This window comes from Lotus japonicus, chromosome 3, assembly GCF_012489685.1.
Source record: "Lotus japonicus ecotype B-129 chromosome 3, LjGifu_v1.2".
NCBI classification, from domain to species: domain Eukaryota; kingdom Viridiplantae; phylum Streptophyta; class Magnoliopsida; order Fabales; family Fabaceae; genus Lotus; species Lotus japonicus.
Genome location: NC_080043.1, coordinates 14,141,616 through 14,202,563, shown reverse-complemented (window position 1 = coordinate 14,202,563; position 60,948 = coordinate 14,141,616). Strand labels below are relative to the sequence as shown.

The 60,948-nt window shown below is 35.2% G+C and overlaps 8 protein-coding genes and 1 pseudogene across 9 annotated transcripts; 4 read left to right on the top strand and 5 right to left on the bottom strand.

Moving 5' to 3' along the window:
- Positions 1–2,534: 2,534 nt before the first annotated feature.
- Positions 2,535–5,470, bottom strand: LOC130743649 (uncharacterized). Its single transcript, XM_057595883.1, has 4 exons — positions 5,177–5,470; positions 3,150–3,293; positions 2,819–2,938; positions 2,535–2,714 (listed from the first exon to the last, which is right to left on the bottom strand). Exons 1-4 carry the CDS (start codon positions 5,468–5,470, stop codon positions 2,535–2,537), a joined length of 738 nt encoding a protein of 245 aa, XP_057451866.1.
- A 2,748-nt stretch (positions 5,471–8,218) lies between these two features.
- LOC130748944 (crossover junction endonuclease MUS81) lies at positions 8,219–18,471 on the top strand. The gene is made up of 15 exons (XM_057602190.1): positions 8,219–8,566; positions 9,340–9,428; positions 9,537–9,615; positions 9,739–9,825; positions 9,954–10,079; positions 10,557–10,782; positions 11,796–11,997; positions 12,088–12,206; positions 14,090–14,238; positions 14,421–14,478; positions 15,090–15,248; positions 15,738–15,817; positions 16,671–16,908; positions 17,423–17,509; positions 18,000–18,471. The coding sequence occupies exons 1-15, from the start codon at positions 8,379–8,381 to the stop codon at positions 18,105–18,107; spliced, it is 1,995 nt and encodes a 664-aa protein (XP_057458173.1). The 5' UTR covers positions 8,219–8,378; the 3' UTR covers positions 18,108–18,471.
- Positions 18,472–20,441: 1,970 nt separating this feature from the next.
- On the top strand, positions 20,442–23,104 carry LOC130748354 (GRAS family protein TF80-like). The gene is made up of 2 exons (XM_057601568.1): positions 20,442–20,910; positions 21,411–23,104. The coding sequence occupies exons 1-2, from the start codon at positions 20,901–20,903 to the stop codon at positions 22,730–22,732; spliced, it is 1,332 nt and encodes a 443-aa protein (XP_057457551.1). The 5' UTR covers positions 20,442–20,900; the 3' UTR covers positions 22,733–23,104.
- A 1,808-nt stretch (positions 23,105–24,912) lies between these two features.
- On the top strand, positions 24,913–27,210 carry LOC130748606 (GRAS family protein TF80-like). Of its 2 annotated transcripts, none has more exons than XM_057601838.1 (2): positions 24,913–25,026; positions 25,568–27,210. In XM_057601838.1, the coding sequence occupies exons 1-2, from the start codon at positions 25,017–25,019 to the stop codon at positions 26,752–26,754; spliced, it is 1,197 nt and encodes a 398-aa protein (XP_057457821.1). In that variant the 5' UTR covers positions 24,913–25,016; the 3' UTR covers positions 26,755–27,210. The 2 variants fall into 2 exon arrangements, with proteins under 2 accessions (XP_057457821.1, XP_057457820.1); XM_057601837.1 differs by having other exon boundaries at positions 25,472–27,210.
- Positions 27,211–29,533: 2,323 nt separating this feature from the next.
- LOC130745679 (GRAS family protein TF80-like) lies at positions 29,534–31,417 on the top strand. The gene is made up of 2 exons (XM_057598042.1): positions 29,534–30,534; positions 30,720–31,417. The coding sequence occupies exons 1-2, from the start codon at positions 30,077–30,079 to the stop codon at positions 30,883–30,885; spliced, it is 624 nt and encodes a 207-aa protein (XP_057454025.1). The 5' UTR covers positions 29,534–30,076; the 3' UTR covers positions 30,886–31,417.
- A 670-nt stretch (positions 31,418–32,087) lies between these two features.
- LOC130745680 (dirigent protein 21-like) lies at positions 32,088–32,835 on the bottom strand. The gene has a single exon (XM_057598043.1). It carries the CDS (start codon positions 32,785–32,787, stop codon positions 32,212–32,214), a length of 576 nt encoding a protein of 191 aa, XP_057454026.1. The 5' UTR covers positions 32,788–32,835; the 3' UTR covers positions 32,088–32,211.
- An 8,681-nt stretch (positions 32,836–41,516) lies between these two features.
- LOC130749710 (dirigent protein 21-like) lies at positions 41,517–42,273 on the bottom strand. The gene has a single exon (XM_057603089.1). It carries the CDS (start codon positions 42,241–42,243, stop codon positions 41,674–41,676), a length of 570 nt encoding a protein of 189 aa, XP_057459072.1. The 5' UTR covers positions 42,244–42,273; the 3' UTR covers positions 41,517–41,673.
- A 4,969-nt stretch (positions 42,274–47,242) lies between these two features.
- Positions 47,243–47,861, bottom strand: LOC130748913 (dirigent protein 19-like; annotated as a pseudogene).
- Positions 47,862–52,111: 4,250 nt separating this feature from the next.
- On the bottom strand, positions 52,112–52,971 carry LOC130748071 (dirigent protein 19-like). The gene has a single exon (XM_057601162.1). It carries the CDS (start codon positions 52,953–52,955, stop codon positions 52,398–52,400), a length of 558 nt encoding a protein of 185 aa, XP_057457145.1. The 5' UTR covers positions 52,956–52,971; the 3' UTR covers positions 52,112–52,397.
- Between the last annotated feature and the right edge of the window lie 7,977 nt (positions 52,972–60,948).

Sequence of the window (60,948 nt, the reverse complement as noted above, 5' to 3'; positions counted from 1 at the left end):
CACATGATTCTATGATAGTGTCCTCTCTTAAATCAAATTAAATATGAAACATAACCAAAACATACCTGAATGTAACTCGATTCAATTAAAACAAAAAGACCATATAAAAAAATTTACTTATTGCTCTTAACTTTATTTTCTTTTTCCATATTATTCATCCGTGCAACACACGGGTTCGGATACTAGTATTAAGTAGTGTTTGACCCGACTTTTATTTTACTTTTAAGTTAAAGTTGGGGCAAACACAATTTTTAAAAAGTTCTAGAATTTTAAGCGACTTATTTTTTATAACAGTAAATAGAAATAAGTAGCTTTTTAGAAAAAACTAGGAAAAAAACTTTTTACTTAAAAGTAACGTTTTTTTCTTCTTCCCTATCGTGACTTTCATCTCTGGTTTCCCTGTGCACACAAAAAAAAAGCTCCTTATCCGCGTTTGCCATCCTGCAAGCGTTATTAGCAAACTCATGATGATGAATTGCTAATGAGTAATGAGATTCAATACTATCATAATCGAAGGATCAAATTGATTAGGATAAATTAGAACATACTTGTGGTTGTGCTGTGCGATTGGGTTATGAAATGCTGACGATTTCTGCAGAAGAAAGAATCACAATGTTAATTTGAATTCTTACCCGGTGAAGGAATCCAACACTTCAATTTTGATGAATATTTTGCCAAATAAATAATCATGTTAATGAAGATGAGTGATTCATCTATGGAAAATGTTTTAGATGTTGTGTATAGACGAATGATATATGTATAAGGTTGCATACCAATCATTTGATAAAATGTTTAGATGAGTACATGTAAGAAGACATAGATTATTGATTAAACAATTTTTAGTTTAAAAGTTACATTTAAAATGTAAAAATATGAAAACCACCAAACAACTTTAGTCTTATTTTTAAAGCTCTTAGCTCTTATTTTTAACTTTAACTTATAAGTAGCTTTTAAGCTCTAAAAAAGCTGGGTCAAAAACTACTTTAATGTTAAGATATTCAGCTCGAGAGACAACAAACAAGAGAAAGAGATGCAATCCAATAATTATTAATCCGAACATGAATTCAATGTCTTATTAATGAAAATAATTCAAAAAAATTATAACAATTTGAAGACATTTATAACGAATTACAATAACAAACAATAATGACAAACTACAATAATAATCATAACATAATATAAAGTTTATATCCCATCACACGATCCAACACTTATTTTTTTTTGTACATCTTTAACTTTAAGCTTATGAAAAACTTTTCCAATCTTCACAATTCATTTTTTCAAAAGCAGATATAATGTCTTGTGCTTGTCGAATTTGATTCGTGTTGTTTCTTGTTATTCCCAAAGCTGTAGTTATTTTTTTAACATCTTCCATGATTCCGCAATATAATAACCTAAGGTTTGCGGTTAAATTAAGATAGTATTTCATGATTATGCAATTTGTCTACTAACAAAATGAAAATAAGATATTCGTCCATCAAGCGAAAATTTATGAATTTATATTTCACAGATGCATGTCTATCACATATAAAAGTTGAATCATGAACAAAGATTGATCAAACCTTAGAATCGTAAGCTTATTGTTAAGAGCAACAATGTATCAAAATATAATAGATTAGAGAAATCAAATTGATGTTTAAAAAAAATAAAACTCGAATTTAGAGGGTGGGAGAGAGTGAGTGAACTTGTAGTGGAGGGCGAAGATCTAGTGGTTGAGGGGGCGGCGAAGGGAAAGAGGACATCAAAGAGAGTAGGGGAGGTTTGTAGGAGAAGGTGAGGGTTAGGAAGTGTGAGGCAGCGACAGAGGGGAGAATAAGCGATAAAATGAGAGGGGGCGGTGAAGGTAAGATGGAGGTGATTGTTTATGAGTGTAAGATGGGCGGAGAAGGGGCACAAGATAAGAGGTGAGGTGGGCAGTGAGTTGACATCATGGGAAGTAGAGCATAAACATTTTGTCGAAAATACTTTCAAAAGTAAGATTTATACTGAAAATCAGGTTCCTCGAAAGTTTTTGGTAACAAATACAGATAAAATGCGGTGGTAAATTTGTAATTAAAATCCTATTAGAGAAGTGTGTCTTTATATTATTTTTCGTTTTAGTTCATAATAAGTAGGTTGAATGAAAGGTAGATGAGGTGAGTAACTTCTAGTATTGTTCACGTTAAACTTTGGTTAGGTGGAATCCGTTTTATCTAATATCTGCCATGGCGGTTACTCATGGCGGTATTTTAGCCTTCCACCAAAGCTAATATCCCACCATTATTTGTCTCGTGTTTGGCAGAACTTTGGCTTTCCACCATGACCCACTATTTGAATTAACAACACTGGGTGAAATTCATGTCAGTCATAAAAACATACAAGTGATTTAAATCTTTGATCTGTTATGTTTCATGTCTAAGGATACCAAACACATAACAAAACTCATTCTATAGTCTGCGACAAATGCTACCTTACTATCTTACACGTTCAACAAACAAGAAATACCACAAATCCATAAGGATGAAAAGGAAACACGAAAGAAGAATGAGATCTTTTCATGGCCACAAGTTCTCTATGTCACTTAGGCTGGGTTCTATGGTAGGTCCCGAGGAGTTATGGCGGACAGTAGATTCCTCTTGTGTAGGTTTTGGGGAGCTAGGACAGACAACACATTCCTCTTGTGTAGATTTGTTTTGTGTAGGCCTATAGCATACCCCCTTCCAATGAATTTCTTCCTGAAATCAGGTAGAGACAATATCTAAGGATTTTCCTAACAAAGTACAAAAGATGAAAACATGACATGGTTTTTGCGACAGGGAAAATATATATCAAAGATCACCTCAGAGTTGTCATGGATAAATCGAACAATGAAGATGCACTTGCAAGCTGTCGCATCATGTAGCCTCCTCTGGATTCTTACTACACGAGCATCAAAGTAGAGGGTATAATCACCCTTTTCCTGAGAAACACCAATGAAGCCCCAAAAGAGTACTAATAGTTAGGAAAATTCTAGAGGAGCTAAAAGGCCATAAAAGAAAATCAAAAGCCATTTTGGTTTATACGTTAGAAACAATTCATGTGCCTTTGCAAACATATCTATCATGTGGCCACTGGAGACACAAATTAGGTAAATAAATTGTAATAAAATAAAAGGGGCGGGGATCCCTTACCAGGAAACATAGTACAAAATCTCCATCCTTCACCTTGTGACACTTGGAAGGTTCCAATGGGATAGATCTTTCTCGCATCTCGTTTTTCACATTCACCCACTCATCCTCCACCTTGCCAAACCCAGCATATCGTACAAGAACTTCCTATAATTTGTATGTGACAAGATCAGTTAACTTTTAATCGGTTGTCCACAATATCCAAAAAATGAATCCACTAAGCCAGTAAATCTATCATAAAACGGTAGGATAACTTACAATATTCAAAGGTATAGCACTATATGTTGCATAATGCATATTTTACTTTTCTATTCTTTTCTCAATGAATAAACATATCCTGATCAATACCATGAAATTACATCTAGTGACCATTCACAGATGTATTGGTTAAATTTCTTCAGTGATGCCAAATGAGTTCTACCTAAGGCATTAAGTCAAGGTTCCAGAAAGACCATCACCTTTGAACGTTTTTTTATTTTCTTCCGCGCAAACTTTCACACATTAGCAAAGTGCACAATCATTATGTTTTCTTTGACTTAAAAATAGAACATGTTTGACTGTTTGGCTCTGATAATAACTCATTGTAAAGTGTTCAATAGTGTAGAAAAGATAAGTAAGTTTTAGTGACAAAGAGTTTTTTAATGAAACCAAATTAGAGATCCTAAATAGGTCATGGACACACAAGTAAAAGAAATCGGTGCCAATCTAACTCAAGAACAACTCAGCAAAGTTATAAATCAAAGGTTCAAATTCAATTCATAATATGGAAGAGACCAAGGTTGCTTCATGCAAGACACAAGATGTTAATAGATATAACTCCAATGAAGGATGATATGAAAGTGAAGTAATTGCCAACGGTGGAAATAAATCAGATCATTCCATAGAACTCAAGGGCTATTGTCTCTTTCCTTAACAAAAAGTCTATGACCACGTAGGGCTAATTATCTCCATTTGTCATTAAATTGTTTGGAGCTTAAACCTTGTGATATGCTAGGTATCATACTTTATTTTGATTATGTAACCATCGTATAACAATGCATGCTTGAGTAAATAAAATTATGATAAAATATGTTACATTGATTAAAATTACATTGTTATCCATATTTATTTTTCGTTTTCACAACATTATATCGTACTTTGCTCAGGAAAATTATTTTTGGTGGTTCTTGCCTTAACTTGCTAGATTCCACTATCTTTCACCTTTTACTGCTTAGCTTTCCACTGCATAAAAAGGTTTAGAGGTTTCTCTATTCTTGACCACCTTAAGGAGACCTGATAGGTTATATACACTATTGCCCATATAACATGCAAGTTTAAATGAAGAAAAATAATTAAGTTTCATAGTGTTCTAAGATCAAACCAAGAGAAGAATTTATAACATCATGTCTACTAAGTGTGTGTCAACGCCAACATCATTCACACAATTCATAAGTGAGCAGCTCTTGAAGATAAATATTTAAAATCAAGCAAGCATAGCAGGTGCGGGAACTACCAATCTTTTGTTGATTAATAATTATATATTCTAAAGAACATGTCTCAATTTCTTATAGACTGAAAAAAAATGACGATACAAAAGAATCTTACAAGTTCGCCAGTGCTCGAATATTTTAAGTTACGACACATTGCAACATCATGCCTGTAGATGGAAATAAATATGAGATGTTGGGTGCACAACCTAAAGAAAAGTAACAATAAAGGTTTTCTTTGTAATGAAGGGGAGATGTTGCTTGGGTTTTTTCCCTTAAAGGAGGGGGAGAGATATCACTTTTAATCTTGTTCACATTAGAATTCACAAACATAATTCATGCCACACTTTTAAATATAATATAACCCGAGACTCTCCGGTGGCTCTAGCCCGCTAGTCTGTTGAAGGACCTAATTTCATGCTGGCGCCAGCATCCTGTTTTTGCTAAATAGTCCGCCAATGGATTGGATTCTCTGTAGATGTGTTTTATCCCTATGCAATCCACTTCCACACACAAAGCATCAATGAGGTTGAGGTCCTAGAATTGCTTCCAAGGCCTATTCACTTGTGAGGAAATCCATCCCACCGCGAGGGTAGAGTCGCTTTCAATTAGAATGTGTTGGAGCTGGTGTTCTCGGCAAAAGATCAAGGCTTGGAGAATGGCTTTCACCTCCGCTTCATATGCCCACAACTCACCCAAAGCTTTTGAGAAAACACCCAAGGTTTGCCTTCTTGCATTCCTCAAAATACCACCCACACCGCTCCTTCCTGGAGCTCCTAAGGCAGACCCGTCCACGTTGAATTTCAGTGCACCTTTTGGGGGAGGAGACCATTCATTAAGCCTATTTCGAGCTTTCATTGATGCAAAAGTTAATCATTTTTTAAGTTTATAAATATCATTATTTAATATAGTTAATTGAATAGTTTTTGACAATTCAAATTTTTAGTTTTTATTTTTTATTTAATATATTTATTACAAAGGAGATTTGATATTGTTTATTATATTCTAATATAAATGAAGATTTTTTTTTATTTCTTAATGTATTTAATGAAAAATTTCAAATCTCTTTCAAGGATATTTTTCTTAATTATACATACATATATATAAAGTTTTATTTTATTTATAAATATTAAAAAAACCCAAATTGTAAAGTTTTAGATTAGTTATAAATAAAAAAAGTTAACTATATACTATTTTTATTAATGTAAATGTAGTAAATTTTAATTATTATTATGATTTAATTTTTTTTAAAGTTGTGATTAATAATTATAATTAAAATGGTATTTAAAGTTAATTTTAAATATGAGAAATTGAAAAGTTTAAGAGTTATAAATTAATATAATGAATAATAAAGTAGATGTATTTTTTTTTGTAAGTTTTTTTATTCAATGTATTTATTACAAAGGAATTCATTTGTCGCTTAATGCACTTAATGCAATGGTTTAAGTGTGTTTTACATATATTAGTTATAAATATTAGAAAAACCCAAATTGTAAAGTTGTACATTAGTTATATATATTTGTTAAGAAAACATTACCTTATAAATAAAAAAATAGTTAACTATATAATATTGTTATTAATGTAAATGTAGTAAATGTTAATTATTATTATGCTTTAATTTTTTTAAGTTGTGATTAATAATTATAATTAAAATTATATTTATAGTTAATTTTAAATATTAGAAATTGAAAATTTTAACTATTATAAATTAATATAATGAATAATAAAGTAGATGTATTTTTTTGTGTTTTTTTATTCCATTTATTTATCACAAAGGAATTCATTTGTTGCTTAATGCACTTAATGAAATGGTTCAAGTTTGCTTTACACACATATATATAGATAGATAGATAGATAAACAGATAGATACTAGATATAATACCCATGTGTTGCACGAGTTTATTGCAATATTTTTTTTTAAAGAAGAATATATTATTGAAACATAACAGTAGTACATGAGAACACCCCTCTCATATAAGGGAAATATCAATTCAATGAGACGTAATGCAATAACACAAGAAAAATGAGGTTTAAATTGTGTTGTTATATAACTTTGGTTTTTGAAACAATTATTAGTTTTAGAAACTTTTTCGCAAACGTTGAGTTCAACGAAGAAAGTAGCAGAATAACAAATGATAGACACACAAGCTTTTTATTCTGGTTTACCCCTAAACGATGAGGTTACGCCCAGGCCTTAGCTATGCTAAGTTTTCACTAAGCAAGTATCAAGGACTTCTCCTACAAGTATGATCAAGGACTTCTCCAACAAGTATTCTCAAGGACTTCTCCTAAACAATCTTTTTCAAGATGGTTTTCTTCTACGAGATTCTCTTCTTACAAGAGTGATTGTAGAGACTTTCATGCTTAGGAACTACAAAGTATTTGATATGAGATTTGACTCTAAGGATATACTTTAAGTTCTAATTCTAGAGGGAGTAGGATGATTAGATTTGACTCTTGTGTATGGTTCTCTCTTCTTGAAGCAGACAATGTCAAATGGTTTGACTCTTAAGCTTGTGTAGATTTCTTGCTTCTTCCCTTGTTGACTTTGATCGTTGGAATGAGTTCAATGGAGATTAGATCGCTAAGAGTAGAAATTTTCAAGTCTTACTTTTCAACTTCAGGATCTCCTGTGAGAGAGATAATAGCCGTTGGAGCTTGTACTTCACAAAGATTCCAGCCGTTGGATCAGACAATGCTTTTGTCAGGTGCATTAAATGCATGACACTATTTCATTAAGACATTTTGCCAAAAAGATGTAGTATGTCAGTTGGGTAGCATTGGTCTTTGCTTCTATTCGTTGGTGAGCAGATATGACAACTTGATTGTGACAACGTTGTACTTCAGTTTTGGTCATTGTGCTTTGTCAAATCACATAATCTTCTCTTAAGACTTCTTCACCAAGTTTGTCTGAGGTCTTTTCTTATTTGAAGATGGCGCTCATTCGACATTGCAGCTTTCTTCGTTGGATAATCTTCTATTCTTCAGACGATCTACCTTCTTCAGACAATCTTCTTTCCTTCTTTCTTTTGGTCACTTTGAGTTAGACTATAAGCTTTGATCAGACAATTGTAGCTTCTTCTCAGGAATTAAACTGTCTTCTACATATATTATTTGTCTTAGACAGAACAAAGTGGGCATAAATGATGAGTCACAGTGTTATTGAAATATGAAATTTTTAGTGTTCCACTTATGCCCTTAAAATTGTTATTATTCAAAATATGACAAAAGTCACACAACGATATAACTACATTTGAACTTAACATCCAAAATTTAATTCAAGAACCAATACCAATATTTCGCTGTAGTTCACAAACAAAAACATATTCAACTAATTCATTTATTTTCCCAAACACGCCCTAGCAAATACGACAAATGATTTATAGCCTCTTTTTTGGTCAATAATGGTCAAATTAGCTTCTGATTTTGTAAACGACTTTGATTTTAGTCATTTGACGGAAAATAACAGTTAGTAACGGTAAAAAACAGCCCATAATTACAAAAATGACTGCGACTAAATATCATTTTACCGTGAAGAGACTAAAATCAAACTCGATTGTTCCGGCCCAAGCCCAAGCCCATTCTAGGTAAGGAAACACCAGAAGCGAGTCCGCGGTTAACAGTTTCACGATTTGAAAAGCGAACCCATCAATATAAGCGCGGCACGGTGGTTCTACACCGCGACTGCAACCACTTCTTCGAGTGATCTTCTTTCTCCACCGGAACCCTAACAAACCAGCCAGCGAGAACTCGAACCTTTACCCTCATGGAGAATCGGGCCCGGGTTCGGTGCCCGGAGAATCAAGAGCTGTGTTCGTACATGTGGAACAAGTGGAAGGAAATGGCGGAGAAAGGGGTTTCCGATAACATCGAAATGGCGCTTTCGAAAGCTCATTCCAATGTCTGTAACTCCAAAAACCCAATTCTAACCATCAAGGATTTCGCTCAAGTTAAGTAAGTGCTTGTGTGATTCAAAAAAATTGTAATTTTAGTTGTAAAACTATGCACATTATCATCATCAATGTGAATAGAAAAGTTGGTTCCATGTAAAAGCTGTTTTTTTTTTTGAAGTGCTCAATCAATTTTACTCTTTTGTTGAGCTAGTAAGAAAAATTCTTGATACTAAAGGAGCATTTTTCATACATTAGGCTTGGTTTCATGGTTAACTAACCCCACATGTAGAAATTATGTCATAGACTATACATATAAGTGTATATTTCAAATGTCGTGCGAAGAGGGGTAGAGGGAGACCAAAAAGAACATGGGAAGGTATTTTTAAAGATGATCTCATAATCAATAGTATTGCTCGTAACTTAGTTTTTGGTCGAGCTAAATGGCGTAGTGTGATCCATATAGCCGACCTCACTTAGTGGGATAAGGGTTTGTTGTTGTTTTTTTTTTTTTGTATTGATATATTGTTGTTGTGTGTGTAGGGTTTGTGGTGACTTGAATTTATGATAACAACGCTACTTTTTTTTACTTATTTGGAAATTACTCAAATTTTGATGTCTTTTATGGACCTTGAAAGTTTTAACTTAGTGTAATAAAGGGTTGTTGGGTGTTTAGTGATTAGTTCTCTGTGCATGTGTGTGTGTACGCAGTATGTGTATTATTGATGTGTTTGTGAAGTGATCAGGATAAAGGATGAAGTAAGGTTTTTTAAATTGGGTTTGGTAGTGTAGTAATCTGATGGTTTGTTTTGTTTATTTTTTGTAATTGTGTTGAAGGGGTGTGGGGAAAATGATATTGAAGCTCATGCAGGGGTTTTTTGGGACTGGTTCTGGAGGTCCTGAACCAGAAGACTTGACCAAAAAGGGTATGTCTGGTGCTTTTTAGTTTTTATTTTCTGTCATCTTCAATTGGCTTTACATTTATTTTTGCCCATTGTTGCGTCTAATTCTTCCTTTCTTCTCCAATCTCATAGGAAAGAAAACTAAAGGAACCAAGCGCTATGTACCTCAGAGGAACTCTGTGGCATATGCATTACTGATAACTCTTTACAGGTAAAATAATATACATGGTCAGATGCACTACTGATGTATATGATTTTTTTTGTTAAATACTTTATGGAGTTATTTCTCAAGGTAAAAAATGTTGGATTATGAGATTTCACACATTGTTCATAGGGGAACTTCAAGTGGGAATGAATTTATGCGTAAACAGGAACTTATTGATGCTGCTGAAGCTAGCGGATTATCTCGAGTGCCGATTGCGTATGTTCAATATGGTTTCTTTCTTTCTTTCTTCTTTTCTTTTTTGCTATCTGTTTAAATAAACAAGTGTGTGTGTGGAAAGTATACAACTGTTGACCAAGTGCATTGACTGCATTCTGAATGCTCAGGCCAGAATTAGGGAAAGGAAAACCTGGGCGTTTTGGAAGCTCTCCAAAGGAGTGGTACAGTGGATGGAACTGCATGAAGACATTGATAGCTAAGGGATTAGTTGTAAAATCAAGTTGCCCAGCTAAGTATGATTTTTTCATTGTGCATGTGTTCTTGACAATATATTATAATGTTATTGTTTTGAATATGACCCTTTTCTCTTAATCTTTTATAATTTATAATACCTTTCTTAAAACCTATGTGTTGAGGGAACCTCCTTATTCTGATTTTGTTACGAATTTCTTGAATTCTTTATTCAGTTAGAATTGAAATATTCATCCTTGTAAAACGCTTCAACAATCGAGTCTTGGCTATAGTAATATAAGAAAAATTTTAGGCATTATTTTTGGGATCCATTTCTACTAAACATTGTGGCTGTGATTTGTTTAAGTGTGCTCTCTTTGGATGAATCTGCTTTCTAGATACTAAGTTGTAAACAGCAACTTTAGAGTGGTTCTCGTAAAGCTATTATAAATGATGGCATTTTTTTTTTCATTGAAGCATGGAACATTTGAATGAAAATTATCCATACTTGTAAAGATGATTTCTGTTTTGTTTTTCAGGTACATGCTAACTCAAGAAGGTAAAGAAGCAGCATCTGATTGTCTCTCAAGATCTGGAATGACAGAATCTCTAGAGAAGTCGGCTTCTGTCGAAAATCCTTTACATATGGATAAAGAAAACTCATTAGACATGGAACCCGACAGTCATGACATGGAACCAGAAGTGATGTCACCATTGACTCAGCGAAAGAAACCAATTGATGTTCCTCTTGATTCCCTTGAGAGGGTATTTTTCATCTCATCTAAAGTCCTTGTTAGTTGTTTTGTTTCTTCTTATCCATATTGTATGTTTCTTTGCTTCACTGCTTTGATCCATATCTGAGGGAAGAGCAGAAATGAAACCTGATATTGTTTTGTAATTACAATTTAATCACTGGTGATAACTATGTCCAGTTGTAAATAATTAATTTTCTTCATATATCTTTGTTTAATCTATTAGTTGTTTAAAACTTTCTGGTGTCAAATGTCAACATACTATCATTGTTAACTTGATCCATTCATTTCATTTTCTTCGCCTAAGACTGCAGCCAAAATTATCAGGTTCTATTAGTCTTATGCTCTTGCTAACCCATTTTTCTCCTATAAAACATGAACACACCATTTTGGGGTTGTGTTCATGTGTCGAACATGTATTTGACATGCAAACTTAAATGCCACATTGACAATGTATGTCCAATTAATCTTTTTGGCTCAAACTAGCCACGTAATAGTACATGGCTAGTTTTATCATCACAAGTTCATTAATGCTCCATTTGGAAATTGTCAATAGAAATTCTCGTCCAACTCTTGATTCTAGAGGCTGAAACCTTCAGGCAGAAGATTTTAGCTGGTGGAAGCACTGCAACAGCTCTTCTCTCAGGATCAGAGTACTTTCTGTACACAATCTTAAGCTTTCCATTCCCCAGTGTATTTTATCTATAAGAATCCATACCTCCGAATATTCATTTTATCTAATATTTAGGGTGCATGTTCAACAAGATAATATCACAGGTTTTCTGTGTTTGTGTGGGTGTAGTCCAATAATTTATAGAATCTAGGGTGTTGTATTGAGCTTACTATGTTACCTGCTTTTTTCTTTCAGTCCATAAAGTTGATGTACTGAGATTTCCCGATTTAGTTCACCTGTTATTGTCATGTCACTTTACTTGCGGTGCAGTTGATTGCTGTTCTTTTTGTAGCCTGACAAATTAAATGTGATTTTTCTTGCCTTACAAGTTACAAAGAATTTTTTTTTTGTAGTTTACAAACATGGGTTACTCCAAGGAGCAAATTGTTGCTGCTTTCACTGATGTTTCTGGAAGACATCCAAACAAAGATGTCTCGTCCCTGTGGCCTGCTGTTTTATGTCATCTTCGAGAGGAGCAAGTCTATGGTTCACAGCCAGAATCTCAGATTAGAGAAAATAATCCCCAAATATTGAGGACTAATACTGTTGTAAATGGTATTTCTTTTCCATGTTTCACAGCACTTCTTAATGTCACTGATGAAAATTTTATCTCAATAAATCATTTATTAATTCTTAAATGACCAGATCCCAGCGGTTTCATTGGAAAAGAGAGCAGAACTGTGAGTTCATCCTTTGGTGGGCATGTGGCAAACTTCTGTTCTCCTGATATTCCACCGCGTACCTTGAGAGCTTGTTCATCAGCTGTATGGTTTGATCCTTTTATTAAAATTGATCTGCCTTTTACATCATGCATCACTTATGTGACAGTGTATTGGGATTATAATGAGTACTCCTTTGTGGAACAAATTAAAAATATTGCTTTTTTTAAAATTAAATTTTGTTTGTTTTGAACACTTATTCAAAGAGTTTCAAAAGGGGTAGCCACTAACATGTATCATTGTTGTCCTGATTTCATTTTGCATTACAAATGTCGTAGAAGCTTAATGTTGCATGAACATTAACTGCAGTCCCGTTTAAAGGTACCTTTAGGTTTTAGTTATGCAATTACATATGCTTGGAGCAAGTAAGATGCCTTACCCCTGAGTTATCATTTTGGTTGCACCATCCTCCCTGATTTATCAGATTAAGCACATTAGTACCTAATTGAATACAATTCATTGTAATGATCTCAGACTCCTTCCTTACATTCATTTTAAATATTAGAATAAAATGCATATGCTTATCCATTGTATATTCTTTTATTCCTGAAAATAGAAATTTTCAAGGGCATCATGGTCTTCAGCTGCATATGCTGCCATTACCTTTTGACCTGTACCACATTGCACTACCAGCCTTGGAATCATGTTCAAATATCTTTTACTCTTCGATCAGAGAGTTCAATGTCTATAACTTTTAAAAAATTTCCAGTTTCATATTTTTCTTGCCATACACCAGCTTCCCTCTAATCCAAAATTCCTGGTCTTTTTGAAATCTTCCATCTAACGAAACATCTCCTGGCACCAAGATATCGTGTGATATTTTCCCTCTATTAAGAACTCCTTTATTGGCTTCCCTGCTGTTCTCTTGCCCTCATTAAAGATCTTGACAGCCTTGTGTCGACCTCATGAATTCTCCAGCCTACCCATGTAATGGAACTTTTGAAGCTGTTACTGACGAGGTTATGTTTATTTCATAACTATGAGCATTCTAGTTCTAAATTTTTGTTTATCGAGCCATAAAAAATAAAAATGATAAATCTTGCTAAAAAAAGTGTGTTGGACAATTATTTTCTGAATACCAAAAGCCCATGGGCACAACATGTGCATGTTATTATGTCAATGTAAACAGCTAAATAGGATGAACAAGAGGAGATTACGATGGCTTGTATTAAAAAATTTAGCACGACACTTACATGGGTAGTGGTACATGGCTTTGTCTTTTTTAAAGAAAGACATTAAAAGGTGAAAAAAATACTCTAGCATGGAGTTTGAGAAGGAAAACAATCACAGTCGGTGAAGTGGTGAACACATGCATTGTACAACAAGAATCCTGGATAGTTTTTATAATTATAGAGATTAGGATGTAATGTAATGTACCTAATTTGATAAATAGGGTGGAAAGTGCAAACTAAATAAATTAGATAGGGAAAATGTGTTAAGGTCCCACGTTGACTAGAGATATGATCATTATATCCCTTATAAAGGGTAGAACAATCATCATGTCTAAGCTAGTTTATGGGTTAGAGTTACTCCTAACCTGAATTATAAGATGGTATCAGAGCCTATCTTATATCCGTTTATTGGAGACCACCCATGTATGGGCCACTCACACATTCCTTCCTGCAATTTCCATGCTCCAGATATCCAACCTTGTGAGGGTGTGTGTTGAGGTCTAATATTGACTAGAGATAAGGCTGTTATAGTCATTAGAATAGGGTAGAGCAATCCTCATCTCTAAGCTAGCTTTTACAATAGAGTTAGGCCTAACCTAAATTCTAAGAAAATGCTTTACCCTAAGTTCCTAACTTTTTTTACTCTATTTTTTGTATTTATCAAAGTTTCAACATATACATATTACATACATTACTATGAACTGTAGTTTTTTAAACAACTTTTGAAATTGGTACTTGTCCTGATGAAAATCTTAGAACTATCCCATGCAAAAGCCAAGCCAGGATGGGCTTAAATCAAAGATGAACATTTTAAGTGTGCCACCGTTGAGCTTAGGGGAGAGATTTGAGGATGCTTATGAAGTAATTTTAATATTGGATGATCGGGAGCAATTTGCCACTCAGGGGTAAGTATCATAAATGGATCGTCACTTTCCCAATCAAGGTTATTAAATGATTTTTATCATATGGTTTATTTGGTATTTGATTATTATTTATGACATGATGTATAGTTTCTTCGTGTTCACAACAGTGTATTATCTGGATTGTTGCTAATGACTCCAATCATTTTTATGTTCCTTTGTTTTAGATCACGATCCAGGAAGATTGTTGAGAACATTCGCACTCAATTCAAAATCCAAATTGAGGTGAGTCTTGATTTCTTTACTATCTGCTATTACTTCCTATTGCTTCCCATACATTACGTGTATGCCTTATTTTCTCCATGCTGATGCCTGATGCTAATATTTTCCATGGAAACTGACATTCCCATGTGATCACTAGGTAAGATATCAACATGCATATGTTTGCATGTTTAAGTAAATTTGTTACTGCTTTTTGATGAAATGAACTTGACTTTGTTTCCAAGTGATCTGGCTCTTTTTACTACTATAACAACACCATCATTTCTCACTAGTTGGTTAGCTATATTGATAAAATGATGCAATAATGTCAATATTGCTCCTTATCCTTAGTATGTACCTTTTTTGGGAACTTATTATTTGCAGAATATGACATACTTCAAGAAAGAAAAGGCAGTTGTCTCAATTGTTCTTCAACTGAACCCATTTACTGTGTTTGATTTTATTAATGGAAATTAGAGACTTTTAGTTAAGTTATTTTAAACTCATGGTTGTGAAACAAATTAGATGTGATATCAATCTTACTTGGACTTGGATGAAGCATAAATTTAATAATTGAGTCTTTGCTCTTCAGTATAGAAAATAGTAAAATCATCTAGACATTGGTTCATATCTAGGTTCGGAGATTGCCTGTTGGAGATGGGATTTGGATAGCGCGCCATAAGACTCTTGACAGTGAATATGTATTGGATTTTATTGTTGAGAGGAAGAAAATTGATGATTTACGCAGTTCAATCAGGGATAACCGCTACAAGGATCAAAAGTTAAGACTTCTGGTAACTATTTCTTCTCAGTAGTTGGAATTGTTTCTTGACTTTCTAAAAATTGTTTGAACATGATGGTTAGCTTTGCATATATGGGAGCGATTAATGATTCTTCTGCTTTTTTCCTGCTTGAGTAGAGTGATGATGTTTGGTTATAGAATTTTGGTAAAGATGTCACTCAATTGATGTTATATTTACTGCGATATCCTGTTTGTTTTTTTTTCCGGCATGATATGTGGAATTTCATTACTATTACTCAAATATGACAGTGGGAACTTTAATTAAGATTGTATCTTTGACTTTCTGCATTTGAACTAGAGCATTATATTTTTAGATTCAATTACATTCACATTTTCGCCATAAAGAGCTTACTACATGTTTATCATGTGCTGGTTGAAATGTTTTAATGTTATTTCTCTAGCTCAGCAATATAATTTAAAGCGAGCCATTCTGATGTAACTTTTGCAACTCCTATTTCTCTATTTCATTTGCACATTGTAGAGGTGTGGGCTGAAGAAGCTGATATATCTTGTTGAAGGTGACCCAAATGCTTCTGAAGCTGCTGAAAGCATAAAAACTGCGTACGTATAATTTTACTTGTCATGTGTGTCACCATTACTGTCTCTTTTAACAAATTTCACAACAAATGCTAAAGCACTGCTGCATCATGGTTGATCGGGTTTCATTCTATTAAACTCAGTTGCTTTCTATCTTTAGTAATCATACTAGTATGCTGTTCTGGTCGCTTCAACTCAATTGTCTACTTCTTGATACTGTATTTTGCATTCATTTCTAGTAGGTTTTGCCATTGATAATTTAAAGTATCATATCTGACTTGCTTTTGCTTTGTTGGGAGTGAGCAATCATTTAATGAAATTTCTTGTATCAACTAGTGTGTTTATTTTTGCAAATTATTGAATAGTTTAGTTTTGATATGATGCTTTCTTGCACTTAAATCTGAGAAATGTTTTTTCTGTATTTCATCAATATGGTTTGTACAATAATTCTATACACAAAAGGAAATCATTCCTAAATCAAATTAAGTCAATCCCTAATTTTATGGGATTGAGCTAATCTAAATAGAGAAAGTGAATAACAACTTCAATCCTTAATTTTCTGGGATAGTGCTAATCTAAATAAAGAAACTATATAACAAATCAGCATATGATAAAAAATAAATATTCAACAATCCCTTTGAAGCTGGAGCATATAAAACTAGTTGGATATAAAACTTGGTTGTGTTTGAAGGGCTCATTCAACAATCCCTTTGAAGCTGGAGCATATAAAACTAGTTGGATATAAAACTTGGTTGTGTTTGAAGGGCTCAAATTATTTGCTTATATCTTTTAAAAATTCAATACATTTAGAATTTATGTTGTGTCCAATTTATTCTGATTTTCAGACATTTTTAATTCAACCTTGTGGCTTCTGCAGCTGTTTTACAACAGAGATTCTGGAGGGATTTGATATACAACGGACAAGTGGCTTAGGTGATACCCTAAGGAAGTATGGTTATCTCACCCAAGCCATTTCTCAATATTACAAGTCAGAATTTTTTGAAGACAATGTTAAATGCTCCGAGACATGTCCACCTTTTGATGAATTTATTAGAAGATGTCAAGAGCATGAAAAAATGACAGTTAGTGATGTATTTGCCGTCCAGCTTATGCAGGTACTGACTGACAATTTGATAATTAATTTTCAATAGTTTTTCTTTTGATTGTTTAGTCTGTCTAATTGAGTTGAATCTGTAAACCTTGTATTCTTCATTCTACGAACCACTTACACTGCCTTCGTGTATAAGTTCGCTTTCGAATGTTATTCACATAATCTTAGGCAATTTTCAAAAATCACAAGCACAGCATAAATCTCATACTTGTATTTGGAATTTGGACCCATTAGTATTCACTTATTTGGATAAACTTTCATTCCTTTTGGGCTTGATCCTCAAATTTATCTTAATACTATTAAGTGAAATATAATTGGAAATTCCGATGTGGATGGATGCCAGCCTTATTTAAAATATGCAAGTGAAATTTGTCATAACAGTTTGTTTTTTGTTAGTTAAGCCTATATTTTCCATAAAGAACTGCAAGTTTTTATAATATTGGATAGGTAATTGTCTATCTATTTCATTCTACAAATTGTTTGTTTCAATTTATAATTTTTGTGACATACAAATGCAGGTTCCACAGGTTACAGAGGAGATTGCCATGGCGGTGTTGGATTTGTACCCCACACTTCTGTCTCTTGCGCGTGCCTACTTACTACTTGTGAAGTCTCATTCCTTTCTCCCTATTTGCATGTCAATTACTACCTCTGTATCATATTAACTGTCCGGAAAGAGAAGAAACACACATAATAACAAAGACAATTAATTTTGTTAACTTTTAGAAAAGTATTATCTATTTTCCTATTTCATTCTTTAAAATGTATTTTTATCTCATTTATTCTTCTCATAAGGGCAATATTTGGAAAAACGCAAATTAGTGCTCTCTTGAAATTCCAAGTAGGCAGATAGATAGATTGAAACTAATTTTCTCTAAGTGGACACTTAATATAAAACAGAGGTAATATTAAACCGTGTGTATGGAATAATATGATTTTTTAGAATCGTGGGAAATGGGTATTTGAGATCCATATTGAGGCCAATTGAGCCACCTATAGGCCTAATTCATATTGTTTTTGGATTCTTGGTCATTAAACTAACTTATGCTCCCTCCCCTTCCAATTTTACCCACTCCAATTGTTTGATTTGATTAGGATGGTGATGCTCATGCCCAGGAAGAGATGCTTCAAAGACAGAGTAACAATGTGATCAATGCATCTGCAAGCAGGAACATTTTCCAGCTGGTTTGGGGAAGCTGCTGACTTGCATTTCCTTCTCAAAGATAGGATCAATGCGTCCACTAACCAAGGTGACACATACCTTTTTTTTTTTTGGCTCCGTGGCTTTTTGAGTATTGTTGTATAGGCATGTAAAATTAATATTAATTAGCATTATAACTGGGTTTTAGTTAAGCAGCAATCTGTATATTTTGTAAAGTAAAATCCAGTATAATGTTTTTTTGTGTCTGATTTCATGTACCAACTCATTCAGCATGCAAGGTTTTAATCTAAACTGAGAAGAAATTTGTGGTAAAATGTAGGCTGCAAACTTAATGCGCAATCAACTCGAATAATATAGAAGCTTTCAGTGATTTTAGTTCAGTTTTAATAATGTACGTTGTTGTTCGTTTTCTGTCTCCTACCATCTCCGTTTGTTTCATCTCATCCTTAACCTCCTATGCTTCTCCCTAATCTTTACATAATGTTTGAAGGTTGTAGGAGAGTGGAGGAGAGGGTTTTTTTTTTAAAAAAAATTGTTTGGTTTAATGTTTAGGATGAGAAGAAATGGAATGAAGTGCCTTACTCTTTCTAACTCAATTTTGACCCCTTCTTCTGAGGGATTTGAAGGAAAGCTATTTTATATGTAAGAATTAAGAAATGTCCATCCTCATTTTGTGAAACTCGATTGTTTTATAAGTAAGTACTACAATAAAAGTGAAATGGTTTTCAACTCTCATTTTTTGTGAACCAAATAAGAAACGCATTATTTTTTCTTCCTTTCCCTCCCCTCATCTCGTGATAAGATAATATTGTTCCCCTCTTTCCTCCTCTCCACTTAAAATTGCACCCTTTCCCCTTCTCTTCTCCTCTGGACTAAACACACTCTTAGTCTGAAGAGCATGTTTATATAAAAGTTCAAACGAGCATATTTGCTATCCCAAGGTTCTTAGGTATAAGGTGGCACTACCATGGCCCTTATTCAAATTGCGATTGAACTTTTAAATCGGAAGACTATTTAATAAAATGTGAAAAGTTATGACATTGATTAGAGATAGCTTTGGACATTGTAATTTTTAAATTGTGATTTAATCTTCTCATATTTTCTTGCAAAATTACTTTTATAAATTTATGATGAACTATTTGCTTAAGATTTTTATAATTGTAAATAATTATTCCTTTATCATCCTTCTATTGCTTAGTGTGCTAATCGTGCAACGAGGAATTAATCTCATGATTACCGATTAGGGGATACTCAGGTCAAGACAAAAGAAACTATAACTTTCTACACTATTTTAGATTTTTTTAACCTTAAATAAACAAGTTATATATTAGAAACCGCTACGTCTTAAGCCCGTCCTATTAAAAAGTTGTAATCTTTGCGGACCAAAGATGTGTTGTTGCTGTCAAAAAAAGATGTATTGTTGTTCCATATGAAACCACTGCTACCATTGATGCGCATATTCAAAGACAACGACTTTGCATTTTAGGGGTTGTCTACCTTTTCCATTTTCTGTAGTTGTGCGGGTTGTCTTTAATGGTCTTATTTGTTCAATAATACAGATTATGATGCAAAATTAATTATTTCCATTTTCCATAGCTTAAATTTTACAAAAGACGTGTGCTTGAACTAAAAGATTTAATTTGAGTTTGTTGAATGCGGAGAAAGTGCTTTGTCCCTCCTTGACTTTGTGAAAGATCTAATTCAGTCATAGTAAATTTTCTTTCTGGCGGTGAGTTAAATTTAAACGAAGTTTAGTAACAGAGATTTCTATCTTACCCATGGATTTATTTAACTCCACTCTAGGTTGATCAATAGAGTTTATGATGAGTGTATTAAAAATTGAACACATTTTTTTAAAATAATTATAAATAATCCTTAGATGGGGGGTATATCCCTATGGCTAAGTTAACAAGATAGGAGTATTTGTTTATTTTGTACCTTGCTTGTCGCCATTGAATAACTTAGACCAGCCAGATCATATTCTCAGGTTTAATTTTTGTTCTTTATAATAGTCTCTTATGTTATGGCAGAAACTTGTTGATTAAACGGCAAACAAAACCCTAATTTTTTTGGCAAATGTTATCCAAAATGCTAAAAAAATGACAAATGGTAATTATGCACCTTGAGTGAAGTTTATTGTAGGACATGTTGATCATGCATATAAGTCCAATTGATGTGTAGTATTCAAAGAGCTAGAAGGCATAGAAAAATATTATTTTTTGCATAGTGACCCTAAGATATTGCAACCACTTCCAATGTGAGAATTTGCGCATAAAACATACACTTGCACATCAATCTCAACCATTTCCTTGTCTTCACCTTTGTCCAACACATCAATCTCAACCATTCCCTTGTGAGACCTTTGTCCAAAGAAAGTGGAGGAGCTAGGTTTCAGCATGAATCCAATATAGTTTTGGAGGACCTTCCTAAGATTTACCTTGCAATGCTCATCATCATCAACAACTAAGAAACAAGCAATGAATAATTGAATATGCTTATATATACAAATAGACAATTATGGGTTGAAACGGCTCTGCATCTCAGAAATTCCATATTCCTCTGCTGCACCTGAAGGATGACAAATTAGAGGTGACAAAATCAATCACTTTCTCTTGTCCATTCTGTCTAAATACTTCCAAGACAAAAGCTTCAATTCAATTGACTTGGTCTGTATAAAACCCCACATGACATACACTCTAGAGCTTTGCACTTAGCCTGGGAACATTAGAACCTTTCTTTGGCTGCTCTTAGAGGCCTTTGGCCTAACCAAGATCACCGGCTGTAAATTTTTTGAAGTTGTAGGTGTTCTTGATCAGTTGTCTAAGGTTCACCTTATGGAGTCAGGTAAAATATACTCATTGGCTACTTTTTTTTTCACTCTATTATTCAATAAATTCATGGCTAAACAAAATGTTTGATAGAAAAGGGCAGTTGGGTGCATTAAAGCTCCCGCTATGCGCGGATCCCACCACATAGCCTATTGTATGCCGCCTTACCTTGTTTTTTTTACACAAGAGGTTGTTTCCAGGACTAGAACCCATGATTTCAATCACATGGAATCAACTTTTACTGTAGTGCAAAGGCTATACAAAACGCTGATTGCTGCATTAAAATTATATTAGAAGGACAAAAGCATAGAACCTATAAATGGTTCATATGCATCACTTGGTTTAATAAAGGAAAAGATTATTCAGTTGTTGTTAAAAATTTAAGCCCATCAAAGCAATAAATGAAAAAGAAAAAAGATCAAGGCCTAACATTGTGAGAAGTGAGTGAAATTTGATGCTTTTGAGTGGAACGGACATATTTTGTTTACTTATGCTAATTCAGCTGCTTTGGACCAGGTTCACCATATCAGTGGATGAGGGAGCTGAGATATGACTCCCAAGGATTAAAAAACCCAATAAGCCTTCTTATTGAGTGCGCTAAATGCGTCGCATCTGGAAGCATCAAGAATGCAGATATAGGACTTGAGCTCATTTCTCAGATTTCATCTCCTGATGGTGATGCAGTGCAAAGGATGGTCACTTATTTCAGTGAAGCACTTGGTTACAGGATAGTCAAACATTTACCTGGTGTATACAAAGCTCTCAATTCCTCGAAAACATCATCGTCTTCAGAAGACTTCCTTGTTCAGAAATACTTCTATGAACTTTGCCCCTTCCTGAAGTTTTCATACCTGATCACAAACCAAGCAATTGTAGAAGCTATGGAAAGTGAAAACTGGGTTCACATCATTGATCTTCATTGTTCTGAACCAGCTCAGTGGGTGAATCTTCTACTAACATTAAAAAACCGCCATGGAGGCCCGCCCCATCTAAAAATCACAGGTATTCATGAAAAGAAAGAGGTATTAGACCAAATGAGTCTTCACTTGACAGCTGAAGCTGGGAATTTGGATTTCCCTTTACAGTTTAATCCAATTGTTAGCAAACTGGAAGATGTTGACTTTGAAAACTTGCCTGTGAAGACAGGTGAAGCTCTTGCAATCACTTCAGTTCTTCAGCTTCATTCTCTTCTTGCCACGGACGATGACATGAGTGGGAAGTTCTCGCCAGCCGGAGCGGCATCTATGAACCTGCAGAGAGCAGTGCACATGGGCCAGAGGACTTTTGCTGAGTGGCTTGAGAGAGACATGATCAATGCATATATTTTAAGTCCTGATTCTGCTTTGTCTCCTCTTTCTTTCGGTGCCTCGCCTAAGATGGGGGTCTTTCTCAATGCGATGCGGAAGCTCCAGCCGAAACTGATGGTGATCACTGAGCAAGAATCGAATCTAAATGGTTCCAATTTGATGGAGCGGATTGATAGATCATTGTATTTTTACAGTGCACTTTTTGACTGCTTGGATTCTACTGTGATGAGAACTTCAGTGGAGAGGCAAAAACTTGAGAGCATGCTTCTGGGGGAGCAGATCAAGAACATCATTGCTTGTGAGGGAGTTGATAGAAAGGAGAGGCATGAAAAACTCGAGAAATGGATTCGGAGGCTCGAATTGGCGGGGTTTGTGAAGGTTCCTTTGAGCTACAATGGTAGGATTGAAGCTAAGAGTCTGTTGCAGAGATATGGTCATAAGTACAAGTTTAGAGAAGAGAATGATGGTTTGCTTATCTGCTGGAGTGATAGGCCACTGTTTTCTGTATCAGCATGGAGTTTCAGGAAATGAATGTTACTAACTTCAGATATATATGATGAAGGTCTGCTTGTGTATTTTCGTTAATAAGCAAAGGATTTCAAGAGAAATAAATGAATAATCAAGAGAAGGAGATAGATGGGTTTATACTTTCATAATTATTTTCTTTTCTAGCTTTAAATTGTTTATATGTATAGATTTTATGATTTTTTTTCTCTAGAGCTGCTGAAGGTTTTAAAGATGTCAAAACACATCCATCTTGTATATGTGAGTTAGTTAGACTTTCTAGAGTTAGTTATTCAGTTTCTGTAACTAACACTGAAGGAAGTAACTATATCTCAGCATGTATGGAGATTCTTGTACCATTCATTGATCAATGATGAGAATGTTAATTATTCCTCATTATGTTTATCACTCTGATCATACTTGATACAAAATACACATGAATCTATTTCACAACAAAAACCAGTATGTTTGAAGAGGTTTCCAAGGATTTACCATTAGGATATGGTATTAAGGGGGCGAATCTTGTATGTAAGCTTCAAAAATTCATTTATTGTCTTAGACAAGCCTCTAGACAGTGGTTCAAAAGTTTTCAGCTGCTTTGACATCAATTGGCTTCACACAATCTAGGTGTGATTATCATTGGTTAACCACCCTTATATGAACATTTTGATGGATGTGTTTATCAACATATGAACAATAAATGAACATAGAATACTTATGGATGTGTTTATGAACATACAATACTTATGAACATACAATACTTATGAACAATAAATGAACATACAATACTTATTGAACATACACCTTTATCAACATATGAACATTTTGAACATACAATACTTAATTTATTTCTTTGAAACCATTGGTTAACCACCCTTATATGATCCTGCAATCACTAAAGCACCTTTAGCCACTAGATAATCTTCTTTGTTTTACATTCTGAACCTTTTGGTGGACGAAAATTCTAACTGTTTGTAATCTCACCTAAACCTCTGGCAAAAGACCACGTATTATATTTAATTTCCAACCAGTTATCATTGGTTTCTCACTTGAGATTTTAAAACAGGTGTCTTTTATAATACAATGACATGAATATAGTAGACTTCCAAGAATTCAAGGTATCATATTAAAAAATCAGCATCTCATAACTATTAAAAATGTTTCTAAGATATCAATGCATTTCAAGAGTGTGGATCGGAATGATCAATTTTGTTAGTATATTCTATGCCCTTACATTATGTTGTCATTCCTTGGGTCGACCCTACTAGCTATCCTAGATTTATCCAATTCAGATATCCATAATCTCTATGAAATACTTAATACTCATCTTGTTAGCCATTGCTTTTAGAAACTGTTTTTTGTGACTCTTCATGTGCTTAGTTTTCTACGCTGCAGAATTATGTTTTAGGAAATTTTCTTGTCCAAACTGAAAAGCTACAAAATATTAACCTTGCATTCTCCTACATTATTCTTTTTATATGGAATGATAGTTGATGGCTTGAATTTTAGACAAGAAATCTTTGTTTCAAAGCACAAGCTGGCAACTTTGTTTGAATTTTATTCCCTTATGCCATAAGAAACCTATGTTTGTGTCATGACTCATGAACCAGTTGAATGATTATATTTCCAACAGTTTGTTTATCCTAAAGAATTATATTGACATGCAGTTTTAAAGATATTTTACAGCACTTCTTTATCTGATAGTAATCAGCATTTTTTGTTCCATCCACATTTGGTTTTGTCAATACTTACTTGTCTCATTCTTTCTCCATAAACCAAGGGGTATGGGAAATATTTTCATCTCCTCCTATGGAAACAAATTTCTTAGTACCTATCTCCTTTTCCAAGAGTGCAACTTTTTATATGAAACCCAATAATAGTCTTAGAAGTTTTCAATGACAAATTTAGTGCAACAATGTTAAATCAATAATATCACACACACCATGATTTTCATATGCAACCTTGTTGGCTTGTAGATCAATAGAACTATGATGCCCGGTTTAGCCGGCATAAATGTCATCTTATGAAGAGATCAGGAGAGCAAAAATAAATTTGATCAAAGTTGTACAAATCAATGGTGACAAGAACAACTCCTTTTATTGTCTCTTACTGAATGGATTACAATTACTTTAACTTATATTGATTCACTTCCCTATATAATCAGACACCACAGTCCCTTTGGAGCTTTGCATTCTCTTTTCGGAACATTTGGATCCTCTAGGAAGTTTTCATCTGTGTTTTTAATTGGATTGGGAGCGTAGTAAAGATCTTGAGAGATTGCTGGTCATTTAGGTGAACCAAAGGGTAACTTATGGACCTAGGTATATACTAATACTCACTCTACATAGTAGAATATTAGTCTTCAAGAAATATAAGAAGAAAGTATATGTTCCAACAAAGAAGAGAATAAATCTCTGTTACTTTTTCACTGCTTTATGTTGTTGAAACTTGAAACCTTCAAATTATTTCTCCCTTTCCATTTGGTCAATCTCTTATTAGGCACCATAAGTGCTTTATCATCTCATGCACAATTTGTTTTTCTTCAGAAATTACAATTTTTTCTTCTGTAATTATGTGATAACCATAAATGAAAGGTAGAGCAATTTCTCCATGGACCTTGTATTTATATCTGTTCTAAATTCAAGCTCATTTTCCTGTTAAGGGTGGAAATGATTGAAGAGGAACAATTATCCTTTATTACACTCTTTTCAAGTGTACATAGTGTTTCTTTTTCAGTTTCTCTGATGAAGTTATCTTTTGGATTAGGTTCACCATATGCATGGCTCAAAGATATGAATGAAGAAGATAGGGGAAAATACCTGGCTCGTATTATTAATGCCTGTGCTATGTTTATTGAGTCAGGAAGCATTGAATATGCAGATAATGCGCTGGAGTATCTTGCTCACATCGCTTCCCCTTATGGTGATGCAATGCAGAGGGTAGCCACCTATGTCAGTGAGGGACTAGCTTTCCAAGTGCTGAAAAATCTGAAAGGTGTACCTAAAGCTCTAAGTTTGCCAAAAACATTGTCAACCTCTGAAGAACTATTAGTAAAGAATTTATTCTTTCAGTTTTATCCATTTTTGAAGATTGCTTATGTGATCTCAAGTCATGCCATTGCTGAAGCCATGAAAGGGGAAGAAGTGATCCATGTCATTGATCTCAGTGCATCTGAAGCTGCTCAGTGGATTTACCTCATGCAGAGGTTAAAAGAACAACAAAAGAAGCCACTACTTCTGAAAATTACAGCCATTCATGAGAAGAAGGAAGTTTTAGAGCAAATGGCCCTTCACTTGGGAGTTGAAGCTCAAAAGTTTAATTTCCATCTCCAATTCAATGCTATTGTGAGCTCTCTGGAGAATCTTGACCTTGAAAGTTTGCCTGTGGAGAAAGGAGAGCCTCTTGCAATTAGCTCAGTGCTTCAGCTTCACTCTCTTCTGGCCACTGATGATTCAATGTCCAGCTGCAGGAACCCCCCATCGGAATCAATGAATCAAAGCACATTTAAGGAGGTCCTTGGGAAAAAAAAGATCAACCAGAGTTCTGGTTCATCTCTGTTATCATTTCCTATATGTGCTTCTTCACCCAAGATGGAAGGATTTCTAAATGGCCTCAGGAAGCTCCAACCTAGACTGGTGGTGATTACTGAACAAGAGTCCAATGTCAATGGTTCTTCTTTGACAGAAAGGGTTGACAAAGCATTGGACTTTTATGGGGCATTGTTCAAATGCTTGGAATCAACTTTTTTAGGAACAGCTGTGGAGAGAATCATGCTGGAGAGGACTTTATTAGGGGATGAAATAAAGAACATTGTTGCATGTGAAGGGGTTGAGAGAAAAGAGAGGCATGAGAAACTTGAGACTTGGATCCCAAGGCTTGAATTGGCTGGGTTTGGGAGGGAAACTATCAGATATGACTGGATGATGCAGGCAAAAAAGGAATTACAAGGCTATGGAAATGGATATAAGCTTCTTCAAGAAAATAAATGTTTGTTTGTGTGTTGGAATGATAAGCCACTCTTTTCTGTGTCAGCCTGGAAGGTCTATTGAAGATGAATATGTCTCAATAGGCAAGAATAATTTATTAGTGCACATTAAAAAGGGACACTAGAGTTCATTTACTATTTAGTTATTTGCTTAAGAGGGTAAATGTTCCAAACTCATTTTATTATCATGTAACCTTAGTTATTACTTATTAGAATCGTGGCATCATGTTGCCCCTATCTCCCGAGATGGCATGGCACGTCAAATCTCAATTCGCCGTCGCAGCTGATTTTTTGGATATTCGTGTGGGATCGCAACAGAATAGGGAAGACCACCCAACTTTACCAAAATGTAATTGATTTTTGTTGGGGACCGAAATCGTGAAAAGGTACAGATGAGGGACCAAATATGTAATTAAGCCTTCTTTCTTTCTTACCTAAAGTTAGGTGTCTACAAAAAAAAATTGGAACACTATCTTTATTACTTACAAAAAACAGATATAATCCATTTGTTTATTGTGTTCGTCTCCTCCCTTTTTCGCAAAGTATCCCCTCACTTAATTAGTGAAAGACTAAATTTATTGAGAACCATCGAGCAATAAAATGGGGAGTCCACCCAAGTGCATTTTTTTTATACACATGAATGAAGAAATCGAACAAACATAGAACTACATGTTTAAGAGACCCCAACCCCTTCTGCATGTAAGAAGACATTGCAATACTTGCATTGCTTCAGAGCTCGGTTTTAATTATCAAATTGACACCAGCATATTACATACATAACATTACAAACAGTTTTATTTCTTTTAGTCAAGCATAACTACGTAGTACGTACATCTCCAACTGAAGTAGTACAAGTGATCTCTGCCAACAAAAGCAAGACTGCCACTAAAACTTTATAACCACTCAATGAACCACAGAACCAGGACAAGCAAGCCATTAACCAAGGCCTAAAACTAAGTTTTCCATGTCTTCTTTGGTGATTGATTATGAAATTTAAAAACAAATTAGTTTACAAAATAAGTTAGAACACAGTCCTAAGCTTAGGATTGAGTTCAGAAAACTTATACCCTGAGGATTTACTTTAGTAGGAAATAAAAAGAGTGTAAGGGCTTGCTTGTCCCGGTTAATTATGTGGTTCATACATATATGTTTTTTTTTTTTTTTTTGATAATGTAACTAATATGCAATGTGAGCATTGAGTATTATGAACTATGAAGTTTTAGTGGCAGGGTATAAGTTATGAGTTGTATCATATATTAAGCCATGTGACATTTTTGTCACATAACATTTTTAAATGGTCACATGACTATCACATGATTTTTAAATTATTTTAATCTAGACAATTTATGATCAAATTTAACGGCCACGATTTCTTTTTATGTTCTCATATAAAAAGACCATTCTCATAAAATATATCCCTTACCTTTTTAATACATTACTTGCAAAATAATTTAATTCACGTAATTATTCTTTTTTTTACATCGGAAAGATAAATTACACCCGGCAGGAATCGATCCCTACAGCTCCCCCTATATACCCAACCCATAAGTCCTCGAGGACACGTAATTATTCATACCATCTCAAAGATATAATTTTTGTTTTCTTTTTTAATTTATCAACATCTTATTTATCAATAATATAAATATTAACAACTATCATCATCATCAACAACAACAATAATAATAATTATCATAATGATAATAATTATAATGATACCAACATCATATTAAAGATCAATATTTTTTTCAAGATAGGTACACCAACTTTCTTTTCTCATATAATTTGGTGCCTTAATTCAGTAAACTAGAATCTTATTTGATTATACATGACATGAAAGATTAAGAGACTGACAATATCAAAAGATTAAGAGACCGACAATATCAAAATGGACTGTGTTATTTGGAATGTAACTTCAACAAAAATTTATTTGGAATACTTTTTAAAGATGTATGTTGTACAATTTTCAAACAAATTAGCTACTACATATATATAATCCTCCACAATGAATTATTTTCTCTTTTAACTTCACACCAAATTTGGTATAAAAAGTTTCACAAGTCAAGTATCAATAATTATTTGTCCACACCTCTAAATTGAGGTGGAAAGAGGTGAAGGAGGAGAGAGATATGAATAAAAGAAAAAGTAAGAGAGAGAAAGTATAAGATGGTGATAGATGATAAGAGGAGAGAGATAGAAATAAAAATAGGTGAAAATGAAGTGTATAAATAATGAGGTGTGTATATATCATTACTCGTCAAGTAATGAAACTCAAATAAGTCTACTCAATTTACAATTAATAAGACCTTTTTAAAGTGGAGAATATCCTTAAGCTTCTGCCTGCCTATAAATAACTGGTTCCTAGCTAGTAGCTACCATTGGCTAACATAGAGGAAAATTGTACTATGATGGCTTCACTCCTTAGTTTCCTCTTTGCCTTTCATCTCACTATTATCATTATCATGTCAAGCCCCTTAACTTCAACTAGTGAAGTGTTTACGGAGCAGTCTCTTGCTTCTCCATCTGCAAAACCCATGGAAAAACTCACCCAATTCCACTTCTATTTCCATGACAACCTAACTAGTAAAAACCCGACCACTATGCAAATTGTTGGACCTCCAAAAGGTTCCACCGGTATACAATGCTGAGGGTGTATACAATGGCAGCACCGTCAGCATTCTTGGGAGGAATGCTGTTATGGAAAAAGTTAGGGAAATGCCTGTTGTTGGAGGTAGTGGGGTATTTAGATTTGCAAGGGGCTTTGCTTTGGCTAAGACTTATATGTTTAACGTTACTTCTGGTGTTGCGATTGTTGAGTACAATGTGTCTGTGATGCATGTTTGAGTATTATGATGAAGTTGTTCTTAGGTTGTTTTAAGTGGCTCTGAGTCTGATGGTTTACTTTAGTAGGAAAAAAAAAGAGTGTAATATTATATGATTTTCAAATTGCTTAAGATTAACATTTTGCATGTTGAAATCCATGAGTTCCTAAGCTTTTTATCCACTGAAATAAGTCTTTGTGACGTTTGGAATATTATGGACCCACAGGATGTTTAAATGAACCAAGGTGATGCTCACGATTGTTTTTTGGTAAGCCAAAGTAGTTAATATTAATATGAGGGAAAAGGGTATACCTCAACCCAGAAAAAACTGTACAAAATGAGAATTTAAAAGTTGTTACACTACACATAACCTCCCCTACAGCTAGCAAATAGGAGGAACGCTAACAGAGTAACAGAGCAACATTGGGTGGTCTAGGGACTTATCTGCACTCAGACATAACACACACCTCAAAGACACATCAATCGGTAGTGCTCTCCTAAAATTCAGGTTCTGTTTCGTATGTAGCCTTCCCCATAATAAGTGCCACCCGAGCGCCTGAACATTTGATGGTGCTATCCCCTGAAGAACTAGTAGTCAAGAATTTATTCTTTCAGTTTTATCCATTTTTGAAGATTGCTTATGTGATCTCAAGTCATGCCATTGCTAAAGCCATGAAAGTGATCCATGTCATTGATCTCAGTGCATCAGAGGCTGCTCAGTGGATTTACCTCATGCAAAGGTTAAAACTAAAAGATCATCAAAAGAAGCCACTACTTCTGAAAATTACAGGCATTCATGAGAAGAAGGAAGTCTTAGAGCAAATGGCCATTCACTTGGGGGTTGCAGCCCAAGAGTTGAATCTCCATCTCCAATTCAATGCTATTGTGAGCTCTTTGGAGAATCTTGACCTTGAAAGATTTCCTGTAGAGAAAGGAGAACCTCTTGCTATCAGCTCAGTGCTTCAGCTTCACTCTCTTCTGGCCACTGATGATTCAATGGCCAACTGCAAAGGCAAACCTACATAGTGAGGAAATGGGGGACTCTCCCCCAAAGATAATTTTTTTTCCCAATAAGAATAGTATTCAAATGTTATAATCGTCCCCCATAGAATTTCTACACTGTCTCTTCCAACTAGTAATTGTTAATTTGGCTTAATATATTAAATTTTCGCCTCTCTTACCTAACTTTTCTGGTTCTGTCTCTGTCCAGCTGCAGGAACACCCCACTGGAATCAATGAATCAGAGCACATTAAAGGAGGTCCTTGGGGAAAAAATGATGAACCAGAGTCCTGATTTATCTCTGTTGTCATTTCCTCTGTGCTTCTTCACCCAAGATGGAATGCTTTCTAAATGGCCTGAGGAAGCTCCAACCTAGACTGGTGGTGATTACTGAACAAGAGTCCAATGTTAATGGTTCTTCTTTGACAGAAAGGGTTGACAAAGCATTGGAATTTTATGGGACATTTTTCAAATGCTTGGAATCAACTGTTTTAGAAACAGTTGTGGAGAGAGTCATGCTGGAGAGGACTTTATTAGGGGATGAAATAAAGAACATTGTTTCATGTGAAGGGGTTGAGAGAAAAGAGAGCCATGAGAAACTTGAGACTTGGATCCCAAGGCTTGAATTGACTGGATGATGCAGGCAAAAAAGGAATTACATGGCTATGGAAATGGATATAAGCTTCTTCAAGAAAATAAATGTTTGTTTGTGTGCTGGAATGATAAGTCACTCTTTTCTGTATCAGCCTGGAAGGTATAGAAGATGAATATGTCTCAATTATAGGCAAGAATAATTTATTAGTGCACATTAAAAAGGGACACTAGGGTTCATTTACTATTTAGTTATTTGCTTAAGCGTGTAAATGTTCCAAACTCATTTTATTATCATGTAACCTTAGTTATCAGAATCGTGCATCATGTTGCCCCTACCTCCTGAGATGGCATGGCACACCACATCTCAATTCGCCATCACAGCTGGTTTTTTGGATATTCGTGTGGAATCGCAATCGGACAGGAAAGACCACCCAACTTTACGAAAATGCCTTTAACTTAAAGCCCAAAGTAGGTAGTTTAGGGGTGTTTCTATAGTTTCAAAAAAAAAAACCACCCGCAAGAAAACAACCCTAAATGAAAAACATAGTCACACGCCTCAGCCTCCACAACAAGGCTTCCTCTTCTTTCTTTCTCAAGCGCGAATGAGATTTTATCTTCTTTCTCTTCCCAAACCTTTGACAGCCATCGTTTCAAGACCATCCTGCTATCACATTCTTGCTATCCCAAGTTTTCGGGTGGTCACAACACTCCACACCTGCGATTGATGTGGGTGTGGGCGAAATAAATGTGCATTCGTCAATTTTCTTCTTAGATTTTGTTTCACTTATACGGCCGTTGACTGCACTGCAGTCACAAATACAGTCGTTTGATTAAGATCCGATGGTTTATTTATATCATATTAAGTGAGATTAAATATTAACCATCCTATATAAATCTAATGACTTATATTAAGTAAGTGCATGAAAAGATGATTGCAAATTTGCAATGAATCTGGATGCAGAGCACTAAGTATGAGATATAGCATTAGTATATATGCAAACTTCATTAAAATTGACAAAAACACAGGGCAAGCTTCAGCCATTTATTGACAAGTACACTACCACTAGTAAGCATCTCTTCTCTAGTAAATATCTTAACAAAGGGCATTTCAGGCATGAGAAACAGTGACATTATACTCCACAATAAAATGCTCAGGGGTAGAAACAGAATTAAGACTATTTGCAATGGCATAGCCACTAGCAAACCTAAACACTCCAGTACCACCAACAATAGCCATTTCTCTATTCTGCTCCGATATGGGATTCCTCCCAACCATGCTGAGCGTGCTCCCTGCATACTCACTACCCTCTGTGAAAGCAAAATTTGTCAACATGAACATCCCAAGATCCTGCAAAGAAGCCAAACCAAACAAACCCTGAGCTCTTCCAATCTGCTTGGAACTCAGTTCTGGCCCTTCTGTCATGGCATCATCCATCACAAAAGTGGAACCAAACCCATTTGGAACGTTCTTAGGGGTGTCAATGATTTGGACAATTGTGGGGTTGTTGCTGTTTCTGATGTCGTGGTAGTAGAAGTGGAGGTGGGTTAGTTTGTTTCTTAGAGGAGATTCTGATTCTGATGGTAATTTGATGTGGGAATTTTGTGAGAAAACTCGTCCATGGGTTGGAGAAAAGAGGGTGAGAGATAAGAGAAGGAAGAAGCTAAGAGCAACAGGAACAGCCATTGTAACTTGTAAGACACAACAATGAGCTTGTCCCTAATATAAACAGGGACCACTTGTTTTATAAAGGGGGCTTGGAATTAAATACTGCATGAGTGTTGAATATTTTATTGCCCCACGGATACCGCGAGGAACATCAAAGAGGGAAGCTCAATTTCACGTGGCAGCACTCGGTCCAAGGGCTTGGATTGTTGAAGGAAAATAAAAAGCATTTATTTCCTAGCCTCGCTTTCACTTTTATCTCATCATCATCTTCATTATATTCATTTTTTCTTGGCTTGGAGTTATGCCCGTTACGAGTTATGTCTTTTAGATTTTAATTAAAGTTCTTCGCTTAATTTGTAATGGTCATAACTCCTTCATCTTTTATCCGTTTTAGGCTTATAATCACTTTTTTAAAAGCTATAACAGCCTACTTTCATAAGAGCTACTTGCGCACTTTAAAGTGCATAGAGAATACAACATTTACCTTAAACTTGTTGTCTAATCACCGACGTGTTTAATAACTGTCCAACTATTTGTATATACGAAGGCTTAAATATTTTAGGTCCCTCAATCTACTACAACTTAAAAGAAAGACAAGAATTTACTATTCATAAGAGAACTATGAATCTGAGCCGTCTATTCCAATCTCTCTCCATTTTCACTCTAATCTTGGCCACTCACTTGTGAGACTTTTTTTTGCCTCACTTTCAATATGAACCATTGATTTCAACTTCTAATCCAACAGCTGATTCTCCTCCTCACCTAACCACACATCACCTGCAGTGTCTCTCTTACACACACTGTTCACACGCCACCACCAACTACACTGCCACTGCCAGGAACTTCTCCCTTCCATACGCTTCCAACAACTCCACTCCCATCATTCACTTTCTCAGGTCAGAGGAGAAAGTAAGTAGAGGAAGAAGCAAGCATCAACTAGAGTATAAAGCAGAAGAGAAGGTGATGAGAAAGTAGAAGGAGAAGTAGAGGCAAAATTGCATCAACAAAAGGATACAAGCAGAAGGAGAAGGAAAGGATCATCAAAGAGGTTAGCATACATCTTATAGCAATACATATAAGAACTGATATCTACATCTACTTAATGGGCAGTTTCAAAAGCACTATTCATAAGGGAAATTAAATCCTGGCCGTTGATTTCAACTGCTAATCTAAAGGCTATTTTCAAAGTCCTGATTCCAGCTAAGAGCACTATTCATTGCACTATTCATGCATCACTTTCCTCCTTCCCCGTGTTCACCTGTTCAATCAGCCCTACCACCTTCCATGACTCTACTCTACTCCCATCATTCACTTTACATAAAAAATCCAAACTTTACATAAAAAAATCAAACTTTACAGTAGAGGCAAACTTGCATCAACAAGCAGGAGAAAATGAGCATTAAAGAGGTTAGCATTTAGCATACATCTTATAGCAGTATTAATAAAAATCCAAACTTTACATAAAAAAATCAAACTTTACAGTAAAAAATCGTTCTTTTACACTGAATATTGATATTTACATGAAAAAAAAATCCATCTTCAGAGGTTGGCTTGCACGTCCAGTTTGGTTGACAGGGAGATGATCTGGAAGGGAGAGGAGAGGGATTCAGTTAGTGCAAATTTTAAACAAACAAAATCAAGTAAAAATTTGATTTTTACATACCTCAGAGCCTTAAATGTCCGATCCAGGTGCTTCTTCCCTCGGATTTTGGTGAAAAAATCGTTGCTTGGATAGCAACGAGCCTTGCATGCATTAAAAATCTCCGATCCAGGTGCTTCTTAACTCGGTTTTGGAGAAAAATGAGGGTTTTTGATCGGTAGGGGCGAAAGTTAAGGTTTTGGATCGGTTGGGGGCGAAAATGAGGAAGAAGAAGAAGAATCGGGTTTGAAGAACAGTATAAGAAGAGGAAAAAAGAAGGGGAAGAGAGGATGAGGGGGAGAACGGGAAGATGAGAAGGAGAAAGGGAGGAAGAAGAAGAAGAAGAAGAAGATGATGATGATGGGGACGTCAGATATATGAGAGAGAGAGAGAGAGAGAGAGGGCGGCTAGGGTTTTTGTGGAGAAGAGATGAGATGAGGTTGTAGTCATGGTGGGAGGAGGGATTCTGGTTGGGTGGCGGCTAGGGTTTGAAGAGAAAGTGGGAAGGGAAGAAGAGAAAGGAAGAAACGGCTGAAGGTTCTGGAGAGGAGAAGAGAAGAGAAACGGCTGAAGGTTTTTTAGGGTTTGTGTAAATGAGAGTATTTATATGAGTTAGGGGTTTTTTGTTTTTTTTTTTCTGAACGATGGCTTTGGGTTGGGCCTTATCTGAAGTTCCTTCACTACAATACACAACATAATTAGAATTAAAATTAGTATACACACAAAAATAGTAGCTTCAAAGTAATAATATATAGATAGATAGATGTAACAAAAAAAAAAGTAATACAAGATATCATAAACAATATTTATAATTCAAGATTCCAAAAAGACTAACATAACAAATATTATCAACTATCATAAGTGTTTTTAAAAATTTTAATGATATATTATTTATAAATAAAATACTACTATATCTGTAAAATAAAAAAATTTTAAAATTCAAAAGCTTGACAAGAAAACAATTATAACTCAACAAAACTAATTGTCTTTCAAAAACCAAAACACAACCAATTTTAATCGACCCAAAATAGAATATCTACTAGCTACTTTTTTTTTTAATCTTGCATTGATATATAACTATAACTATTTGTTTGTTAAAAAAATATATAACGTAACAACCTAAACTCCTAAAGTACTTAAAGTTCTAATAAACAAATAAATATACCAAGACTCCAAGAGTGGCAAAAGTTTGGTAACCTTGAAAAAAAATAGAAGAACGTAAGCAGAGTTAGAAAAATGGGACAAGGATTCTATTCGGTGAAGGTAATAATTGTAAAAGCCAATAGGGTTTTTGGGGTGAGAAAGAGTGGAATCAACATTATATAGTGGGTGACCTGCTGAGCAGGTCATCGAACTATTGTTGACCGGTTCCAGACCGGTTTTGACCGGTTAGAGCCGGTTTTTTTTAAGTTTTGACCGGTTTTCTCCCTTTTTTCAGTATTTATTATTTTAAATATTAAGTAAAATTAATTTTTTTTAAATAATCTTTAAATTAATTTTTACTTATTGTAGGTATTGGGACAGGAAATTTGATCATCTGTGAGACATTAAATTTGTGCGAGTATTTCGAAGGAAGCAAGCTTGGAAAATTTAAGTATTAATTGCTTCTTCTTTTTTCTTTAGATGTTCTTATATTTGAATTTAGTTTTTTGTAAGCATATTTGAATTTAGTACATAAGTTTGTTATTTTTTATAAATTCATTTTGCTATAATTAATTACTTTCATATTAATCTTCTTTATCATTTTTATGTTGATCATATGTAAAAATTGTATAATTTACTTTTTATGGCTATGTTTGGTATGTTATTTTAGTTAACTTATAACTTTTTTTCACTAGCTTTAAACTAATTTGACTAGCTTAAAAGTTCTAGAAAATTTTCTTATAAAGGAGCTTATTCCAATAGCTGATAGGTTTTTTAATAATGATTTAAGCTTAAAGTTTATTGTATTTTTTTATTATGATTTCTTTATAACAAATTATAATTATTTTTGTTTAAAATAATGACCATTCAAGTGTGAATAAAAATTTAAAGCGTTTATTCATTGTCGTACTTTATTTTAGTATTATATTTTTTTAGTGATTGTTTTATTTCAATTAAAAGAAAAAATTTAAATCGTTTATTAGTTTTATATGATATACTAGGATTATAGAACCTGATCCATAGAACCATATTATTTAGCTTTGAAATTCAATATGAAGTGAAAGTTAGGGTTTTTTTGAATGTTAGCCGAAGTGATAGGACTAATTTGACGTAGGGGATCAGAAGGGTTAAGTGTGAATGATACAGGGTTCGAATGCAATTCCAAGCTAGCTATTGCACTAACTGTGATGGACGAATGCTTTTTACCTATTATTGATCGAAGTAGTGGGATCAATTTAATCTATAATGTTTTATATAATAGTGGGTAAGCACAACTATGAAGATTGTGAATGAACCATATTTTTGCTTCCTTTCATTTAAATATGATCTTAATTTTTATTGTTTCAGTTTTAATGTTTTATGATCAAGTGGGTAATGTTGACTGTTTGCTAATGTAAGTAGGCAGAAAAGGAAAATATTAGTTTATAAACATTTTATTAAGTGTTGTTTATAACCTCAAATTTTGAATTTTCTTATAGAATGGTTGGCCATGTATTTTAGTATCGTGCTCAAATTTTTTGAACTAAGATGCATAATTTCTTCCTCATAGATTTTTTTCTCTATTTTTTTCTCCACCTGACATTATCTTAACAAACAGTTTGCTGAACTGAAGCTTTTTCTGTGAACATTAAACCCTAATACTAGAGTCAAATCAACCACAAAGAGAAAAGAATGAGGCAACAATGATTTTCAATTTCTGGAAGAACAACTCAATGTTTTGTTAATCTTTCTATGCCAGCAAGAATTATTTGCTTTCTTAGCAATAGAGCAGACCCTCAATTCATATTCCATCTTATTTATCTATATTTGTTTTCACTCTTTTTAGAGGCATCTCAAAAGGAATGTGTCGTAAAAGGTAGTGGAAGAGAAATCGTACTGAAATTTATAAATCATAGTTGTTGGGTGAAGAACAATGAGGTTTTGGAGCAACCAAGGAATTGTCACTACCTTGCCATCTTCAATATGCACTTTTGGATGTAGGTGCATAAGAGCCCACGTGTTCTCAAGCTTGACAAAAGTCAGGTGGGTTGCTGAAGGAGTGTTTGCTCCATTGATACTCAGTACTGATGTGAGGTATTGTGACATATATATTGGCTAAACCTATGTGGCAGTATGAGCCCATAAAAATAGTGCAGAATAGTGTTTAAGAAACCAAAATAAGGAACTTGGGTTGGAGATGCTCTCTTGAGTCTTTTCTTAGGGGTGGGTGTAGTTTTCTTAATATATGTTAAAATATTAAAAATTATTGGTAAATTAGTTAATTTATTCACCTTAATAAATTATTCAACTAAATATGTATAATTGTATATTGTCTTTTCCTTGCATATGTGCATCACACGTATGTAAAAACTTCAAATGTCCATATATTTTATATACTATATACACTAAAGTTAATAATTAGTTTAACCTCACCAATGTTTCGATAAAGTTAATGGTGTATAAATAAATTTATTAATTTTATAAATCATTGAATTAAAAATCATAACACACAGAATCGCTCATCAAAGAGGTTAGCATACATCTTATAGCAATACATATAAGAACTGATATTGATCTTATAACAATACATCTTTACATAAAAAATCAAACTTTGCAGTAAAAAATTGTTCTTTTACCCTGCATATTGATATTTACATGAAAAAAAAAAACTCCATCTTCAGAGGCTTGCATGTCACATTTGGTTGACAGGGAGATGATCTAGAAGGGAGAGGAGAAGGATTCAGTGAATGAAAATATTAAAAGAACAAAATCAAGTAAAAATTTGATTTTAACATACCTCAGAGCCTAAAATGTCCGATCCAGGTGCTTCTTGACTCGGATTTTGGTGAAAAAATCGTTGCTTGTGTAGCTCAGATTGTAAAAATCTCCGATCCAGGTGGTTCTTAACTCGGATTTGGAGAAAAATGAGGGTTTTGGATTTGTAGGGGGCGAAAATTAGAGTTTAGGATCGTTTGGGGGCGAAAATGGTGGAGGGGACCAGAGGAGTGGAAGAAGAAGAATACGGTTTGAAGAACAGCAAATGAAGAGGAAAAAATCAGAGGAAGAAAAGGATTAGGGGAAGAACGGTAAGAGTAGCGGCTAGGGTTTTAGAGAGAAGGGAGAAAGGGAGGAAGAAGAAGAAGAAGAAGAAGAAGAAGAAGAAGAAGAAGAAGAAGAAGAAGAAGAAGAAGAAGAAGAAGAAGAAGAAGAAGAAGAAGAAGAAGAAGAAGAAGAAGAGAGGAGGAAGCAGACGAGATTTCAGAGAAGGAGAGAGGCAGCGGCTAGGGTTTTGGGTGAGGAAGAGAGGAAATGATCTTTATATAGTGGGTGACCTGCTGAGCAGGTCATCCAGCTGTTTTGGACCATTTCCAGACCGGTTATAGCCGGTTTTTTTTACCAGTTTTCTTCCCTTGTTCAGCTTTTATTGTTTAAATATTAAGTAAAATTATTTATGTATAAAATCATAATTAATTGTTTCCAAAATATAATTTAAGGCCACTAAATAAAAGCTGAAGAAGTTTTTTTTAATCCGAAATTGGTGGGTAAATTTTGAAGTCTGTATTTGAATTTAGTTGAACAAAATCTCAAAAATACCCGTAGTAACCCAAATTAAGTGGATATGCAATATTTTCTCTCAGAGCAATCAAAGATTCCATAATCGTAAATAAATGTTTAATTCTGGAAATGTACAAATTGTGATGATCCCATACAGTAGTCGAGTCAAGTAACAAGGACCAATAGTACTTATCCAAACAATTATTACTTGAACAAATCAAACAACAGAGTGGATATTACAAAAGCAAGGGCAGAGGAAAAAAATGATATTTTTACATAGGCTGGCACGCATCCACACTAATGTGTTTATTTGGCACCGAAAATTGGTTTTTTTTGTTATTTTAGACATAAATTGACTCACATGTTAGTGAAAATCTATCTATATATTAACCAGGCAAGATGGTTTGATCTGAGCTTCTCCTCACTTTATCCTATTCGTGTATGTTTTCTAGAGGGGATGTTTTTAAACTTGCTAAGAAATTCCAGTATGTTTGTTCTTTAAACATGCTAAGAAATTCCTTATTGGCTTAAGTTGAAAGTAGTAAGTAAAATTGTAGTTGAGTTGTGTTGGTGAGAATAAATTCCTTGGTATGTGATTTAAATAGATGAAGTTAAATAAATTGATTGAATAAATATGATAAATTGAAGAACTGCTCGTCCGTGCATCGCACGGAGACGGGCTAAAATCCTAGTTTATCTATATTTGTCAAGATATTTTAGTAGCTCATAGTTTTTAATTGAAAAAAGATAGGTGGCACGAGAAAAATTTAGCACGATACCCACATGATGTTTATGTTTATACCGTTGCATCTTCAGTTTTATTGCCCCACGTATACCGCGAAGAACGTCCTGAGGGGAGCTCAATTTCACGTGGCAACACTTGGATAAACCCAAGGGCTCGTATATTGTTTAAGGAAAAATAAAAGGGTTTGTCTTAATGCAGGTTTATCTATCACTTTTATCTCATTTTTTTGCTAACTTTTTTTAGTAATCTTATGTTCACACCTCTAAGATGAGGTGGAGAGAGGTGGAGGAGAAAAGAGATAGGAAGAAAAGAAAAAGTAAGAGAGAGATAGTAGAGATGTGATAGATGGTAAGATGAGAGATATATAAATAAAAATGAGTGGAAATGAAGTGTTTAGAAAATGAGGTGTGTATATATCATTGTTGGACTTTTTTTCATCAAATTATTTAGAGATATGTTTCATTCATACTCTCAGTCCACTCTAGTTTCACTTTACTTTCCATCTTTCTCTCTTCTATATCAATCAAATTATTAATCGCACATCTTACTTTCACTTACTTTTTTTCTAATTTCTCCCCTCCTTCCATTTTTTCTGTTATATCATTTTTTCTTCTCCTCTTGAATCTCTAGGTGTGAGGTGAATAAAAAACTATTTAAAGTAAAATAAAGTGACTTGGATTATAAATGGAAAATGTTGTCTTAGCTTCACACCTCTACACCTTTACACTATGTTAGAGAAGAGAGAAAATGAGTAAAAAGAAAGAGGTGAAAAATAAAGTATACTTGTAGGTTGTTTGATATGATAGTAATAAAGGAAGAAAAGAACCAAAAGAATGATGAGGTGAAAAATATACAGTAACATACTTATAGGTTGTTTGTTAACACAATATCTGGGGTACCGCCAAAAGCATTTGTGGCAATTTTATATGGTGTTATTTAAATCTCAACCATTATTTTTCAATTAAGAGTTTTTGTTAGGTTTGGTGCATGGGCCCAAAGTGTTGTTGTGTGTCCATGAGAGTGATCCGACGGAGCTGGAGGAAAATTTTTGTCCAAAATGTTTTAAGGCAATTGAGAGTTCAATCTTGTAACTTATAAATTATTGAGTTTGTCCCCAACTGAACAATGTAAGACTTGGTTCTTATTATATCACTACCCCTCAAGTCTAACTGGAGTAGTCGAGTTAGACTTGAGCGGAAGAGGCTGTCGTTATGGGCTTGTGTTTCTTTTGTGTGAACCAGAGTTTTAGAGGTCCACGACATTTTTTTATCTAAGCCCAATTTTTTGAGTAACATTTTTTCTTTTGGGTTTTTTTTCCCGTAAATTCTTCGTATTGGCCAAGTGGGCTGTGATACAAGTTGTTAGGTTTGGTGTGTTGACCAAAATGCTAGTGCGAGTCTAGAAGTGTGGTGTGCTGGAGCTAGCGGCAAAGTTTAACCCAAAATGCCAGAAAGCAATGAGAGTGCAATCCTCCAACTTCTAAACTATTGTATTTATCATCAACTAATCAATGTGAGATTTAGTTCTTATTATTCATTAGTTTTAATAGCTTACTTTACTTTCCTCGCACAAGAACTAAAATTTTATTCGGCGGTAAACCAAAATTCACATGTAAGTAGAAAAGACTAATGTCAAATACACAATAACATACATCCTAAAAACAATAAGTAGCAAAAGTTTAAGGAATGAGAAACACTCTCTGTACCATCCTTTTATTATAATCTTTATTTTTTAAAAATTTAATTATTACATTTCTCTCACTTTTTAAAAACATGTGAACTTATTTAAAACATAAACTAATCACCATAAGTATATTGGAGCCTGTCCTTACGTTGTGAAAGTTCTAAGGATGAGACACAGTGATATCATACTCCACGACAAAATGTTCCGACGTGGAAAGTTCCCAAAGGCTCTTAGCGGTTGCATAGCCCTTAGCAAACCTAAACACCCCGGTGCCACCAACAATGGGGAGTTCCCTAACCGTGTTCTGAACAGGGTTCCTCCCAAGCATGCTGAGTGTGCTGCCAGCGTATTCCCCTTCACTGAAAGCAAGATTGATTAGCATCACCATACCACGGTCCTCCAAAGAAGCCAAACCAAATAACCCTTGTGCTCTCCCAACAGGCTTTGAGCTCAGGTCTTGTTCTTCAGTTAAGAGGTTGTCCATCATGAAAGTGGTTCCGAAGCTGCTTGCTGATGGTTCGATGATTTGCACCACCGTGGGGTTCTTGCCTTCTAGGATGTCGTGGTAGAAGAAGTGGAGATGGGTTAGTTTCTCTGTGCGTGGTTGTTGTTCTGTGGGTAACTCGATGTGGGATTGTTCTGAGAATGCTCCATGGGTGGTGGTGAGGTGAGTAGAGATGAGAGTGAGAGTGAGTGAGAGGAGAAAGAGGAATTTGAGAGGAGAAGCCATTAGTTGGAGGATAAGTTTCTACCAAGTTTGTGCAGAGTGTCACCTATATTTGTAGGTTTTTGTCCTTTTTGGGTTGAATATTTTATTGCTCCATGCTCCTCGCGTGGAGATTTTCTTTAAATTTAATCTCTATATCTCCAACAAACCACCCTCTCAACCAAAATATTAAATAAAAGTTTAATTTTTTTCACTTTCATGCTTCAACAACTGTGCATTAATGGGAGTGATACGTAGGATTAAGCCAAAGTGTGGAATAAAAAATATAAATATATGAAGTATCATGTAACTTAACTAAAAGTAAAATAAAATACCGACACACCGAAGCAAAATGCGCATTAATGAGTACCTTTATATTTTATGAGGCATTTTGGATACACAAATAATGATAAGATACCCACTAAGATACAGACCATTAGAGATGTTTTTATTGTCATATTGAACTTGTTAGTCCTAACTCCTAAGCATCCACGTGTTTAAGTGCTCTCCAATTATTTATATGAAGGCTTAAATATTTTAGGTCCTAAAGTTATATTTATATTTGTGAAGATATTTCAGCTAATTTAAAACTTTTTGATTATTTAAAATTTTTCTGTAGCTTAAAAAGTGTTTCTTTGGTAAAAAGAAATATTTCACTATCTCATAGTTTTTTAATAAAAAAATATATGTGGAACGAGATAAATCTTGCACAATAGCCTCGAGATTTTTTATGTATATATCATTTCATCTTCAGTTTCCAATTATTTCTCCTTGTTTGCAATTTTACAATTAACATGAGCCATTTGATTGCCTTTCGTCGCTGTCGTCCGTAGATGTCCCATGTCAAATAATTTTGCTCGTTTTAATAAGCTACATGTGGTAGCTTATAGTTTAAAGCTTAATTATTGAATTCATCCTTATTATTCGAATAAGGTTACATAACTGTTCTTATATTCTTAAAAATACAAAAAAACTGATTGTACAAGGGTGAATTTATCCTTAGTATGTTTGAGTATGATGTGTCATGAATTTAATCCTGTCAGCTTTTTCACGTGGATTCTATAGTCTGTCAACTTTGTTTTGATTAATTTCACAGTAAAATTAATTCCTAATTAATCATCTCAATCCCAATTTGAACCCTAGATTTGTCGAAGAAGATATAACACATAGGGAGAGAAAGAGAGAGAGAGAGAGAGAGCGACAAAGAAGACGAACACAGAGGAAGAGAGAGCTATCGAGGAACACAAATGGAGGGAGAGCCATACGAGAAAGAACAACGAAGAAGAAGAAAACAATCTATTCATCTGTAGTTGAAGAATCAATTGAAGGTGGAAGGTGGTGCTGTATTTAGAAACATCCTCATCTTCAAATCCTTGGTCTCTTCTTCAAAATCTGGGTTTCTGAGTATTCATCTTCAAATCCTGAGTCTCTTCTTTAAAATCTAGGTTTCTTCTTTATAGCCTCTGTCGACTTGCAACCACCGTCGGTTGTGGCCTCTTTCGACTCTGTCACCGGCTAGTTATCTTGTGCCTTCTACTCACCTCTGCTCTTCTTCCTTCTGTTCTTAGTTCTCTTATCTTCAGATTGGTGAAGAGAAGATAAAATTAGGTTTTGTTGTTTTAGGAAATGTGTTGGAATAAAAAATGGAATATTTATTAATTATATAACATGGAAACCTAAAAAATTCACGTGGAAAAGTTGACAGGATTAAATTCATGACACATTAGACTCAAACACACTTTGGATCCAATTTGATTAAAAAATATTCTAGGGATCTAATTTGATGCGAAAATTTTTCAAGGACCCAATTTGATGCCCTTTACAATTTCAATGATGAAAAGGTTATTTAAGCCTATTAAAATATCACGAATCACTAATGGATTTAACGAATTTATAATGGATTGACCAAAAAACCTAAATTTACTCAAAAACTCGACCTGAATCCTAGAATCGACAGGAAAACCTAAAATTGATCCTAAACATAAAAACCAGACCTCACACGTGATGGGAATTAATCAGACTTGACACACTCTCTCCTACAGGCCTGCCAACTCATAAAAAATAAACGTCACAGAAGCCAAACACGTTGACCGAAATGCGGGGAGGGTCCAAGGTTGTTAACGGAGATTGATGTTGGGTATGCAGAATGAGATTTTTAAAGTTTAGGGACTAAAATGGCATATAGCATTCGTCGGGGACCAAAGTTATGATTAAGGGGAAAAAAATCACAATACACACCCTCACGAATCACAATTACACCCACAATTTTACACACACACGCACATGATACACAATTACACATACAAACCCTTCACACACACATGTGCAAATTAAAAAGGAAAAGAAAGGAAACACTTCTATTGTAAAACATCTAGGACAGAGGATCTAAACAGAGCAAGAGTGATTGAGAGGCAAACCCTCGAGTTGGAGAAAAGGGGACGACAGCGGCGTCAACACGCGACGGAGGACAGAAGCTCCCGGGGAGGGCATCTCGCGGTGGTGACAACGACCTACCGTGATGGTCTCAGTGCGGCGGAGATAGCAATTGATACTGGATTTCATGGAATCCAAAAAAATAGAAGCATTGATGGAGGTGAAGTGAAGGTGATAAAAAAAAAAGCAGATGCTGTTAGTTCCAATATGAAGAATTGAAGATGATGTTCCAACTTACCCACTCTCAGATTTTTCTGATCCAAACTCCCCTCCCTTTTCTAATTGCAATTCTCCTCTTTTTATAATCTTTCAGGGGCTGTGAACAACTTGTAATTTGCAATAGCAGTTTAGTCATGGTGATGGAATTTTGAGCTTCCAGACCAAGGCAGCCTTAGCACTACCTAAGGACACCTATATCCACTTACAAAAAGGTGCCAAATAATGTACACTAAATAGTACTCCCTCCGGTCCTATTTATAAGCATGAAAGAGAAGAAAAAATTTAGTCCTTTTTATAAGAATCAAATGAAAGTTTGAGCTATATTAATTAATTTTTTTCAATGATGCCCTTATTAATTCTAACTTGTAAAATGTGTTTCATTAATTATTCTCTCTCTTTCCCACTTTCCAACACTAATAACAAAGGGTAATTTTGAAAGTTTATTTTGATTCAAGACAAATTTAATACATTTTATCTAGTTTAACTACATTTCTTAAACTATGTGAATTTTTTTTATTGTTGCTTATAAATAGGACCGGAGGGAGTAGATAATAGTATATAAACTCATATACACTTTTTGTTTTGTATCTGTTCCTGGATATTAAATTACATCACGTCACATTTTATATTTATAACTTTTCTTTCTTTCTTAATTAAATTTATGTGTTTATAAAAAAAAAATGAGAACACGATCTTTATTACTTACAAAAACAGATAACCCAACGTTCAAAAAAAAAAACAGATAACCCATTTGTTTAACACATTTTTTTGCAGAGTATCCTCCCACTGAATTAGGGAAAGAGTAAATCTTTGGGAACCGTCGAGCAATAAAATGGGGACTCCACCCAAGTGCATTTTTTTTATACACATGAATCAAGGAATCGAACACGGAATTACATGCTTAAGAGACTTAAGAGATGTGAACCCCTTCCACACCTAACAAGACATTGCATATTCTTGCATTTTGCTACGTACAGAGCTCGGTTTTAACTATCAAATTGACACCAGCATATTACATACAAAGCATTGCAAACAGTTTTATTTCTTGTAGTCAAGCATTTTTTTTTTTGAAAACAAAAGATATATGTATATATATATAAAAAGTCGATAGTACAAAAGTATCCAATGCTACAAAGCAGATAAACTGCTACCCGGTGATTCAGATCAAAACCTACGAGACGGACATCCGTCGGGGACCCAATTTGTGACAAAAGTCACACAACCCAACAAAAACGGAGCCACATCTCGGCACTAGACAAACAACAGCGCACGAACTATCAACCAAAAGCACCTCAGAGACCCTAAGCCAAAGAGACCAAAACACCATCGAAGGCTTGCACCAAGACCACCGACCTTGTCTGCATCGAACTTTCAGTACAACTCCACCGCGCAACACCTCAAAAGCAGAACAGAAGAAGCTGCCACCGGCACCAAAGTTGCAAAACGGTGAAGGATAGAATAGAATAACACTCTGAAAGGTTCAAATCTGAGAAAAGACGCCGAAATCAACAGATTTGAGGAGCCACGAGCAGTGAACTCCGAGTGAAGGGAAAAACAGGGACGCCGCCATCGTACTACACCGCCACCACAGACTCGGATCTGGCCTCAACAGGCTAGCACAGATCAGGCAAGCAAAGAGGCTCACCAACGATGACGAGTTTGCAAGGCGCAGTAGCGACGGGAGCGCCAACGGCGAGACACGAACCAGATCTATATCCGCAACGCAGCAAGCAAGAGGAAAGCGACTCTGATGAAGACAACAGTGGCCAAGACTCCAAGGGGGAGGGAGGGGGACGTTGCCGCCGCACTACAAGGCACCGCGCCCCTGGATCTGGCCTCAACAGGCAAGCACAGATCCAGGCCGAAAAAACGTGCAGCCACAACGAGGCTCTGACGGGAGGCGCAACGAACACCAAAGAACCAAGCCGAGCAGGGCCCGACGCCACCACCGAGCAGACAAAACGCCGGCGACGAAGGCGAGGCGGTGGCGGAGCAAAGGCAGCGGCATCGAACTGAACGAAGAAGCAACGATGGGACAAGGAAGAGAGAAAGCTCTCGTTATTTCAGGCAAGGAGAAGACAAAAAGCAAGAAAAGAGAGGGGTTGGGGGTTGCCGCCGCGCCGGCTAGCAGAATAGCGAGAGCGTGACAAGGGCGAGAGACTAGAGAGGAAAAGATAATTGAAGAAAATTGTAGTCAAGCATAACTTCGTACATCTCCAACTGAAGTAGTACAAGTGATTTTTGCCAACAAAAGCAAGACTGCCACTAAAACTTAATAACCACTCAATACTCACATTGCATATTCCATATATGTATGAACTACACAACCAGGACAAGCAAGCCATTACACATTTACACTCATTTTATTTCCTACTAAAGTAAATCATCAGATTCAAAGCCACAAAAAACAACCTAAGAACAACTTCATCATAATGCTCAAACATGCATCACAGACACATTGTACTCAACAATCGCAACACCAGAAGTAACGTTAAACATATAAGTCTTAGCCAAAGCAAAGCCCCTTGCAAATCTAAATACCCCACTACCTCCAACAACAGGCATTTCCCTAACTTTTTCCATAACAGCATTCCTCCCAAGAATGCTGAGGGTGCTGCCATTGTATACACCCTCAATGAAAACAAAGTTCATGACTACGAGCAAGTCAATCTCATGTTGAGAAGCTATAGCATATATCCCCTGAGATTTTCCAATCAGCTTTGAACTTGGACTTGGTCCTTCAGTTAATGGATCATCCATCATGTAAATGGCTCCAAAACCACCGGTGGCACCTTTTGGAGGTCCAACAATTTGCATAGCGGTTGGGTTTTTACTAGTTAGGTTGTCATGGAAATAGAAGTGGAGTTGGGTGAGTTTTTCCACGGGTCAAGAGACTGCTCTGAGAACACTTCACTTGTTGTGGTTAAGGAACTTGACATGATAACAGTGAGATGAAAGGCAAGGAGGAAAGTAAGAAGGGAAGCCATCATAGTACAACTTTCCTCTATGTTTGCCAATGTTAGCTAGCAAAGCAGTTATTTATTGGCAGGCAGAAGCTTAAGAAATAAGGATCTTCTCCACTTTAAAAAGGACTTATTAATTAAATAGATCAATAATTTGAGTTTCATTAATTACTTGACTTGTCAAACTTTTTATATCAAATTTGGTGCCAAATTAAAAGAGAAACTAATTCATTGTGCATGAAGGTTAGCTAATTTGTTTGAAAATTGTACAACATATATCTTAGAGCATATTTTGTTCACCTTTAGAAAGTATGAAAGAAAAAAAAAACACATTTCAAATAATTTTTTGTTGAAGTTACTTTAACATGAATGCGTCATTTTTCAATTTTGATATGTTCGGTCTTACTCTTCATGTCATGTATAATCAAATAATATTCTAGTTTACCGAATTAAGGCACCAAATTTTATAAGTAAAAATAGTTAATTGGTGTACCTATCTTTAAAACAGTATTGTTCTTTAATATGATGTTGTTCAGTTGTTGGCATCATAATAACTAGAAATTATACCCGTGCGTTGCACGGGTTTATTTATAATATTTTAAAAATTATATATGATTATTATAGTTTTAAGAAATATATAAATATGTTTAATTATAAAATATAATATTTAAATAATAATGGAGGTGAGGCATTTCATTGAGTAGAATTATAGTTGTCTAAATCTAAATAATTAATATTACTCAAATTTGATAATTGACCTTTTTTAAAAAAGAAACCTTATTGAAACGCAATAAAAATGAGAAAAACTTTCTCATTTATATAATTACATTGGATCATAACAAACTCATATCTGTTGTTCCCTACCACACCCTTGATTTGCCAAAAAGTTTGTCATAGTGTTTTCCTGACTCAATACATGCACCACACCAACACACTGAATTATAGACATCAGATGATCTATATGATTAAATACATGTTCCAATTTCCATGACCTCCTATCTACCATAGACGTACTCACCCAACCACTGAGGAAGAATCACTCTCAACTACCACATTTGAAAATTTAAATTGTTGGAAAAATAACAAAGCATGTAACACTGCTTGAACCTTCGTCAAAAGCCCACAACATTCCAGTTCCTTTTGCAAAGTAACCTAACAAATCTCCTCCTTGATCCCTCAAAATCCCGCCAATACCACTCACCACTGGGTTCCCTTTCAACGCCTCATCTACATTAAACTTCAAAACAGTTTCTAGTTGTGGCTCCCAATACACTCTTTGTGGCATCTTTTGTTTCGTGACCATTTAATACGCTCAAAGCCTCTAGCTAGCAAACTGTTCCAAATCATATGAACAATCATTCCACTTCCCCTTGACCCACCAAAACACACAAACCAAGCAATAGTCTCATATATGTTCAAGAGAAACAATATTGTTATTAAACACGCATGCATTTCTCTCTAGTAATTGATATTAAATAATTAGCACTGAAGTAGTCTTAATATTTTATTCATTTAAAAATATAGAAATCATTATGTGAATTTGAAATATATTAAATCAAGTAATAAGTTTTTAATATCATAAATAAGTTATAATGACATATTTTTTTACACTTTATATCCACAATAAAGTAATTTTAACTTTTAAAATTACAATAAGAAATGATTTTATCAGTGTAAAGAATTATTTATTAAATTTAAATTTATTCAACTCTGGTTATAGTTATTTTACTCTGTTATTATTTCTCAAGTCATTTATACTAATATATAATAAATAAAAAATTATATTTGAAGAATTTTTTCAACGAATACACACATATTATAGTTAATGGTAAATACTCATAGAGCGACTTTTTATTTAAAGACTACTTTTTTTTAATTATTTTTAATAAATATTATTTTATTATAATTAATTTTAACTCTCAGTATTTTTTGTATAAAAAATATTACTTGGTTCTATTTTAATTTTCTTCCCTTCAATTTATGATTGATAATTAATATTCTAACATTTTTTAATTAATATTGAATAAACCATTTTTTATAAGCAACTGCAATTTATAATTAATAGTTAATACAACTAATACAAACATGAGTATTTTATTATCTAATGTATTTTATATTTTTACTATTTAATATATAATACTTTCATATATATGATTTAATGTAGTTTTTTTTATAGTTGATGAATTATTTTCTGAAATGAAGAAATAATAAATGAGTAATGTAAAAAACAAATTCAAAATTTAGTTTATAATTTAATTATTTAGTATAGGTAGCTAAATAGTCTCTAGTTAATTTCTTTCAGTTTTCAATATTTATATTTAATGTATTTAATAAAAATATTATTACATAATTTAATCAAAGGTTACATCATATTGGCATGTGTAAAGTCAAAAATCATAAAAATTGAAATATTTCAAAAGTTACATTATATTGAAAGTTGAATAGAAATTTAATTTGTTTAACTTCATTGTTTAATGCTTTTATTACATATAGCTCAAGTGAGCTTTACATATATATATAGATTATCATTTTGATTATTATTATTTTTATTGTTGTTGTTGATGATAGTTGTTAATATTTAAATTATTGATAAACAAGATGTTGATAAATTAAAAAGAAAATTAAAATTATATCTTTGAGATGATATGAATAACTACGTGAATTAAATCATTTTGCAAATAATAATGTATTAAAAAAGTAGGGATATATCTTATTAGAATAATCTTTTTTTTATATGATAACATAGGAAAAAAATATGATCGTTAGATCTAATCATAAATTGTCAATATTAAAAATAATTTATAATCATATGATACTCATGTGACAACTTAAAAATGTCATGTAACATTTTTAGAAGGTCACATGACTTAATGCTTTAATCTTAATTATTCATAATTAGATCTAACGATTATAATTTATTCTTATATTCTATATAAAAGGATCATTCTCATAAGACATATCTCGTAAAAAGGTATTTGGTGTTATAAATAATAAGAAAGCAAGTAAAGAGAAGAGAGAACAATAGAGGCCAATACTGTCAATGGTTAAGTTGTTTGGTGCAGCCTCCCTTTTATTTATAATATTAGGGTAAGATTGTAAAGACAAATACATATGGGCCAGACCCATAACCTTGATGGACATCCAATTCATAACACTCCCCCTTGGAACACCATTATTTAAGAATGTGTCTCATTAAAACCTCACTAAAAAAAATTGAATGGGATAAAAATCTAGTGAAGGAAAAAGAGTACATCATTCTAGAGTTCATCTTTGTATATTCCCTCATTAAAATCTCTACCAGGAAAAACCCAATAGAAAAAACATGGTTAAGGAAAAAAAGAGTACAATGCATTTTAGTTCGTCTTTGAGCCGACGAACTCTGATATTTCGTAAAAACTTTTCAAATGTAGTTGGAAGAGCCTTTATAAAGAGGTTATAGGTGATTTCATTGAAAAAGAAGAAATAATTAAATAAATAAAAAATGTGGTGGGAGAGAAATAGGGGTGTGAATAAATCATAATTCTTAAACTTTTGCTCTTTTTTGCCACCCTTAAATTTTTCTTTAGTTCCATCCCTCATTGTTGGTGTGTTCATTTACATCAAAATATTTAATACTTGCATATTGCTTCTGAGCTCTGTTTTTTTTATAGGCAATAGAAATTATATTGAATAGAAGTACAATGGGTACTTCAACCCAATACAGAAGAGAAAAGAGACAGACTAAGAACTAACATGTACAAAACAAAGACCCTAAAGTGACAGAACTACCCCACCTAATACTGCCAAGAAAATAGACTTAACAAAACAGACCTCATTAAAACCTTGCTAGGATAAAACCCCCTTGGGAAAACATAGCAAGGAAAAAGAGTACCAATTTTGAAAAGCCAAAGAGGAAGCTTACAGAGAATTCTAATACCCCACCCCAAACCCAGCTGCCAAGCCTTGCATCCAATTCAGTTCCCACATCCAAGGCACAATTCGTTAGATCACTGTTAGGTTTTCATGTTGTAGTCTCAAGGTACCCTTCAACAAATACTCCAGCTGATAAGTATAATACTCCTGGTAGCCTACTTCTCTTGTAATCACCAAAGCCATAATGAGAAAAGTAGCTTTAGTACCCCCAGCATAATTCCGCAGCCATCTCAAGTTACTGCCCCTCCAGCCTTGAAAATTGACACCAAGCTAATAGAACCAAATGCCTTGCACCTCCAAAATTAAAAGACACGAGCCACATATATGCTCTGTTTTAACTATCAAAATGATACAATCACATTACATACACAGGACTACAAACAGTTATATTTCATTGAGTCAAGCATAACTACATCTCCAGCATTACAAACTGTAGTATCAGTGATTTCTGCCACTAAAGCAAGACTACCACTAAAACTTAATAACCACTCAGTACACACATTACGTACATATTACATAGATATAAACCACAGAACCAGGACAATTAAGCCATCGGATTCTTTTTTTTTATTATTATTCTAAACGAACTAAGTGATCATCACATTCAACCCCAGTAAAAACAACCTAAAAATTACAACTTCAGCATAATGCTCAAACATGCATCACAGACACATTGTACTCAACAATTGCAACACCAGAAGTAGTGTTAAACATATAAGTCTTAGCCAAAGCAGAACCCCTTGCAAATCTGAATACCCCACTACCTCCTACAACAGGCATTTCCCTAACTTTTTCCATAACAACATTCCTCCCAAGAATGCTGAGGGTGCTACCATTGTACACACCCTCTATGAAAACAAAGTTCAGGACCATGAGCAACCCAAACTCATGTTGAGAAGCTATAGCATACATCCCCTGAGATTTTCCAATCAGCTTTGAACTTGGACTTGGTCCTTCAGTTAATGGATCATCCATCATGAAAATGGCTCCAAAACCACCAGTGGAACCTTTTGGAGGTCCAACAATTTGCATAGCGGTTGGGTTTTTACTAGTTAGGTTGTCATGGAAATAGAAGTGGAGTTGGGTGAGTTTTTCCACAGGTTTTGCAAGAGACTGCTCTGAGAACACTTCACTTGTTGTGGTTAGGGAACTTGACATGATAACAGTGAGATGAAAGGCAAGGAGGAAACTAAGAAGGGAAGCCATCATAGTACAACTTTCCTCTATGTTTGCCAATGTTAGCTAGCAAAGCAGTTATTTATAGGCAGGCAGAAGCTTAAGGATATATGTTCTCCACTTTAAAAAGGACTTATTAATTAAGTACAGTTATTTGAGTTTCATAAATTACTTGACTTGTCAAACTTATTGTAACAAATTAAATTCAATGTCAAATTAAAAGAGAATTTAATTCATTGTGGAGGTACATGTAGTAGCTAATTTCTACTTAAATAAGAGTGTTAATACAACTTTTTGAAATAGTGTTAATACAACTTAATTCTTCTTTAAGTACTTTTGATTATCTTTAGTTAACTGCAAGATTTATATATATATATATGATCTTTCTCAAGTTTGATGAAAAATTTAGTTTAAAAAAACGTTTGATCAGAAATTTAATTTGACAATATAAAATTATAATCATACATCTTAGGACAGAGGAAACACACTCTGAGATATGTTGAAATCAGCTTTCAGGAGAGCTAGGATCCTATATAAGAGAAAACATATAACCTATCAACATATTAAAATTATTTGCACAAAATTAAAATAAATAACTTAAAATCAAATTTACACACTTAGTGCCCTCTTTTAATATCAAGGCCCTAATACCAATTTTTTGGCTTTACAAAAAAAAAAAACACACTTACCTCCAAAAAGCCTTTCAAGCATGCTTACATAAAGACAGACTTTGATAATAGCGTAGGATATAGTGAGTCATCTTACTGAAAAAGATAAATTAAAAGTGATAAAAAAAAATTGTATATGAGGCGCGAAATATTGGTGAATGTTTTTGTGAATTGACAGAATCATTACCTGAGCTCACGCTTGTACTTTTGACGAATGATATAAAGAAAAAACTCAGCCCATCCAATATAAAAAAAAATACAAAAAATTCATATATATATTTATAGACATTCAGTTTAAAAGGAGTGCAAGCAACACTCTCTTTCACAAGAGCCAATGCAAAACGGTGAAGTTAGGAATAGGCTACTTTAAATAGTCAAGGATAAAGGATTCAAAGAGGTTGAAAAGGAACCCTACGCTTCAACTTTGTGAAGAGATAAGTGTACATATAGAAACAAACAGTACACTCAAAATAGACCCGAGCATCAAACTCAAGGACTACAAGGGATCGGAATACTTCTCAAATAAATCACCTTTTTGTGCTACTTCTATATTTTTCCTCTTTTTTTTCTTAGATCCAAGAGGACATGAAAATTTACTCCCTATGATCTCTCTATATATTCAACGTTTATCATATAGAAAAGAAGGAATTTCAAGTGCTTGGACGACCAATAACTCAAAAATATGCAAGGACCATGTCAAAATCAAGGTCACTAGAGCCCTCAAAAGGGGAAGAATCACTACTTGAATCACTATGGCAATCCTCACCCTCAAGATCCTTAATAATTTCTATTAATTCCTTCTCAAGTTTGGGAAGAGATTCTACAAATTGTAATGGTTGGAGCAAGTTTGAGTGCACGTTCTAAATTAGATTCTTATTACTATCATCCTCTCTCTCTCACCTTTTCTAATTAAACAACTATAACCATTGGAAGGGAATGAAGGGTCCAGGGTTCAAACCCTGAGGAGAGACTAATTTACTAACATTATTAACAACTAACATTTTTACTTATCAAATAAAACCATTGGAAATCAGGAAATGGAGAAGAGAAAGAGGAGTATACCTGAGAGAAAGAAGCTCTCAGGTTTGAAATAAGGGAGCTAGATGATTAACCAGAAAATGAACACTTAGGATCTCACTCGTTATAATTTAGTTTTCAAAGGGGTGAAGAGAGTTCAATTACAAAATATTCGTGTGAAAAAATGATGTTTTTTAACACATGCATTTATAAGAAAGGGGAGTGAGAGGAGAATCTTTCACAATCCAATCCTCTTTTCTGCTAGTATCAAAATTCAAAAATAAAAAAGGTTAAAAAAACACTTTTGGTCTCTGATGTTTTAAGTCTGTGCAAATTCTGCACCTACTTTATTTTCGTCGATGTTTCTACCCTCATGTTTTCAAACAGCGCATCGTCTACCCCTCCGTCAATCAGACATTAAATAACTAACGGAATGAGCTGATTTGGCTTTTTTTTATAAATATTTTTTGGATCTACCACGTGGAAATTACAAGTGAAATTGGAAAAAGGGGGCATGGGAGATTCAAACTCAAGACCTGTAAGTAGCAAAACATGCATTTAACCAGTTCAGTTATGTTCTGTACTAGGGAGATCCGACGTAAGACTGACAGAAAGTAAACCCTAGCAGAGTACTAAAAATATCGTAAATGGAATATTCTCATTAAATGTTCAAAAGGTACTTTTTACAAGGTGTTGACCTCTCCTTTTATAGAGGGAGTGATCATTGATGTGGACTTTTACTGTACATGGGCCTGACAACCGGGGCCCAAGTCTCTATACATATAAGACAAATCTAAAGGGATCTTCCAGCTGGCGTGTGGGCCTGGCTAAAGAGAAGGGCGGGGTCCAATGTTGTTTCCTGAATTCCGCCCAGGCTGATTTCGTTCATCTGTTTGTTTGATTCGGGCGGGCATGGGCATCCTTTATGTCCCGCCCAGTCCACATGCCCCCAAGACATGAGGCTCAGGTTTCTCGAGTCGAAATGTCTTTTAATGTGCTGCTTTGTAGTTCACCCCGATTGGTCGCCATTTGATGTGCGTACAGCTGTTCTTCGTGATTGTACGCCTGTTGTCGCATTCTTGCTTATGTTTTTCTCGCCATTTCGTTGTTTCATGTTCATTTTTATGTCGCCATTTTTACCTTCGTTGATACATCGCCGTCATCATAACCGTCAATCACGTCTTTTCAACTGACGCACGTATCCTTCTTTTCCGGGATTTTGTTATCATTTGCCATAAATGCAGTTGTGCGTCTCGAGGAGTTATGTCTTTTCGTTTCATACCTTTTCAAATTTCAAATCCCACGACCCTTCACGATCTTTCCTACTCGTTCTCTCTCTTCCTTTTTATTCTATAAATACCCTTTTCACTTTTCACCTTTCACTTTCCTGGAAACCTTTTCCCTCAATCCCTCTCAGCAATTTCTCACTTTCTTCTTTTCGAACTCCGGCGAATCTCCGTCACCCCGGCCGTCGTCATTGCGCGGTGCTCTCCCATAGCCGATATCCTCTTTACTCAATCCTCTACTTCTTCCTCCGGTGAGTCCTTTCTCTTTCTCTTTTCTTGACACTGTTCATCTTCTTCCTTTTCGTTTTGGACCTGTTCATCTTCTTCTTATTTTTATGAAATTACCCGGTATGTCGACGCAAAATTTTAGCATTTCTTCCTTAGAACTCACTTCACCTTCAACGGAGGGGGAAGTTTCTGCCCCCACTGTTATCGAAATTCATTCCTCACCCTCCACTTACGAGGATTCCGGTCCCGCCGGCTCCGTTGATTCTATTCTCTCCTCTAATGGAGATTTGTCTTCGCCTGAATGGCGCTCAAATGCGCATTTGGTTGAAGATAAATGTCTCTCGCGTTCCATCTGGAGCAGTGTTGGGAGCATTAACTCGCTTCGAATTTCTGCCCAGGGATTCACGAAGATAAATCCCGCCACCTCCAATAATGAAGATCTTCTGTTGAATGTTCTCCCATGTGGCGAGGATGACTGTGTTCTTTTGCGTAAAGAACCAGCCGATGAATCGCCTGATTTCTTTTTTGTTTATGGTTATTTCTTCTTAGACTTGAACATCAAACTTCCTTTCTCGCCTTGCCAACTCCAGCCCAACACCTGGGGTTTTATCCGCTGCTTTGAGATTCTTTGTGAACACTTGAGTTTCACTCAATCCTACCCTTTGTTTTTCCTCTTCTATAAGTCAGTCACCACTAAACCTACTTCTGTGAAATGGGTTCCCCTTTTAGCCCGCAAGAACATGAGTCGATTCACCGCCCTTAAAAGCCATTACAAAGTGTGGCAGAAAAAATACTTCAAAGTCATGGAATCGCCCGAAATAAAGAACTTGTTCCGAGATTCCGACAATAATCCTCTCTTTCCCTTTTACTGGACAAAAAACCCTCGCCGTAAAATATCTGTTTCATATGACGCCTTAGATGAATCCGAGCAAGGTGTCGCCAATTACCTTCGCACACTTCCAGTAATATCTGGCCATGATTTGATCGAGGCGTCGAAATCCGGCACTTTAAATCAAATTTTTAGTAAGTTTATGATCTTTGCACATGCTTGCTTTTCTTTTTGTTCATGTATCTTGTCTAACTGTTATTTTTCATACAGGTACAATGGGAAAAGGCAAGGTTGATGCAAACCCCATCAAGATGAAGGAATACCTCGCCCACTCTGCTGCAGCGGCGAAGAAAAGGGCCGCCGAGACTGAGCAGAAGAAAAAGAATGAAAGTACTTCGGGCTCTGATAACGTCAGGGACCCTAAGCGCCAAAAAACTTCGAGCGCTGCTGGTGGTAAACCTCTTCACCAATCAACTCTCGATCCAAAAGGTCGTCCGGCTGAGAAAAAGAAGGGTCATGACAATGTCCCGCCAATTCAACCGGATTCAAGCGCACTAATCAACCGTCCGCCAACTCCATTTACCCAAGCTGGCCCTAGCTCAGCTATTGGTGGTGAGACTCTTCCCCCTTTGCTGAGCTTATCTGATCCTCATTTCAACGGATTGGATTTTATGACCCGCACCTTTGACAACCGGCTTCACAAGGATGTTTCCGGTCAAGGTCCCCCGAACATTGCTTCTGTGGCGATCCATCACGCACTTTCTGCCGCCAGTACCGTGGCGGGAATGGCTTAGTGCGTGAAGGAGTTGATATCGGCCAAGAACCGTTATGAAAAGAAAGCGGCTGATTACAAGACTGCCTATGAGCGAGCAAAAGCCGATGCTGAGACCGCCAACAAAAATCTGAAGGCTGCTGAGGAGAAGTGTGCTAAGTTAACTAATGACTTGGCGGCTTCTGACCTGCTTCTTCAAAAGACCAAGTCTTTGAAAGAAACTATCAACGACAAACACACTGCTGCTCAGGCCAAGTGCCAAAAGCTGGAAAAGAAGTATGAACGCCTAAATGCTTCCATCTTGGGGCGTGCTTCTCTTCAATTTGCTCAAGGCTTTTTGGCGGCCAAAGAGCAAATAAGTGTGGTTGAGCCAGGCTTTGATCTTTCCCGTATTGGGTATTTGAAGGACATCAAGGATGGTCAAGTGATTGGTGATGATGATGTTAGCCTCAACCTCCTTCCTCAATTCGATGATGAAAGTGAGCCTGAAGAAGAAGATGGCGAGGATAGGAATGAGCAGAACAAGGATGAGGATCAAGAGAAGGAAGACCCTCAAGTTGGAGCAAGCCAGGGAAACGACGCCAATAATGATAACGTAGCTTGAATTTGTAATTTGTTTTTATTTTGTTAAGTCAATTTTATCTTTGGGCCTTGCTCTTTTGTTTGTCCTTTCCAATCATGTAATGCTTCGCCACTTCCTTTCTTTTTAACAAAGTTTGTTTAAGTTCTTCTGTTGTTTCCATGTTGTGACTTGGTTTCTAGTGGCCACTAGAATTGCCAAGGCTTTTAACATTTGATGGCGATACTTTCTTATTCCGAAAGGTTTACTCACGGTATTGCATACCTTGATACGATTTGCATTGCATGAACTCGTAATATAAATTTAAAAAATATAGGCGATTCTGTTGAAATGATCTTTTCATTAATTTTCTTTCACACATGGGAACAATTGTCCCTTCATTACATATGTCGCCTCATTAAAAACCTTTCCAAAGAAAGGGAAAAAGAGTGCGACTTCATTCACCTTTGTTGTTTTTTGTCTTTTTAACTAAAATATTGCTTCAGATGTGAGGCGTTCCATGTCCGTGGGACCCTCTGACCATTAAGTTGTTCCAACTTATAAGCTCCTCCTCCAACATCGCCAATAATCCTGTAAGGCCCACCCCAATTTGGTGAAAGTTTGTTGTGTTTGTCGGGTATTGTATTTTTTCGGAGCACTAAGTCTCCTACCCTCATCTTTCTTGGCACTACTTTCGTTGTAAATTTTCTTGCAATCTTCACTTTTCCCGCCTCATTTCTTATGTGTGCCTCCCGTTATTCCTCTGACAACATAATTAGATTTGCTATCAGATTTTCCCCGTTGTCATTCTCATTAAACCGAGACACTCGCCAACTTTGGTTTTCTATTTCCACTGGGAGCATGGCGTCAGTCCCATAGGTTAAACGATACGGGGTTTCCTTTGTGCTTGATTGTTCAGTAGTGTTATATGCCCAAAGAACGCATGGTAATTCCTCCGCCCAACACCCTTTTGCTTCATCCAACTTCTTTTTTAAGCCTTTCAAAATAACTTTATTAGCTGACTCGGCCTGTCTATTAGTTTGTGGGTGTTCTACCGAGGCAAATCTCATCTCGATTCCCATTTCTGCACAAAATTCCCGGGTGACATTACTTGTAAATTGGGTCCCATTGTCCATTACCAAAGCCATGGGGACCCCAAATCTGCACACAATTCTTCGTCACAAGAAATTCTTGACCTTGACCGCCGTGATAGTCGCCACTGCTTCAGCTTCTATCCATTTGGTGAAGTAATCAACCGCCACGATGATATACTTCATTTGTGCCTTCGCTACCGGGAATGGTCCCAAAATGTCAGTCCCCCACATAGCAAATGGCCAAGGTGCCATCATGGTGGTTAATTACTCCGGCGGGGCCTTATGCAAATCAGAAAAGACTTGACATTTTCCACATTTCTTAACATATTCCAGACAGTCCTTCTTCAATGTGGGCCAGTAGAATCCTACTCTCAAAACTTTTACTGCCAAGGATCGCCCACCAATATGACTGGAGCATACTCCTTCGTGGACTTCCGCCATTATTCCCGGGGCATCTTTGGTGTGAACACATTTAAGCATAGGAGACATAATGCCTCGCCGATATAACTCCCCATCCACCAGTGTGTAGAAACTGACCTCTCTACGTTTTGCTCTTGAGTTCAAATCGTCATCCTGTGGAGGGTTCTGTAGAAAAATTTTGATTGATTCCATCCACGAAGGCTCGCCTTCACTTATTGACTTCACTGCTTTGAACTTCACTTCCACTAAATCAATACTTGGGCGAGGCAGGGTTTCTTGAATGACTGTTTGGTAATTGCCCAATCGCCCTGTACTTGCTAATTTTGCTAACACATCAGCCCTCTCATTTTGTCCCCTCGGGACATGTTCTATTTTAACATCTTTGACCTCCATCATCAATCTGCGCACTACTTCCAAGTATTTGGAAAGTTGCGGATCCTTCACCTGATACTCGCCTTTCACATGCTTAACCACTAACTGCGAATCTCCTTTGATAAATAACTTCTGGACCCCCAACTCAATGGCTAGCCTTAAGCCGGCGATCAGAGCCTCATATTCAGATTGATTGTTGCTCGCTTTGAACTCGAATTTTAGAGACTGTTCAATGATCATTTTATCTGGACTTTCAATTGTTATCCCAACCCCGCTTCCAGTGTTATTGGAGGATCCATCCACAGATAGGACCCATTCTCCTTGAGTCTTTTCGCCTTCTGTGGGCGTTAATTCCGCCACGAAGTCGATCAAACTTTGGACTGTGACTTGGCCCCTTGGCTCATATTGTATATCGTATTCCGATAATTCAACTGACCAGCTAACCAATCGCCCGGATAAATCAGGCTTTTGAAGTACTTGCCTTAAGGGAACATCAGTTTTAACTTTGACTTGGAAACTTTGGAAATAAGGCCTGAGGCGCCTTGCTGTTTTCAGAATCGCCAAAGCCGCCTTTTCAATTTTTTGGTATCGTAGTTCAGCGCCTTGCAGGGTGTGACTTACAAAATATATAATCTTCTGTTGTTTTCCTTCTTCCTGAAGTAACACTGTGCTAACCGCCCTGTCCGTGACAGCCAGGTAGAGCATCAGAGGAACGCCTGGCGTAGGTTTGGATAGTACTGGCAACGTTGCTAATGTTTCTTTCAACTTGGAAAAAGCTTGC

Bases quoted from the DNA above. Each gene is read 5' to 3' on its own strand.
- LOC130743649 (XM_057595883.1), bottom strand. From the start codon at position 5,470: ATGAAAGCTCGAAATAGGCTTAATGAATGGTCTCCTCCCCCAAAAGGT. The intron at 3,294-5,176 runs GTGAATAGGCCT...TACAAATTATAG, and splicing joins TGGGATGGATTTCCTCACAA to GAAGTTCTTGTACGATATGC. The intron at 2,939-3,149 runs GTAAGGGATCCC...GGTGTTTCTCAG, and splicing joins ATTTTGTACTATGTTTCCTG to GAAAAGGGTGATTATACCCT.
- LOC130748944 (XM_057602190.1), top strand. From the start codon at position 8,379: ATGGAGAATCGGGCCCGGGTTCGGTGCCCGGAGAATCAAGAGCTGTGT. The intron at 9,429-9,536 runs GTATGTCTGGTG...CCAATCTCATAG, and splicing joins AGAAGACTTGACCAAAAAGG to GAAAGAAAACTAAAGGAACC. The intron at 9,826-9,953 runs GTATGTTCAATA...CTGAATGCTCAG, and splicing joins TTATCTCGAGTGCCGATTGC to GCCAGAATTAGGGAAAGGAA.
- LOC130745679 (XM_057598042.1), top strand. From the start codon at position 30,077: ATGGTGCTATCCCCTGAAGAACTAGTAGTCAAGAATTTATTCTTTCAG. The intron at 30,535-30,719 runs GTGAGGAAATGG...GTCTCTGTCCAG, and splicing joins TGCAAAGGCAAACCTACATA to CTGCAGGAACACCCCACTGG.
- LOC130745680 (XM_057598043.1), bottom strand. From the start codon at position 32,787: ATGGCTGTTCCTGTTGCTCTTAGCTTCTTCCTTCTCTTATCTCTCACC.
- LOC130749710 (XM_057603089.1), bottom strand. From the start codon at position 42,243: ATGGCTTCTCCTCTCAAATTCCTCTTTCTCCTCTCACTCACTCTCACT.
- LOC130748071 (XM_057601162.1), bottom strand. From the start codon at position 52,955: ATGATGGCTTCCCTTCTTAGTTTCCTCCTTGCCTTTCATCTCACTGTT.